General features: G+C 36.9%; 4 protein-coding genes across 4 annotated transcripts; 1 reads left to right on the top strand and 3 right to left on the bottom strand.

Moving 5' to 3' along the window:
- Nucleotides 1-34,412: 34,412 nt before the first annotated feature.
- LOC138890331 (uncharacterized) lies at nt 34,413-35,470 on the bottom strand. Its single transcript, XM_070173708.1, has 3 exons — nt 34,943-35,470; nt 34,598-34,826; nt 34,413-34,546 (listed from the first exon to the last, which is right to left on the bottom strand). Exons 1-3 carry the CDS (start codon nt 35,468-35,470, stop codon nt 34,413-34,415), a joined length of 891 nt encoding a protein of 296 aa, XP_070029809.1.
- Nucleotides 35,471-40,963: 5,493 nt separating this feature from the next.
- On the bottom strand, nt 40,964-41,887 carry LOC138890330 (uncharacterized). Its single transcript, XM_070173707.1, has 2 exons — nt 41,589-41,887; nt 40,964-41,429 (listed from the first exon to the last, which is right to left on the bottom strand). Exons 1-2 carry the CDS (start codon nt 41,885-41,887, stop codon nt 40,964-40,966), a joined length of 765 nt encoding a protein of 254 aa, XP_070029808.1.
- LOC138890328 (uncharacterized) lies at nt 41,887-45,312 on the bottom strand. The gene is made up of 5 exons (XM_070173706.1): nt 45,190-45,312; nt 43,681-44,286; nt 43,438-43,566; nt 42,720-43,185; nt 41,887-42,029 (listed from the first exon to the last, which is right to left on the bottom strand). The coding sequence occupies exons 1-5, from the start codon at nt 45,310-45,312 to the stop codon at nt 41,887-41,889; spliced, it is 1,467 nt and encodes a 488-aa protein (XP_070029807.1).
- Nucleotides 45,313-59,280: 13,968 nt separating this feature from the next.
- LOC104230604 (U-box domain-containing protein 30-like) lies at nt 59,281-61,894 on the top strand. Its single transcript, XM_009783458.2, has one exon. The coding sequence runs from the start codon at nt 59,907-59,909 to the stop codon at nt 61,257-61,259; it is 1,353 nt and encodes a 450-aa protein (XP_009781760.1). The 5' UTR covers nt 59,281-59,906; the 3' UTR covers nt 61,260-61,894.
- The last annotated feature ends 10,195 nt before the right edge of the window (nt 61,895-72,089 follow it).

Below are 72,089 nucleotides of genomic sequence, written 5' to 3'. Positions count from 1 at the left end.
CTTTTTTCTTTTATTTTTTCTTATAGTTATTGTATTATTTATTATTTAATATTATTTTACTATCATATAATTTTTTATTATCTTAATTAATATCTTGCTTATAATTCTTTTAATAGTCTTTAATAAATATAAATTTTTTATTCTTGAAATTTAGTATATTTTATGCATTCAAATTTTTTTAATCATTTAAATTTATTGTAATATTTTTAAATATAATTTAATTTTTTAAATTAATTTAATGTATAAGTATCCTCACACTATCTCTATTTTTTTATTACATTCTCTTCCTTACTATAAATTTTAATTATTTTTATATTAATTTTTTACTTTTAACCAAAATAATATCATATTTTATTTTAAATTGTAAAATTGAATTAGTCTAAAATATTAATATATATATTTGATGATTATGTTGCAAATATATTTAGTTCTCTTATAATTATTTTTGTATTAGACGCAGTTAAATTTTCTTTTTTGAGCTTTAAGATACAAATTTAATTTTTAATTTTTATTAGTAAAATTACCTATATTAGAAAGTTATTTATATTTTTAAAATTTTATTTTAATCATAGAAAAATAATTTCTTAATTGTTTGAACATATTATATATATGTAGTAATATGTTTATTGTCATTTTTATTTCTTTATGTAATATTTTTAAAAATAAAAACTTATGAAATAAAAAATAATCTCATCTCTAATTCAAATAATTTTTATCATTCAATTTTCTAAATTGGACCGTATTTTCAAAATATTATGCTATATATTTAAACTTAAACTAACTGTACTCAATCCAGATATTAATCATAGAAAAATATTTTCTTTATTGTTTGAACACATTATATGTTAATGTTGTAGTAATATTTTCATTATCATTTTATTTCTTACGTAAATTTTCTTTCTTTTTTAAATTTAATACAAATTTAATCTTTAATTTTTATTAGTAAAATTACCTATATTAGAAATTTATTTTCTATTTTAATATTTTTTTTCATAAATAAGATTTCAATTTCATGATATTATCCATAGTTTGAACATTCTAATCGTAGTTTTAACAAATTTCTAATTTCAAATTCAAATAGCCTTTCCCTTTCATTTCTAATAGTAATATTTTAATAATTTTGCTAATTTTTAATCTAATATACAGTCTTATTACGTTTTATGTGGCTTTTCATTAACTTGTAACTTTTTTTAATATCATTATAAACTATTATTCTTTAATATAATATAGATAAATATATAATTTTCTAATCATAAAATAAGTATTTATTTTGTTTTAGAAATATTGCTCGAAAATTTTAAATTATTTAAATTATAATAAGATTTTAAGCATTGTATATTTAATTTATGTTATTTTCTAAACTTATGATTTATAAATATCTCATATTATCTCTAATTTATGTCTATTATTCAATATTTTTAGTTTTTGATTTAATCTATTAGACTTGAGTTACGTGGACTTATCCATATTATGATTTTATTATCATAATATAAAAACTTTCTCATCTCAAAATTAAATAAGTTTTACCCTTCTTCTCTATGATAAAAAATCTGAATTTTATTTTTTCTCTATTTATTATTTATTTTTGATATAATATTATTCAATACCTAATATTATTACATTGTCATGTGGATTTTTATTAGCTTGTTTGAATTTAATATCTATTTCTATCACATTCATTCTAATATAATATAGATAAAAATTAAAAAACTTTCTCAAATTCAAATAAGTTTTATTATTCTATTTTCTATATTTAACTACATTTTAAAAAAAATATGTTATTCTTTCAAACTTAAATTTACTGCACTCAATTCAAATATTAATAAAAAAAATATTTTCTTAATTGTTTGAATACATTATATCTGAATATTGTAGTAATATTTACATATAAAATATTCGTTTACCCGATTTATCAATATTAATATGACTTTACTATTCTTATTTTTAAAATAAATTTTTTTACTGATTATTTAAGTTTTTTCTTACCTTATAAAGAATTTATATACTTTATGTAAGATCTTATTTTGCTGCTTGAATTTATTTAATTTTTAAACTCAATATATCTTTAATAAGTTAAGTAAATTTTAATTTAATTTTATATTTTAACTTACTCCAATGTATAAATAGTCATAGGTAATCTCAATTACGTCTTTCTATATTTTTTATTTTTTCCGATTAGAATTTTTAATTAATTTTTACCTCCATATCTCTAGCTAATATAGAAAAATATTTATGGGTGAATCAATATAGATATAAATATACTTATAACTATAAATTTAAATATAGATATATAGATTAATTTGTCTAAGATCTATTTAGATTAAGTATAAAATTCATTAAACTACTTCCATTAATTATGTTTCCATTTATAATTCAAATTTTTAATGTTGTCTTAAAATTGCCAAGTGGCTTCTTTTTAGCTTGCCACTTGGCTTAACCACATGCTTTACTACTCTTCTTTTAATATAATATGATATAGATAAATAGATAGATTATAATATATTATAGATGAATTTAGTTTTTCTTTTTATTATAGTAAATTTTTTTGTTAACTTTTATTCTACTACTTAGATTAATATTTAAATTTACTAATAATATTATTTATTATTTTTATTTTATTTATTATGTAATTGTAAATTATAAATTTTCACACGCTATCTCCACCCCCTCTTCCTTTATTATTTTTCCTACTATAAATTTCATAAAGTTATTCTATTTAGTATTTAAGTCAATAATAGATTAAAAAAATAGAAGAGTATCTGCTCATATTTTTTCATCCTTGGAGTTTTTTAATATTCAAAAACTTGGATATGATCCGATTTATATGTTTTTCAATTCAAAAGCGGTTTGGTTTAAGAAAATAAATTAACAGAATAGATATAGATTATTCTTATTCTTACTATGTAGTTATTATTTTTATCCTTTTTAAAATCTTACCAGTAAAGATAAGATAGTAGGTTATATCTTAGAAAAATATTAACTTTCTTTCCATTCAGATTCAAAATAATCTTATTTAATATCTTTTCATTTAAATTGAAAAAATAATTTTACCCTTAAATTTAATTTAAATCTTATTATAACTATTGTCCTAAATTGCCAAGTAACTTTATAGTAGTTTGCCCCTTGACTTAACCACAATGCAAACTTTATTCCTTTATATATATTTGACTTAAACACAATTTAGGAGAAATTAATTACGACATTTCATATCATATTTGTCAAACTAAATATTTTGTTAATACGTACCTAAATTAAAAAGATAATATCACCTAAATTTTAGTTGGAAATGTATCATGAAGGAAAATCAGTCCAAATTCAATGCTTTCGTTTTTCATTTTGACCAAAATTAAAGAAATAATCTTCCTTAAATAAAAATATTTACTACATAAAACTTTCTTGAACAATTTACAAATTTGGTATTCTTCTAATCAACATAATGTTCCTAAATATACCATGTTTCATATTATATTTATTCTAATCTTGTCAATCTATATTAGATTTTGTGTTAAAAGTGCCAAGTGGCATTTTCTCAATAAGCCACTTGGCTTAACCTCATGCTTCACTACTCTCCTTTTAATATAATATAGATATATAGAAGATATAAATATTTAAGTTATTTCTATATACTTTATCTAAGATCTTATTTTACTGCATGAATATTTTAATTTTTGAAGTCAATAAATCTTTAATATCATAAGTAAATTTTAGTTTTATTTTATATTTTAACTTACTTCAAAGTATAAATAGTCATAGGATATCTCAATTTACGTTTTCTATATTTTTTATTTTTTCCAATTATAGTTTTGTAATTAATTTTTTACTTTCATATTTCTAGCTAATTTAGAAGAAAATCTATGAGTGAATCAGTATATATATATATATAAAGAGAGAGATTATAGTTGTCTAAGATATATTTAGATTATGTATAAGATTCATTAAACTACTTCTCTTAATTACTTTCCATTTATAATTTCTAATAATTAATATTGTCTTATAATTGCCAAGTGGCTTCATTTTAGTTTGCCGCTTGGCTTAACCACAATGCATACTACTCTCCTTTTAATATAATATAAATTATTTGTTACACGTGTATCCTTTAATTATGTAGTAGACGATTTAGTGTATGGAGTCTTAACTCATGCACAGAAGATTAAATTATCAGTTCTCATAATTAATAAATTATATTCACAATCGAAGATATTGTTGGGCAAAATATCTTGATGATTATAGCACAAGAATAAAGTATAATTTATTTTGATTATGGGAGTTGTTTTATTCCAACTTCTTGTGCTAGTATACTTGGTGTGTATTGAACGAACCAAGTAGAGAAAAGTTATTTTTGTATTGAATATATAAAATATTTTCTCTGATTCATTAATTGAGCGTATACTCCTAATCTTGGTATAGTTATTATGATCAATGTAATTTGTTTATTATTTTGATACAAATCTATTCAGAGTTAGTGTGTGCCTAATAGATTGGACAATAACGAATAGTCTTTGTGAAATAATAATGTCACGACCCAATTCCCCGAACCCGGTCGTGATGGCGCCTCTCGTGAAGACAAGGCCAGCCAGACCAAAACAGACCGCCTCTTTTAAACAGATAAATATCATAAGTAGTTCTAAGACATGATATAATAATTATAATTTGCGGAATTAACAATAACAACAGTAGAAACCATCCCGACACAGCCCAAACCGGGGTGTCACAAGTCACGAGCAACTAATAAATCCGGATACCGGTCTACTAGATATGAAATCCGATATAGAAGTTCAAGGACATGAAAATAGCAAGATAAGGGAGGCACGGGGCTGCGGACACCAACAACTACCTTGTAGTCTCCGAAAACACTGCCTGGACTGGGAGGATCAGCACTTAGGAGCGGATTCTGCGATGCCTAAATCTGCACACACGATGCAGGGAATAATGTGAGTACTCCGACTTAGTGAGTAATAATCATAAATAATGGCTGAAAGCAAGAAAACACGTAAAGGCACAAAGCAATTCTATATCAAGCAGTAAAAAGCACTTAAAGTAGTAAATCACTGCAGACGGCAAGTGAAATCTCTTGAAATCACGTAAAATGGTAATTTAGCAGGTAAATAACAAGCAGAAATCCACCCCTCGAGCACAATGTCAATCACTTAGAACAGTATCAGCTCCTCGGGCTCACTCTCATCACTTGGTGCTCATTCTCAGCTCTCGGCCCATATATCTCTCATAATAACAGAAATCGGAATAACCGCTGCGGCGTGCAGCCCGATCCGTACATCGCTGTAGTGTGCAGCCCGATTCATAAAGATAGTCTACTACGTTTACTGGGGTGTGCAGACTCCGGAGGGGTTCCTACAACCCAAACGCTATATTGTTGTGGCGTGCAGCTCGATCATATAAGTATTATTGCGGCGTGCAGCCCGATCCATATAAGTATTGTTGCGGCGTGCAGCCCGATCCATAACATATATAATATCCTCACCATTGGATTCTCAACCCCTCTCAGTCATTAACCTCACAGCCTATCGGGCACAATAATAGAAGATAGGGATATCAGCCCACAAATTCCTCTCATTTCGGAATAGTATAACAAAACCGGCTCGAATCGTTTAAAACAGAGAAAAACATCACCGAGGATACGATTTTTAACAACTATAGTGAGGAAAAATCAGTCAAAATCCCCGAAGGGTTCAAATAGTTAGCACGAAGCCCAAATATGGTAATTAGCCCCAAATCATGATGATAACAAATAAGTTACAGTCAAATACGTGGTAAAATTATCAGCCGGGACGGACCAAGTCTCAATCCCCAGTAGTAAAAGACACCACGCTCATCCTCGAGCGCGTGTCTCACCTCAATATAGCACTACGATGTGCAATCAGGGTTTCAAACCCTCAAAGCATCATTTACAATCATTTCACCTCGAACCGGCTAATTCTCTAGCTCACGTTGCCCCTCGAATTGGCCTCCACGCACGTCGAATCTATCCAAAATCAGAACGAAGACGTCACAATATGCTAAGGTAACAAAGCCCAAGCGAAAACAATCGAATTACCACAAAATTCTAGAAATTGGTCAAACCCGACCCCTGGCCCACATCTCGAAATTTGACAAAATTCACAAAACTAGAATCCTTATACTCTCAGGAGTCTATCCATACAAAAATTATCTAATTCTGATACCATTTGGTCCTTCAAATCATCATTTTATGTTTGTAAAAGATTTCACAATTTTCTTCCCAAATTCCATCCCAAATCACGAATTAAATAATGAATTCAATGATAGATTCATGTACTCTAGCCAAATCTGAGTTAGAATCACTTACCCCGATCAATTTCTTGAAAAACCTTCAAAAAATCGCCAAAATCCGAGCTCTCTAGGTCAAAATATCAAATAAAATCCAAAAGCTCGTATTTATAGAGTACCCCACAAATTTTCACCTCCACGGACCGCACAAAATCGACTGCAGTCCGCACAAAACCAGTGCGGTCCGCACAAAAATGACTGCGGCCGCACAGGCTTCCTCTACAGTGACAGGCTTTAGTATTTTAGCCATAACCTTCGCTACAGTTGTCCAAATTGCAATATCCTTACCTTTTTGGAAACTATACCCGAAGGGATACAACTTTCGTTTTTGAATCACCTCAAAATTCCTTGTATATCAAAAGATATGAGCTTCCTAAGTAGGACCAGCGGAATGTTTTTCACCGCGGCCGCACACCATTTTGTGCGGTCCGCACAACACCTACCGCGGCCGCACACCATTTTGTGTGGTCCGCACAGCACATATCGCGGCCGCACTTCTTTTTATGCGGACCGCGCGGGTGAGTTTTTAGGCCTGCAACCCTTCTAGACCTGCTACAGCTATGATTTTTGGCCTATAACATTCCGGAACCTACCCGGAACTTCAAACCAATTGTACCAACACATCCCATGACATCTCAAACTTGTTCAAAACTTCGAAACGCTCACAACAATATCAAATCACCAATTTAACATAGGATTCAAGCCTAAGAACTCCAAGAACTCTTAAATTATGCTTTCGATCAAAAAGTCTTTTAACTCTCGTCTGAATGACCTGAAATTTTGCACGCACATGCCAAATGACACAACGAAGCTACTGCAACTCTCGGAATTCCATTCCGACCCCTATATCAGAATCTCGCCTATCAACGAGAAACACCAAAATCTCAATTTCGTCAATTCAAGCCTAAACCTTCCACAGACCTCCACAATGCATTCCGATCACGCTCCTAAGTCCCAAATCACCTAACGGAGCTAATCCAACCATAAAAATTCTGATCCGAGATCATATACAAACAAGTCAAATCTTGGTCAAACCTTTCGAATTTCAAGCTTCAACTGAGAACTGTTTTCTTCCAAATTTCATTCTGATTACCCTGAAAACCAAAACCAACGATTTACATAAGTCATATTGCATTACACGGGGCAAGTCATGCCCGAGCACTAGAGAGCGAAATGCAAAAGCTCAAAACGACCGGTCAGGTCGTTACATCCTCCCCCACTTAAGCATACGTTCATCCTCGAACGTGCCCAGAGTTGTTCCAAAAGCCAACCAATTGCTGAATAACCTCACCATGCACGTACTCAGGGGTGATCCCACATCACCCTATCTCACATAGGTTCGATAACACAATATAACTGAAATTTCACAATCCATCCTAGTCCATAAACCATAGAACCACATTTCCTGTTCTAAAATCACCACACGATCAGAATCTCACATTTATACTGTGAATAAGTCCGAACAAGCTATAACAAACCATATATACTATCTCCGGTGCAATCACATGATATACCACATAACTCAACACTTGTAGCGATAACTTCTATTCACAACAGCTGCCCACAACAACTGAATACCGGTAAAAACCCTCCTATCAACTAAAGTCTCATTCCAACACTTTCATATACTACCAACGATCAATGAAACACGCAATAAATCATAACCATCTCTCAGATCAACCATTCATAAAGCCACTTCTCCTTTGGCGAAAACCATAGCAAATCTCCGAGCTGAACCTCGATATTATCCTTCCAACATGCTAAAATCGCATCCGTTCGTATTTATTAATGATCCCCAATGATCTCCTCTAATCCAACACATTACTCTGGTGACGTGACACATCCATATAGGCCTAAGCCACAACTTGCATAATACACGCATCAATACGAAACAGTCCAAACATACTCAAATCATGAAAATGACTCAAATGAAAGAGCTGAACCTCAAGTTCACTAGTACCACCACAACATAAGGCTGAGAACCCATCTCACATCATAGGAACAAAACACACGAATCTAACCTGCAAGGTCATACCTCCACATAACTTCGTTGCGATGTGCGATCCTATCCAACATTGCTCCACATAAACTACCTTAGTCACATTGCTCGAAATCGACAACCATGCACAATTCGATGTCTAGAACCAAAGCAAATCATCATACCCATGGTGAAGCAAATAACATACACCATACTAATCCAAAAGGACATAACTGATAGGTTATTCACCGAGCAACACCCAATCACTCTTCCCGCTCGACTTCCACTATGAAACCTCAATAGAACCGTACCATATATGCCCATAACCAACAAATCATAACATCTTGCAACACAGAAAGGTAACTCATGGATCTCCCCTGATTACTACTAATCTCAATAACACTCGAATCAACACATCCCACAACAGTACAATTCGGAGCCAACAAAGCCGACTCAAGTTAGAACACGCATCTGTATTGGCCTACCAACGAACTCCTTATCAAGGTGAAGCTGCTCATTCCAGCCCTTTAACTCTGCCGGTGCCATACGATACGGTGCTCGACATCAAATCAATACCGAAATCAACAACCCTGCCCGGCGACATGCCCGACCACAAGAAACATATCTGAAAAGTCCCTCACCACCGAAACTGAATCAATGGTAGAAGCCTCTACACTGACATCCATCACGAAAGCCCAAATAAGAAAGACAATCCTTCCCAGCCGTCCGCTGGGCCTTCGAAATATAAAACCACTCCACTAGGGCATAATCCTACAGACCTCATCACTCAATCCGTGGCATTTCTGGCATAGCCAACAGTGCCGCCTTAGCGCAATAGTCCAGAATGGCACAACACGGAGACAACCAGTCTGAACCTAGTATCTCATCCAGAATCTAACATGCCAAGCACAAAAGATCCGTTTGGGTCTTCAAACCCCAATAGTCACTAAACAGTGCCGATACACACGACTTACAACCACAACGTAGCTTGAATGTCAGTAGTCGATCTAACAAGAAAGCACCGCAATTCTACCGAAGCACCATCAACTTAATCACATTGCCTCTTCTGAAACATATACCCTCGTCAAATCACTCCCATTTAGCAATACCATTTCCTTAATCATCTGGAGATCATCCCCCTAATCATCTGAAGCTCATTTCTCTAATCATCTGAAACTGCTAGTGCTGCCTAAGAATTTTATGACTTTCCGTTCAAGACTGAACTGTAACCTTACACATGCAAATCTCAATCCTCCACAACACATCGCATATACCATACCATCCTAGGATAACATGAGAACTTCATCTCCCTTATGAGACACAAACATCTACGTACTCCACTAGTCAAGAACATTCCATTGATCCCATCTAGAAGGAAATCACTATGCATCCCATGCTCCTCACGCCAATAGGAAAAATATACCTCTCTAACTGTGGTGGAAACCATCTAGAACTCCCCGAATTCCTTTTGCATAACACTAACTCATCAGGACTGAATCCATCTAACTCAACCGAGCTACGCATGTCACTAAAACCTTAAAGAATTGCCGCGAAACACCTACAGAGACTCGTTACCTCGTAAACACCCAAGGAGCTAATCATATCCTTACCATACCGATCTGGCCTACTACCACGCTATCACATCTATTCAAGTTTCCTTCTTATCTACCGTTAGCTTGACACTTCTTCTTGCTACAACGCCACAATTCCTCAACCTAGACTCACCACGCGAGACCCAAGTATGAAACCACACTGTCTAAGGCTCATGAGCCGCTGAGTACTCTCTTAAATGTTATCGAAAGCACCACATTCAAAATAGCTACCCCGAAGGGACTTCCTGCAAATCTGGAACCAATACTTCCTAATACTGATATATAGAATCTCATAGTTAATGTAGAAAGTACCACAAGTCTTGACATCTTCCAAATGAAACTCAGTTCCTAACCACATATACAACTTTAAAATACCCAATTGCTACATGTAGAATCTTGAACACATTAGAACCATTCTCGAGAGTCATTCACTCTATTCAAACTACAATTAGTCTGATCAAATGAACCGAACAACCTGTGCCTCATTGGCACTCCGACACCGCAGAATGTAACCCCATCTTAATACAACCAAGCAACTTCCTGCTCTATGAACCGAGCATTCTTGCCAATAACAACTCAAGACATCTCGTGATTCTCACACACCTATGAAGCATAATATAATCTTCGTCAAAATTTTCCTTTACTCAAGCCATCCTCAGTCTCAATTTCCGCAAGCCATAACTGATTCACCATCACGCCTCAAACTGGAACCAACATAACACCTAACCGTGCAATCTCCTAATCAATAGTAGGCTCCCCCACTTGGCTCGAAGCCATTGATAAGCACACACTCAATAACTCATAACGATTATACTCTATTGATGTCATGATACCATAGTGATATTAAACTCAAATCTTTTATAAGCCTGTGAAAACATAGATCATCTAGAAGTTTAACTCCTTTGCAAATCTCACATTCCACTCTCGCAACAGTTACACCCACTCTCTAAGCAACCCAATTTAAATTGCAACACATATCCTTCACTCGCAAATGAGATCTTCTAACAGACACATAAGGATTGTACAACCTCAGAACATTTCGCAGGAGACAACCCACCTGCTTTGCCTCTAACTAGCATTTCTGTATACCTTCCACCATCATAAACTGTACGCAGTCACTTAGTCTTCCTGAGTCTGAACTCATACCGCAATATGAAATTTACTTCACTCACAACTCGGAAACATGAAAAGATCCTTCACACGCCCATAACTCGGGGCTATACCTCGAATCAAGATGGAATTCAAGCACCTAATAGTGCTTATATCCTCTAGCAGACCTTCTCGTCTCTTCCAAATCATGTGGATACATCTCGTAGTACCAACATACTCATCACATAGTTATCCAGCCGTCACTTCCACTAGTAGGGACAATACCGAACATATACGTTCAAAAATACTTGCTCACACAATCAACACCTCGGTGCTCAAGATATAGGCAAAGATCCGCCCCCAAGTCCTCCAGACTGGCCCAACATCAACTCATAGAGATCACTTCTCGCCCCTCGATCAAGGAATCACAAGCCATCAAGGCACATCTGATACTGAGGGCTCATGCACCCATACGAACGCGAGGAAGGAATCCAAGAGTTACTTTTCAAGCTGAATCAAGGACGCACGATTAGAATATAAAAAATGTGAAGTTTTCCTAAAGGTTCTGCAGCCTCTCGAGGATAAATACAGACGTCTCTGTACCGATCCATGAGACTCTACTAAATCTGCTCATGACTCGTGAGACCTATGTAACCTAGGCTCTGATACAAACTTGTCACGACCCAATTCCCCGAACCCGATCGTGATAGCGCCTCTCATAAAGACATGGCCAGCCAGACCAAAATAGACCGCCTCTTTTAAACAGTTAAATACCATAAGTAGTTCTAAAACATGATATAATAACCATAATTTGCAGAATTAACGATAACAACAGTAGAAACCATCCCGACACAGCCCAAACCGGGGTGTCACAAGTCATGAGCAACTAATAAATCCGGATACCGGTCTACTAGATACGAAATCCAATACAGAAGTTCAAGGACATGAAAATAGTAATATAAGGGAGGCACGGGGCTGGGGACACCAACAGCTACCTCGTAGTCTCCGAAAACACTACCTGGACTGGGAGGATCAACACTTAGGAGCGGACTCTGCGATTCCTAAATCTGCACACACGGTGCAGGGAGTAATATAAGTACTCCGACTTAGTGAGTAATAATCATAAATAATGGCTGAAAGCAAGAAAACACGTAAAGGCACAAAACAATTCTATATCAAGCAGTAAAAATCACTTAAAGTAGTAAATCAGTGAAGACAGCAAGTGAAACCTCTTTAAATCAGGTAAAACAGTAATTTAGCAGGTAAATAACAAGTAGAAATCCACCCCTCGAGCACAGTGTCAATCACTCAGAATAGTATCAGCTCCTCGAGCTCACTCTCATCACTTGGTGCTCATTCTCAATTCTCGACCCATATATCTCTCATAATAACAGAAATCAAAATAACCGCTACGGCGTGCATCCCGATCCATACATCGCTGCGGCGTGCAACCCGATCCATAAAGATAGTCGACTGCACTCACAGGGGGTGTGCAGACTCCGAAGGGGCTCCTACAGCCCATCGCTATATTATTGCGGCGTGCATCCCGATCCATATAAGTATTGCTGCGGCATGCATCCCGATCCATATAAGTATTGTTGCGGCATGCAGCCCAATCCATAACATATATAATATCCTCACCATTGGGTTCTTAACCCCTCTCAGTCATTAACCTCACAGCCTCTCGGGCACAATAATAGAAGATAGGGATCTCAGCCCACAAATTCCTCTCATTTAGGAATAGTATGACAAAACCGGCTCGAATCATTTAAAACAGAGAGAAACATGACCGAGGATGCGATTTTTAACAAGTATAGTGAGGAAAAATCAGTCAAAATCCCCGAAGGGTTCAAATAGTTGACACGAAGCCCAGATATGGCAATTAGCCCCAAATCATGATGTAACAAATAAGTTTCAGTCAAATACGTGGTAAAATCATCAGTCAGGACGGACCAAGTCTCAATCCCCAATAGTAAAAGACCCTACGCTCATTATCGAGCGTGTGTCTCACCTCAATATAGCACTACGATGTGCAATTCAGGGTTTCAAACCCTTAGAGCATCATTTACAATCATTACTCACCTCGAACCGGCTAATTCTCTAGCTCACGACGCCTTTGCCCCTCGAATTGGCCTCCACGCGCATCGAATCTATCCAAAATCAGAATGAATACGTCACAATATGCTAAGGGAACAAAGCCCAAGCAAAAATAATCGAATTACAACAAAATTCCAGAAATTGGTCAAACCCGACCCCGTGCCCACATCTCGGAATTTGACAAAATTCACAAAACTAGAATCCTTATATTCACAAGAGTCTATCCATATGAAAATTATCCGATTCTGATACCATTTGGTCTTTCAAATCATCATTTTATGTTTTTAAAAGATTTCACAATTTTCTTCTCAAATTCCATCCCAAATCATGAATTAAATGATGAATTCAATGATAGATTCATGTACTCTAGCCAATTCTGAGTTAGAATCACTTACCCCGATGAATTTCTTGAAAAACCTTCGAAAAATCACCAAAATCCGAGCTCTATAGGTCAAAATATCAAATAAAACCCAAAATCTCATATTTATAGAGTACCCCACAGATTTCCACCTCCGCGGACCGCACAAAATCGACTGCGGTCCGCACAAAAACGATCACGACCGCACAGGCTTTCTCTTCAGTGACAGGCTTTAGTATTTTGGCCACAACCTTCGCTACAGATATCCAAATTGCGATATCTTTACCTTTCTGAAAACTAGACACGAAGGGGCTACAACTTTTGTTTTTGAATCATCTCAAAATTCCTTGTAGATCAAAAGATATGAGCTTCCGAAGTAGGACCAGCGGAATGTTCTTCACCGCGGCCGCACACCATTTTGTGCGGTCCGCACAGCACCTACCGCAGCCGCCCACCATTTTGTGCGGTCCGCACAGCATATACCGCGGCCGCACTTCTTTTTGTGCGGACCGCGCGGGTGAGTTCCGAGGCCTGCAACCCTTCTGGACTTGCTACAGCTATGATTTTCGGCCTAAAACATCTCGGAACCTACCCGGAACTTCAAACCAATTGTACCAACACATCTCATGACTTCGTTCAAACTTGTTCAAAACTTCAAAACGCTCACAACAACATCAAATCACCAATTTAACATAGGATTCAAGCCTAAGAACTCCAAGAACTCTTAAATTATGCTTTCGATTAGAAAGTCTTTCAAATCTCGTCTAAATGACTTGAACTTTTGCACACACATGCCAAATGACACAACGAAGCTACTACAACTCTCGAAATTCCATTCCGACCCCTATACCAGAATCTCGCCTATCAATCGAAAATGCCAAAATCTCAATTTCGCCAATTCAAGTCTAAACCTTCCACGGACCTCCAAAATACATTCCGATCACGCTCCTAAGTCTCAAATCACCTAACGGAGCTAACCCAACCATAAAAATTCTAATCTGAGATCATATACAAATAAGTCAAATCTTGGTCAAACCTTTCGAATTTCAAGCTTCAACTGAGAACTGTTTTCTTCCAAATTTTATTCCGATTACCCTAAAAACCAAAATCAACGATTTACATAAGTCATATTGCATTACACGGGTCAAGTCATGCCCGAGAACTGGAGAGAGAAATGCAAAAGCTCAAAACGACCGGTCGGGTCGTTACAAATAATTAATTGACAGAATCCATGATTCGACCTTGAGTTTGATAATACCCTTTTATGTAATCTTATAAGTTTTTATGTGAAAACTCGGCAGGTGAATTTTGTATCCGTCACATAAAATAATTTAAGCGAAAGATAAAGGATTTAATTAGTTGATTAAATTAATTTATCAATGATTTAGTTTAATTAACTAATATTTGTAATTTTAACATGGAAAGTTAAAATAAGTGTTGGTGAATTTTGAAATTCATATTGAGGAGTTCAATTACAGTTTTTTAGTAGAATAAATAGTGATTAATTATTGTAGGATTTAATTCATTAGAATTTCAAATTAATACTATAATTGGTAGCCTCCTTTTATTTTCGTGGTCCCTGCTATACTTAGTACAAACCTTGACAGACTTGGAAAGAAAGTTACTTGGGAAAAAAGTTTTCAGTTTGAGTTGGACTAGGATTCCATTACACTAGCAGAATCCTACACGATTTATGGCCTGGTTTTTGGCTTAACTTCGGATCTACAAATAGAAGACTAGTTTCACATAATAACTCATTCTTCAGATTAGTAATATTGTCCACACAAGTATTTTCGTCCAAGCAGAAGACTATAGTCCTGGGTTCTTGCTATGTGAACGATCTATGCAACAGTTTTAAGAGGTTAGTATTTCTAATCTCTGTAATTTAATCATTGTTAGATTACATGTTTGTGATACATGGGTTTATGCTTACTTCCACTACGTATGTTCTAATAATTGGTATCAGACATCGTCTTATATCTAACTAGATAATGTAATAAAGCATGAATAGAGTGAACTTCAAACGTGGTATTCTATTATACATGTTTGTTATATTTATTCCATGAAAATAATGTTATTTTTCTCAAAAACCGAGGCTGTTATAAGTAATATTTTGAGTTATAAAATCAACGATTAACATAATTTAGTATGATATATGATATGAATGAGTCAAAAATATTCAAAACCCAAAAAATGCTAAAAACTAATTTTTGCCAATTGGTCATGGTTTTGGAATTCAGATTTTCTGTCGAACTTTGAATGACATCAAATTTGCTAGATGTCATGATCCAATTTTACTCCGTTTAGGTATCATGATGGCACCTAGCCTTAGGGACTAGGTAAGCCTAACTCATACTGAAATACCACAATAGTAAATAAAATTTAACAGTCTTGAAGCAGAAGTCTCTACACAATTTATAATTCCCAAAACCCGGTAATACAAGTCATAAGCTCTATAGAGTTTCGCTACAACTTCTAAACACAATCGTATGGAAATAAGTACAACAGTGTGAATATAAAATAGGAAGGTGACTCCGAAGCCTGTGAACGCAGCAGCAGAGTTACCTTGAGTCTCTTCGACAAGAATCCGCACAACAATTAATGGTCGATACCTGGATATGCACAATAAAAAAATATGCAGAAGTGTAGTATGAGCACACCACAGCGGTGCCCAGTAAGTATCAAGACTAACCTCAGTGGAGTAGTGACGGGGAACAGTCATGACACCTACTGGTCTAATAAACTGAATAAGTGTGAGTATAAAGACAACATATGATGTCTACATATAAAGACTACGCAGTATGGCTAACAGTACAATAATTACAATAAGGAATGAAAACAACAAGTAGCAACGAGACATTATAATAACGACGCAGAAGGATGGACGGAAGCACAGCTCAAATTCGAAAATCACAATACAGTAAGGGCAATTAGTAACTCAGCACTGCAATAATCTCTACGTCAGGCCTTAGCCAACAACCCCAATATTTTAGTCAAATTCTTCAAGTATAAACTTTCACCCATAAATTTCTATATTGAAATCTTTAAAATATAATCCTTTTCAATTGGAAAAAATTCTTAAAAGATATACTTATTTTGAATATAAACTTTTCAACTAAAGATTCTTCAAACAAAATTCTTTCAAGATAGTTACTTTTCAAATATACTCTTTAAATAAATGTCTTTCAAACATAATTTCTTCAAGATGAATGATTTTCAAATACAACTTTTTAAGTAAATATCCTTCGAGTATAGGTCACCCTATGACACCTAAGTACAGAATATTAACAGCTCTGAACGCAGATATATCAACAGAGGAATCTACCGGGTCTCGTCCGGTAGTGCCGAATTCATTATACAGCACAGGGGGGTCTCTCGGAATATGTCTGTAGTCCCAAAATAATCATGCAGAGGATCTCCCGGGATATCGTCCCGTAGTCCAAATCATAATGCGCAGGGGATCTACCGGAATACCAATCCGTAGTCCCAGATGTAAATACCCAGTACTGGGAGAATATACCGGGTACGTTCCCGTAGTTACAATCATAAATGTGTAGGGGGATCTCCCGGAATACCAAATCTGCAGTCCCAAAGTAAACATACAGGGGGATCTCCCGAAATACCGTTCCATAGTCCCAAAGTAAATACGCAGCGCAACCAACAAAATCAACAGTTCCATCACAACAGAAGGATCGAACATCACCGCAATATATATAACAACAACAATGACAATAATACAAGGTAAGACAAGTAAATCAACTCAGGGACTGTAAATCACAAGGAAATGGTAAAACCAGCTCACAAGGAATAACCACAGAAAAAATGTTGGCATAAAGGGAACAGTTCAACAACGGGAAAAACAAACATGTAGCAATGATCCCACAATATACAAGTCAATAATAAGGGAATCACCACGAATCAATTAAACCCGAATAAAGGCAAGTCAACCAGGATATAGATTATCTAAACTCCCTTAAGGTTGGGCAATTACGAGGATATTCGACAATTCAATTAAGGGAAGATGATCTTAGCTTTACATAAGACTAAAACAATTTCAGGAAGGATAATAATAATTCTCAAATAAGACAAGCAGTTATGAAAATATAAAATGACAATAGGAGAGGAAAAACTCTTCAGTTAAGTCAAATAGGAATCAATTAGTCAATAAGAGTGAATCATGGAGCAATTAATTCCAGTTAAGCATGTAGAGGTGAAACTAGTAAATAAGAACTCAGTCATATCAATAACACGTTCATACACAACGAATGTAAAGACCTAAGAACCATAAAAGGATTTCTCACAAATAAGTCCGAGTACGCACTCGTCACCTCGCGTACACGAACTACAATCAACATAGAAGACTCAAATCCTAAGGAGAAGTCCCCCACACAAGATTAGGCAAGACACTTACCTTAACGAAGTTTGATCGATATTCCAAAATAGTATCCTCACATGAATTGACCTCCGGACGACTCCAATCTTTCTTGAGCTTTCCTTACCTTACTACAATATTCCGAAAATTCTAGCAACTCCAATCTATTTAGAAACATAACAAAAGTGAACCATAATTAGGAAGATATTCGTGGGTTCACCTCATTGAAACATTTCATCAAACACTATGTGTGCACATTTGACTACATCTCTTTACCATAGAATTAGTTCATCCAACCACCACAATTTACCAACAATTCATCCCACCATTATTCTTTAACAAATTTATACTCCTAACATGACATGTGTGATCAAACACTCACACCTAACCAAAAAAAATTCCATCAAATAATAAATTTTCAATCTCTACAATGGGTATTCATTTAAGTTGAGAATTTATGGCTTCCAATCACCATACCATGAGTTCCAATACTTGATACTCATAATTCCATAATAACTCCATATATGTAAGTCTAAGGGTGAAAGATTGCCTCTTGTAGACCAAATCTTGAAAGACAACTTTTGGGGTGTTCTTGAGATATTGAAGAAATCCAATCAAAACCATGTTGTAACTAGTGATTGAGAAGTGAAATCACCGTAAAAACACACTTAAAAACTTACCTTAGGTGTGTAATTGGATGCCTTGGCCGGATTAGGGATGGAGAGGATGCCCTAGTCTTGCAAAATGACTTAGCTCCTCTACTTTTCCCGTCTTTAGGGGTATTTAGAGGCCTGGTACATGCACGGCCGCGCTCACAAGGCAGAATACTTTCAAATATGCGCGGCCGCGCTCCGGCCGCGCATCTGACACAGATCCGGTAAAATGTTCATAACTTTTTGTATACACTCCAAATGATGAACGGTTTGATGCGTTGGAAACTAGACTCAAAGAGATCTAATTTGATAGGTTGTGCATCATATAACGCACTATATACATGTAGATATGCTCGTCCCAAGTGAGGTCTTGTGCATTCTCATTTGCAACTTTAGTTTATTATGAAATTTCCCAACTTGACTTAGACTTAGGACACTCCTTAAACCCCATATCACTTATAATACGTCCCGTACACTTGCTATCATATACAATTGGTATCCATCATGGTAATAGACCTCTTCCACATATAAAATAATATAATTAGAACATGTCAACTTTCTTATTTCGCCAAAATGCGTCGAATTGTCCTATGGACTTCCAAATCCAAATTCGGACATACGTCCAAGTCCAAATCACCATACAAAGCTATTGACATCATTAACATTTCATTTCGTGGTTGTTTTCTCAAAAGTCAACTCTCCGGTCAACTCTTTCCTTTTGAGCTTCAAAATTAAGATTTTGTTTTTCTTTAAATTTATCTCAGAATCTTACGAAAACCAAACTCGACCACACATGCGGGTCATGATACATATTAAGAAGCTTCTCAAGGTCTTGAGCCATTGGACGGAATGCTAATTCTTAAAATGACAAGTCGAGTCGTTATGTTCTCCACCTCTTAAACAAATGTTCGTCCTCGAACCTACTAAGAATTATTCGGAGGTTACCAAATTGATGATTTTCCTATTACATATATACTCGCGGTTGATCCCATATTACCGCATTTGAAATAAGTCCGACAACACCATTACAATTGGGGCTATTTCCCTTATCTATATTTGTAAACTTTAAGACCAATTTCTTAAACTCCAAACATTCCAAAAAAAGTCGTATTTTCAAGTCAACACACGATATTAGTCTCGCCTGGCTATAGCAACTCATGCCTACGCACGCATCAACTTTTTAATAGTGCTTAAATACTTTGAAATTTTTTCATAGTGTACATTATCCCCCACTTAGGGTCATTCATCCTCAATGAGAAGTAGAGTCCTCCCTCAAACACATAACGTAACTTATCTCTTTCTCCGCATATCTTAATGTCCCAATTTTTTATCTAACTCCTAAATTTTTTAGAAATTTCGGCAGAGTCTCCCCTGTAATTGGGACTATCCACCTGCCAGATTAACACCAAAACAACTCCTAACAATACATCCACAACTCAACAAAGCACCATAATGTATATATCAATAACGCTAATCTCTGCATTACGAGCACGACATTATCATAAGATATCTGGACATGAAACACATCATATGTATGACCTTAACCACATTTCTGGTCTTAATAGTTGTACATAATCAATTACAAAATTTCCAATTAACTTCATGTTAACAAATTCTTGTTTGAATCTTTCACTTTACTAACAATGTAGCATGAAGAACTCATAATTACTTACCTAAATTAACGATTCACAATTAACGCCACCTAGGCACTTACCTCGTAGGTTAAAACTCAATAATTACAATACAAATTTGGCAAATTATGCATAGAGATATTCATACAAGAATTTTCAAATAAGCCTCATAGGCATGACTCCCTATAAGTACTATAGTACAAATTTTAATTTCATAAAGGGAGAATTTAAACACATAAACTTTTCACCATAAAGACCTCGTCCTTATATAACATCCATCGCAGCTTGTAGCTCGGTTTAAATATTTCACATCATATAAAAATGTGAGGATCTCGTCCTCAACTTTGAATCACAAGTATTTTTGGATTACAAAGCTCACTCATGAGTGAAGCATATTAGGAGGACTTGCCTCGATACTCAGAACCGAATCAAGTTAAGAAAATTGTTATTTTATAATAACTCGAGATCGTACTTGTAACGACACCATCTGGTGTAGCAACCTCAGCTATACCATAGCAACTATATCAATTGGTCGGGCCTCCACCTCTTAGGCGCTATATACCCGTGTGTCCTCTATCCCTAACTTATAGTGCACGTAGATTAGTAACTATAATGGGGTACGTGGATTGATTGTTCTGATGAAATAATTTTCTCCCAAATTTGGGACAATTTCTCATGATGTTCCTAGTATCACCACATTCATAACAACCCATCTACAGTTTGGCTGCTCATACTGAGTCTGTGTCGGGTAACTTGAATGACCATTATAGTAATCTCGTGCCACTGGTGCATTAAAAGGTGATTGCTCCACGCTAGTGTTGTGATTAACTTAAGCACTACGAGTATTCTGAAATTATTTCCATGACTCCACTGATACTGAAATATAGAATTATTAAAGACGCGTGAATACTGCAAGTTCCAGCATCATCCCATATAAATCTCAGGTCTTAATCATATACAAGTTCTGGAGAACGTTTCAATATCACATATATGCATCTTAGACCAAAACTGATATAACACATTATCCCACAATTTGATCGTTGATAGTGGACTCCTCTCACTTGGTGCGAAGCCATAGGACACACTTTGATGATCCATAATATTAACTTTTATCGCCCGTACGACACCGGTCATAAGACACCTCAAGCCATTTATGTGGCGTATGTCGTCCTCGTGACAGTTAAACTTACTTCCTCCAGTATCTTGGTTGTTAGTACGTACTTTTCCCTGCATAGAAATCCCATACAAACCATATAATCTCTAATACCACCACCTATCTTCGGATCTACATCCACCTCGTGACCATGCCATGATTGTGATGATTAGGCAACTAATTAAGCCTTCTTAAGATCATACTTATCAACCAGATGTCAGAACCTGCTGCACCTCCATGTGCACAAATGAATGATCTCTCAATACTTCCGCATCTTCAATCTTGGCAACACGTGGTAACAATGATTGAGCAACCCTGACTCCCTTATAACCCCTCTGTAATATCATGGACCATTGGCGCATAGTTAATAATGAGTGCGCAATTTCATACACGAGTGGATGCAAAATAACATGAGATATACGCTTCAAGCTGAATTAATATTGCACGATAAGGAATGAAAGAATTAGAAATTTCCTAACAGTTCTGTAGCCTCTCGAAGAAATGTACAGACGTCTCCGTACCAATCCGAAAGACTCTACTAAACTCCTTATGACTTGTAGCACCTATGAACCTAGGGCTCTGATACCAACTTGTCACGACCCAACTTTCCCTCCGTTTAGGTATCGTGATGATACCTAGTCTTAGGGACTAGGTAAGCCTAACTCATACTGAAATACCACAATAGTAAATGAAATTTAACAGTCTTGAAGAAGAAATCTCTACACAATTTATAATTTCCAAAACCCGGTAGAACAAGTCATAAGCTCTACAGAGTTTCACTACAACTTCTAAACACAATCGTATGGAAATATGTACAACAATGTGAATATAAAATAGGAAGGTGACTCTGAAACCTACGAATGCAGCAGCAGAGCTATCTTGAGTCTCTTCGGCAAGAATCCGCACAACAACTAACAGTCGATACCTGTATCTGCACAATAAAAAAAATATACAGAAGTGTAGTATGAGCACACGACAACGGTGTCCAGTAAGTATCAAAACTAACCTCAGTGAAGTAGTGACGAGGAATAGTCATGATACCTACTGGTCTAATAAATTGAATAAGTGTGAGTATAAAGACAACAGAATATGATGTCTACACATAAAGACTATGCAGTATGGCTAACAGTATAGTAATTACAATAAGGAATGAAAATAACAAGTAGCAACAGAACATTATAATAACGACACAGAAGGATGGACGGAAACACAACTCAAATCCGAAAATCACAATACAGTAAGGGCAATTAGTAACTCAGCACTGCAATAATCTCCACGTCAGGCCTTAGCCAACAACCCCAATATTTTACTCAAATCCTTCAAGTATAAACTTTCACCCGTAAATTTCTATATTGAAATCTTTAAAATATAATACTTTCCAATTAGGAAAAATTCTTAAAAAAAATATACTTATTTTGAATATAAACTTTTCAACTAAAGATTCTTCAAACATAATTCTTTCAAGATAGTTACTTTTCAAATATACTCTATAAATAAATGTCTTTCAAATATAACTTCTTCAAGATGAATGCTTTCTAATACAACTTTTTAAGTAAATATCCTTCGAGTATAGGTCACCCTGTGACACCTAAGTATAGAATATTAATAGCTCCGAACACAGATATATCAACAGTGGAATCTACCGGGTCCCATCCCGTAGCCCCGAATTCATTATACAGTATAGGGGGATTGTCACGACCCGAATTTTCCACCCTCGGGAGTCGTGATTGCGCCTACTAATGTGAGCTAGGCAAGCCGACTGTTTGAACAAATTACCTTTTTACCAATTTTATATCCATAACAATTATAAAGAAATAACGTGTAGACAACAGAAATTACAATAAGCAGAAGAAAAATAATAACATTACTGAGTATAACCAATACAACTGTTTAACGAGAATACCCAGAACTGGAGTCATAGCTTCACAGGCGATCTAAGAATACTACATACAAAGTCTGAAAGATAAAGATACATTGTTTCTGAACCAACTAAATGAAATAGGAGTAAAGGGATAGAGGGAGATGCTAGGGCCTGGGGACGTCTGCAGGTCTACCTTGGATCTCCGCGTGGATTGAAGGCAGCCACCAATCTACGAATCAAATGCTGCCGCTCCGGGATCTGCACACAGTGCAGAGTGCAGTATTACCACAACCAACCCCATGTGCTAGTAAGTGGCCAGCCTAACCTCGGCGAAGTAATGACGAGGCTAGGACCAGACTACTAAATAAATATGTACAATTCAACTATATATAGCAGAAAAGAAGAACAGTAATATACCGTCAAGTATGGGAGGGGTAACATGCTATGGGGGAACTATCAATGTAGAATAGAAAGACAACAGGTAATTGAATGAAACAACATATCTCAAATATCAACAAAGAATCAGAAATCAATGAGTGCACGGCACCACCCGTCGTGTTTTTACTCTCGTCCTCACCAAAGCAATCAAGTAATGAAAATGTGCATGGTATCACCCTTCGTGCTTTTACTCTCGTCCTCACCATATAATAAATATAATCGGCACGGAATGGTACATCGTGCGGCACGACATCACCCTTCATGCTTTACACTTTTTCCTCACAAATCATACACGGCATCACCCTTCGTGCTTTAACACTCTCTCACCAAAATAATACACGGCATCACCCTTTGTGCTTTAACACTCTTCCTCACCCAAACAACAATCACAAACAATATGACAAGGGAATAAATGAAGTTACTATAAAAATTCCGGAATCCTGCAGGCCTGCACTGAAACAACTGAAAACCTGCAATTCTCCAAGTCCAAAATCCACCCCGTGGCCTATCCAAAATCACCTGAGCCCTCGGATCTCCAAACCAAATATACACACCAACCTAAAAATATCATACAGACTCGCTCGTGCATTCAAATCACTAAAATAACATCAACAACTATGAATTTAGCAACAAAATCATGAAATTTCTTAACTTCAAAATTTTTAATTTTCTCAAAAACGATCTAATTCACGTCATTTTAGGTCCCTTTCTTACTAAATTTCACAGACTTATCTTAAATCACATATAAGACCTATACGGGCGCCGGAACCAAAATACGGGCCCGATACAATCAAGTGTGAAACACATTTCATTACCAAAACTCATAAATAATTTCAGAAAATAATTTTGTTTAAAAATTCATTTCTCGGGCTTGGGACCTCGAAATTCGATTCCGGGCATACGCCCAAGTCCCATATTTTCCTACGGACCCTCCGGGACCGTCAAATTATGGGTCCGGGTCCGTTTACTCAAATTATTGACCGAAGTCAACTTAAATCCATTTTAAAGTCAAAATTCATCATTTTCACAGATTTTCACAAAATGACTTTTCGGCTACGCGCCCGGATTGTGCACACAAATCGAGGTAATGCCGAAAGAGGTTTTTAAGGCCTCAAAATGCAGAATTTACTTTTAAAACAAGTGATGACCTTTTGGGTCATCATAGGGATCTCCCGAAATACGTCTGCAGTCCCAAAATAAAGACAAGTCAACCAGGATATAGATTATCTAAACTCCCTTAAGGTTGGACAATTACGAGGATATTCGACAATTCAATTAAGGGTAGATGATCTTAGCTTTACGTAAGACTAAAACAATTTCAGGAAGAATAATAATAATGCCCAAATAAGACAAGCAATTATAAAAATATAACATGACAATAGGAAGGCAAAACTCTTCAGTTAAGTCAAATAGGAGTCAATTAGGCAATAAGAGTGAATCATGGAGCAATTAGTTCCAGTTAAGCATGTAGAGGTGAAACTAGTAAATATGAACTCATTCATATCAAGAATACATTCATACACAATGAATGTAAAGACCTAAGAACCATAAAAGGCCAATTTCCTACAAATAAGTCCGAGTACGCACTCGTCACCTCGCGTACACGAACTACAATCAATATAGAAGACTCAAATCCTAAGGGGAAGTCCCCCACACAAGGTTAGACAAACCTTAACGGAGTTAGATCGATATTCCAAAATATATTCTCATATGAATTGACCTCCGGATGACTCCAATCTTTCTTGAGATTTCCTTACCTTACTACTAAATTTCGAAAATTCTAGCAACTTCAATCTATTTAGAAACATAACAAAAGTGAACCATAATTAGGAAGATATTTGTGGGTTCACCTCATTGAAGCATTTCATCAAACACTATGTGTGCACATTTGACTACATCTCTTTACCATAGAATTAGTTCATCCAACCACCACAACTTACCAATAATTCATCCCACCATTATTCTTTAACAAATTTATACTCCTAACATGACATGTGTGATCAACCATTCACATCCAACCAACAAATATTCCATCAAATAATAAATTTTCAATCTCTACAATGGGTATTCATTTAAATTGAGAATTTATGGCTTCCAATCACCATACCATGAGTTTCAATACTTGATTCATACTCATAATTCCATAATAACTCCATATATGTAAGTCTAAGGGTAAAATATTACCTCTTGTAGACCAAATCTTAAAAGACAACTTTTGGGGTGTTCTTGAGATTTTGAAGAAATCTTATGAAATCCAATCAAAACGATGTTGTAACTAGTGATTGAGAAGTGAAATTACCATAAAAACACACTTAAAAACTCACCTTGGGTGTGTAATTGGATGCCTTGGCCGGATTGGGGATGGAGAGGATGCCCTAGTCTTGAAAAATGACTTAGCTCCTCTCTTTTCCCGTCCTTAGTGGTATTTAGAGGTCTGGTACGTGCGCGACCGTGCTCAGGCTGCGCTCACAAGGCAGAATACTTTCAAATATGCGCGGTCGTGCTCCGGCCACGCATCTGACTCAGGTATGGTAAAATGGTCATAACCTTTTGTATACATGATCACGACCAACTATGTCTTATAAAAAGGACAATGCGGACGTTGCAAATATAACCTGAGTATTCTGCCCAGAGTCGAATCCACAGAGAATTAACCTATCAATCACTATCTTTAGACCTACTAAACTCTTGAGAACCAATTTCCCCAAACGTTTGAATCAAAGTTGATGGTGTCTTCAATAACTAAAATTGCAAGTAAATAAACAGCTGTAATCTAAGGATGCTAAGGTTGTAAACAATAATGAGAAAACGCTAAGGTAATGACTTCCCCTATTGATGGAATCACTTATGTTTATGCTTCATACAAATTGACCAACACCTCTCTATCAACCATGAACGCTCATCTTACCGTAAATCTCTCCCGAGTAATCACAGTAATATACTCAATGCACTCTCCCGAGATACACTAGCTAGCTCTAATTAACACGGTTCACTTTAGATTGCACTCAAGGCTTCGTTATCCCTAATCCCGCCTTTAAACCCACAGTTATAGATCCCTCTTATACTTTGGGAGTGGTGTTGTTCAACAATAACCTAAATATGCACTCTCTCCCGAGTTATGCACACTAAATAGGCACAGCTAATTGAGGATCTTGTCAATAACTACAACATACACAAAGTTGAACAAATAAAGATTGAGACTAGCAATTTGTATTCACATAAACAAGAAGTTCATCCCCCAATAGGTTCCATCAAAACCTTAGACAAAGGATTTAGCTACTCATAACTATGGGTAAATAAACTAAAACAATATTCATCATAAAACTTGCAAGAAAAATAAAGAGAAGAAGAAACCAAGATGTTTTGGGTGATCTCTCACACTTGTTCTTCTTGCCAAAATACTCTCTAAAACAATACATGCTTCTCTTGGGCGGAGTTTAGTGTTTAAAATAAGGTTTTGTGCTAAAAATCCCGTTTTGCACTTTAGTCCCTGAAGTTCTCTGCCTCCGCTGCGGTTTTGCCGCAGACGCGGTCAAACCGCGGCCAAACATGCTCTCTGATTCTCACTTTGTCTGCAGCCATATTCTACCGCGGCAGTCCTCTTTCAGTTCTGACTTGAGCTGTTTCGTGTGGTTTACTTGACGGAATTTTTACGATCGGCCTCTTTTTCTCCATATTTGATCCCAAAAGTACTCCATAGCCTTCTCTGGTCATATAAAACCTGCAAAGCATGAAAAACACTACTAAGAGCATTTTGTTGTCACTTTTATCATCCAAACTATACAAGAAGATGGTTATTTAGGGCCTAATTATAGTTAAATTCACCTATTATCAACACCCCACACTTAAACCTTTGCTCGTCCTCGAGTAAGTTAAACCACACTTCTAGGCCTAATCGCTCGATGCATTACCCACTTTACGAAGGAACAACCTAAGCAGTGCAACAGTCACGCCTCAGATGAAGACTCTAACACCATGAAACACTCATGCTCACTCTAGTTACTCTAATAGAGGTGAAAACTCATTTTTTCTTCCTGAGTCACATGCCCTCACATCATAATTCTGAGAGAAGTTCCACACACATAAAATTCAAGCAACAAGGAACCAAAGATAGGAAGAATTCACTCATTCTCAGCAAAGAACATTCACATGCCACATAGACACACCATAAGCTTGCCCTTAGTGTAGTACTCTACTAATCGAGCTATTCAGTCAAAGATCAAGAGGTCTTTATTTGGTTGTAATGTAGGCTAAGGAACGGATATGATATATTTGGATATAGTGACTAACCTCCCTAAGCACTTTTACTACACACTTCCTTTTATTTCAATTTCCATGCTCAGCCCACTCGTTCTTCCACATTTTAGTTCATAGGGACCCCCACTTTTCTTTAGGTGCAACTGTTTTTTTTTTATATATATATTTTATCTCTCTTACAAATCTATTGCACCATTCAAGTATTTCTTTCCTGATTCCCCTTTTTCCTACTTCCTTACCACCCCACACTTTGACTTTTGTATGTTCTTTAGTAATTCAAGTGCTTCTAGGAGGTACAGGTTCAAACAGTCAAACTATTCAAACACAGGGATATAGGTCATTATAGTGTTATCAAAGAACAGGCTTCAGGCTCAAAGGGGTTAACTATGGCAATATATACAAGTGGATTCACAAATATACAGGCTACACAAAGAAATGCCTCAATCATCTCTAAAACCAAACAGCTTCTATTTCGCTTTGCAAACACACAGGGCAAGTTCTAGGTATCACATGCAAGCACAGAATACAAGTAATATCTCACACACACTTGGCATGTAATTCATTCCGAATCAGTTTATCAACACACTCATACGAGCGTTCAAGCAAGACAGGATGTTCAAAATTAAGGCATAGATTTACGAGTCTACAAACGAGCCTAGACGTCTCACCCTCATGTTCATTTTTGTTATTCTCAGGTGTGTACATCAAGGGTTGCATTCTAGCCTTCACCCATTTTGGTCCTAAAACTACAAACGAAAAATCTACCTAACCCGGTTCAAGAAAAGCCCTTGGAAAAGAACCGTGGTCAAAAGAAAAACCAAGGAAAAATTACTACACTACCTAAAAAAAAGAAAAATAAAATAAAATAAAGAAACCACATGGACTACTTCCCTCGAGAGTACTGTCCAAGTGGTCCGTCCTCAGGAAGAGTCCTCTACAATTTTTTATTTTTTTTTAAATCCGACTTTGACCCTCAAGAGACCCGTCGACAAATGTCCGTCGTTGGGCCAAGTCAGTTACTTCTATTGTGAGTACAGTCAATTATACACAATAACACCAATCAAATATTACAACATACACCATGTCTATATACACTACAATACATTACCCGAGCAAGTCTCCCACCCCACACTTAAAAATTATTGCATATCCCCATGTCATATCAAAAATAACGAGCAGAAGGGTAAGAAGACTTCCCTGAGCCTCAATCAGAGTCGGAGACGGTGCTGGGGTCCACATGCAAGCTCTCCCCAAAGCACAGAACTAGGACATGAACCGGCTCTTAGACCTGGCTTGCCGCTGAGACATGACATCCATACGCGTGTGTAGACCCTCCACCGAGGTACGAAGATCTGCGACCTCGTCCTCCATAGTACGCAACATAGGCTGGGTGGACTGTGATCTGGATAAGCCTACCCCAGCATGGGGGTGCCGAGAGGGTCCGACACTGTCATAGGATCTCCTGGATGGTGCCATGGGAACCGGGTACTTCTACCCACTTTGATGCCCGAAGCTCTGAAAGCTGCTTTAGGGGGCAACTCCCCATCAGTAGGATGGGTGGGGACATTCTTCAGCAGGCACAATGTAGTCACCAGGGAGAGGAAGTAGAATCCCTTTGACCTCAGTGGGGACCGTATGATCATTTCATCACCAATAAGTCTTGCCGCATCAAAATCTTTCTTTGTGACGAAGCACCACGTCAAGAGGGCTCTTTGGAAGTTCACGTCAGTCGTGTTGCCTGAGGGCAAGAACCGGCTGCAAATGACAGTGAGCCAACACTTAGCCAAATGGGTGAATGAATTGGAGTTCAGGGTGATATGGTCATGTATCCAGATTGGTTGCCCCCTGTGCAGAGTGCATCAGTCATAATATCCCAAGTGACTCTTGGTATGTCCTGGTAATAGTCGACGTCACCAGTAAACCAGGGCAGCCGCAACACCTGTTGAATAGTTTCAACTGAGGCATATACCAATTTGCCCAGCACAGTAACCTCCCGCAACGTATGTGATGGGCAGTTCATGTAGAACTCTCTTACAAGCATCCTATTCACCGTTTCAGGTTCATCAAATAAGAACTCCATTTCCCTTCGCCGGATTTCCTCATACATCTCCTCCTTTTCTGCACGGAGGGCCGCCCTGTCAATCGAAATCTCAGGGATGAAGCTCTTTGAGGCCTTGGCATGAAAGTCGTCCTCTGCCAATTCTGATTTGAACCTTGAGGCATCATATGTAGGCTGTTGGGACGTGTCTGCCGATCGCTTTTGCTTCTTACGAGCCATATGACCTGCAAAGAATACAAGAGAACCATAAAAGATATCCTACATGGGCCAGCCGGATGGTTACTCAGACTTCACCACCCGATGGCATTAAATAATAACCCCCATTTATTCCATTCATACACTATGCCAAACCCCCAACTAATGAGGTGTTCCAGGTTACAACCTCCACAATGGCCCCACAACTTTCTTACAAATCCTGGCATACAACACCCCACACTTACTCCCTCAAGTGATTCACGTTAAATATAACACCACCATTCACCAAATACAACACCACCACAACCTAGGATAGACACAAAATGCCTCAAAATAGCACCACAAGCCCCAAATATTCGGCCAAAAAAGGCCCTCCACCAAACTACACCGCAAAAATTATTTCTAGGCCTCCAAATCATCTAAACAACCCCCACAATCGAAGTATAAGAAAAACCCAACCATTTTAGCACCAAACAAATCCATAAGAAGCAAATACAACAATAAAATCAGAGAAGAAGCAAAAATTGAAAGAAAATCTACATTATTCCTACCTAGGGTTTAACTAAACTAGTTTAGACTAGATAACACTAATTAGAAGAGGAAATAGAATCAAAAAGAAGAGAACACTTACTTGATGAAGGTTGGAAGGGGTGGGTGGTGGTAAGGGGAGGTGTGGAGAAGATAACAATGGCTGTTTTTTTTTGGAGTGAGGGAGGGAAAGAGAAGAGAAGAGTTGGGTTTTATTTTTAGGGGGGGTTGTTTTGTTTCTGAATAGGGAGTGGGAATAATTGTTTAGGGGTGGGTGAAGATTTAGGAGAATTAGAAAAAGGGGGGGAATTAAAAAAAAAAGATTCTGCATACTTGGGCCCGACAGGGTCTGCCGCGGTTCTGCCGCGGTCGCGGTTGAACCGCAGTAGACGAAGTTCAGAGAGGGGTTCCCACCGCGGTTTGACCACGGTCACGGAGGAAACGCGGTGAACGAAGTTCAGAGGGGGTCTCTGACTGCGGTTTGACCGCGGTAGCGGTGGAACCGTGGTCTGGGCAGTTGTCTGATTTTATATTTATTTTTTTTATTTTTTTTATATAATGTGTTACACTTACAACAATTTTATGGGTCGCCTCCCACGCAGCGCCTGATTTAACATCGCGGCACGACGCAGAATGAGCGCATTTAAGGCTCGCTCGACCTCGGTGGGTCAGTTAGGTGCAGCTCAGACACTTCCTTTTTCTCGCTCATGCCCACATATGGCTTTAATCTCTGACCATTGACTCTGAATGTACGAGAGTCATTCTCTGTGGCAATCTCAATAGCTCCTGAAGGGAAAACTTCAACTACTCGAAATGGTCCAGACCATCGTGACTTAAGTTTACCTGGGAACAGACGTAGTCTTGAGTTGTATAGCAATACCATGTCCCCGGGTTTGAAATTTCTCTCAATAATATTCTGGTCGTGCAGCCTCTTCATTCTCTCCTTGTATAATTTTGTGCTCTCAAAAGCAAGATATCTGAACTCCTCGAGCTCATGCAATTCAGTGACTCTTGACGTGCCCGCAGCTTCCATGTCTAAGTTCAGCTGTTTCAATGCCCACCACGTTTTATGTTCAAGTTCCACTAGCAGGTGGCAGGCCTTTCCAAGCACCAACTTGTATGGTGACATACCAATTGGAGTTTTGAAGGCAGTTCTGTAAGCCTAGAGTGCATCATCTAGCTTCCTCGCCCAATCAGTTCTTATGGCATTCACAGTTTTGGTTAACACACTCTTGATTTCTCTGTTGGACACTTCAACCTGTCCACTAGTTTGCGGGTGGTAAGGAGTAGCCACCTTGTGGCGCACATCGTACTTAGCAAGCAACTTTTCAAAGGCCCTGTTGCAGAAATGAGTGCCTCCATCACTGATAATTGCTCGTGGTGTCCCAAAGTGGGTGAATATGTTCTTCTTTAGAAATCCCACCACCACTTTTGCATCATTGGTGGGTAACGCCGCAGCTTCCACCCATTTGGGCACATAGTCTACAACAACAATAATGTACTTATTGCCATAGGAGCTGACGAAGGGACCCATGAAGTCAATCCCCCAGACGTCAAACACTTCCACCTCTTGAATTGGGTTCATGGGCATCTCGTGACGTCGGGAAATGTTCCCGATCTGTTGACATTCATTGCAGCCCTTCACCCATAGGTGCGCATCTTTAAACACTGTCGGCCAGAAGAATCCAGCCTCTAGCACCTTTGCTGCTGTCCTAACCCCTCCAAAGTGTCCACCATACGCCGATGCGTGACAAGCCTGCAAAACAGAAAATTTCTCTATCTCGGGGACGCATCTCCGGATCATATTATCAAGGCATATTCTAAACAGATAAGGTTCATCCCAGTAATACTGGCGGCTTTCACGAAAAAAATCTTTTCCTTTGGACCGATGAAAGGTTGTGAGGAACTATACCACTGGCCAGGTAATTAGCAAATTCTGCATACCAAGGCCCTTCCTGATGAGTGGTGGTGAGCAGTTGCTCGTCTGGAAAAGTTTCCAGTATTTCCTTAACCTCAACTACATTTTCAGCTCCCTCAAGTCATGGTAGATGATCAGCGACTTGATTCTCCGTGCCCTTACGGTCACGAATCTCAAGATCGAACTCTTGCAATAGCAACACCCAATGAATCAGGCGTGGCTTATATTCTTTCTTTTCTATTAAGTACCTGAGAGCTGCATGGTCAGTATATACAATTTCCTTGGACCCTATCAGGTAGGATTGGAACTTGTCAAACGCGAACACTACAGCCAACATCTCCTTTTCAGTCACAGTGTAGTTCAACTGGGCTCCACTCAGCGTTCTACTAGCATAATAGATTGGGTGCATCAGTTTGTCTTTCCGCTGGACCAGCACTACTCCCACTGCATAGTCACTGGCATCACACATTAGTTCGAACGGTTGCTCCCAATTATGGGCAACAATGATGGGTGTTGTGACCAGTCTCTTTTTCAACTCCTCAAATGCTACCCTGCAATCATTAGAAAACAAAAACGGGTGATCTTTTTCTAGCAACTTACAAAGGGGGTTGGCGATTTTGGAGAAGTCTTTTATGAACCTCTGGTAAAAACCGGCATGTCCAAGGAAGCTTCTGATGGTTTTGACTGAAGTTGGTGGAGGCAGCTTTGCTATTACATCAACTTTCGCGCGATCCACCTCTATTCCCTTGCTTGACACCCGGTGCCCCAAGACTATGCCTTCTTGTACCATGAAATGGCACTTCTCCCAGTTCAGAACCAAGTTAGTCTCGATGCACCATTTCAGCACACGCATCAGATTTATCAGGCACTCATCAAATGAATTCCCTACCACTGAGAAGTCATCCATGAACACCTCCATTATGTCTTCAACCATGTCAGTGAATATGGCCATCATGCACCGTTGGAATGTGGCAGGTGCGTTGCATAGGCCAAAGGGCATCGTCTAAAGGCATAAATGCCATACGGGCATGTGAAGGAGGTCTTCTCTCTGTCCTCCGGTGCAATGGAGATCTGATTGTACCCTGAGTACCCATCCAGAAAATAGAAGTGTGACCTCCCTACCAATCTGTCCAACATCTGATCAATGAAGGGAAGTGGGAAGTGGTCTTTCCGGGTGGCTAGATTCAACTTTCGATAGTCCATACAAATTCTCCAGCCTGTGACGGTTCTTGTTGAGATCAATTCATTGTTGTCATTTGTCACAACCGTCATGCCACCCTTTTTAGGAACACATTGCACTGGGCTCACCCAGCTGCTGTCAGAGATTGGGAAAATAATTCCCGCATCCAACTACTTTATCACCTCCTTCTTCACCACTTCCTTCATGTTGGGGTTTAGCCTCCTCTGATGTTCCCTGGAAGGTTTGTGCCCCTCTTTCAGCAGAATCTTGTGCATGCAATAGGCGGGGTTGATCCCCTTGATGTCTGCCATGGTCCACCATATGGCAGTTTTGCACTCCTTTAGTACCTATAAAAGTTTTTGAACCTGCACATCTAACAAACTAGATGAGATAATAACATGTAATATGGAGTCAGGTCCCAGAAATTCATACCTGAGGTGGGCTAGCAATGACTTAACTCCATCTTTAGTGGTTCTTCAATGGATGGCTTAGCTGGAGGAGTTTCTCTCTTTTCTAAGTGCAAGGGCTCAAACTCTAGATTTCTCTCCCAGAACCCTCTACCTTCCAATGCCAACACCCATTCCGCCAAATCCTCACCATTCACTTCATCTAAGTTCATCAAACATGCAGCAAAGGGGTCCTCAATTGTCAATACCTCATCATCAGATTCTACAATTACATCCACGACATCAATAAGAGAGCAATTGGCGAACTCGCTTGGTCGCCTCATAGACTTTTGCACATTGAACATTATTTCCTCATATTGAGTCTCATTTTGAGCTCCCCAGTCTCACAGTCAATCGGAGCTCTCCCCGTGGCCAAGAATGGTCTTCCTAAGATTATAGGAATATCTTCATCCACTTTGCAATCCAAGATCACAAAATCTGCAGGAAACACAAATTTTCCCACCTAAATAAGCACATCATCAAGGATACCGAATGGACGCTTCACAGTCCTGTCGGCCAGCTGCAGCAACATGGAGGTGGGTCTAGCTCTCCCAATGCCCAACCTCTTATAGATAGCCAGGGGCATAAGATTAATGCTGGCCCCTAAATCACAGAGCACCTTAGCAAAGGCGAAATTCTCAATAATGCATGGAATTGTAAAGCTACCTGGATCAGACAGCTTTTCAGCAATAGGTCTCGTCACCATTGCACTACAGGTCTGAGTAAGTGTAACCGTAGCCAAGTTTTGAAAATCAAATTTCCGGGACATCAAGTCCTTCATCATTTTTGCGTACCCAAACATCTCCTTTAAAGCTTTATCAGTAGAATATTTACCTGGATTTGTTTGAGCATTTCAAAGAACTTTTTATACTGCTCCTCTTTTTGATGCTTGGCCAGCCTCTGTGGAAAGGTTGCAGGAGGTCTCTTCTTCTCAATCACTTGGGACTTCTCTTTATCATATTCTATTTCAACTACTGGCTCTTCAACTGGATCAGCTACTTTCTCGGTCTCCTGTTGAATGTTCTTTTCTTCCTGAGCAGGCTGGACTGTCACTTTTGTCAGTATCGTAGACTCATCCAGCTCAATGGGCACTGGAAAGAATGTCTCAGCTTGTATATTTTCTCGAGCTCTCTCTTGTTCTGTATCTAGATCCCTGCCATTACGGAGACTCACCGCCATCAGCTGCTTTGGGCCCTGATCTTTTGGATTAATCTGGGTGTCTGCAGGTAATGTCCCCTGAGGATGATTGTTCAGAGACATTGAAATTTGGCCCAATTGCACTTCAATATTTTTGATTGTTGCATCATGTGCATCTACTTTTTCATTTATTTTTGCATTGGACCCAATAACCTGTTGCATCATTGCTTCAAGTCTCGTGAACCCATCTTCTTGCCTTCCACCATGTTGTTGCTGGGGTGGGGGATACCCTTGCTACTGATTGTTGTACCCCTGTGGCCTTGGATAAGGTGTCATATTGTTGGGAGGTCTCATACCTCCCATGTTTCCAGCATTGTACTGTGGCTGAGGTGGTCTGTATGGCTGCTGAGTTTGCTGATCCCAGTTCTGATTGCCTTGTCTCTGGACTTCATAGTTTGACACATAGTTCATGTCTTCAGGGTGCTGATGATGATGATCATGTTCTGCATTACAAGGATTACCAACTGGCTGACTAATGCACGATGTGCACAAGCCCTCATTGGTAGTATCTACAATGTGCACTTGCTATTTCTGCCCTGATTCCTCCACCTTTTTGGTGAGTATGCTCATCTGTGTCAAAAGGGTCGCCACATTTTCAGCCATGGAATTTGATGGGTCAAAAGGCACTGAGTGTACCTCTGGAGTGATAGGTGCATTCCTCGTCGTCCACCTCTGAGCCATTTTGTCAAGCAGACTCTGACCTTCACTCCAAGTTTTGCTCAAAAATCCCCACCAGCTGAGGCTTCTACAATGTTCTTCATGCTATCTGATAGTCCCATGTAAAATCGTTGTCCCAACATCTGATCTGGAATACCATGGTGTGGACATATAACCAACATTCCTTTAAACCGGCTCCATGTCTCATGCAGTGTCTCCATTGGTTTCTGTTTAAAGCTCACGATCTCATCAATTTGTTGAGCTGTTTTGTTGGGCGGGTGGAACTTGATGTGAAATTGCTTGACTAACTCATCCCAAGTTTATATAAAGTTTATGGGGAGTGAGTTTAGCCAGACCTGAGCAGCTCCTGTCACCGAGAATGGAAATAATAACAGCCTGATCGCTTCCGAAGTTACATTGGGTTGCCTTTGAGTTTTGCAAATCGACAGGAAGTTCTTCAAGTGCTGCTGAGGATCTTCGGCTGGTGTCCCAGAAAATAGTCACTTGTTTTGCAGCAAGTGCAGCATGTTGTTCGTGATCTGGAACGATTCAGCTTGTATCGCGGGCACAACAATGGAAGTGGCCAGATTATCAACTGTAGATTGTGCCCAGTCATATAGTGCAGCCTCAGGCACAGGAGGTGCCATATCTCTGACATTTCCATTGACGTTGTCTACGTCACCCATGTCAATTTCGAGTTTGTATGTTTGATGAGGTTGTTGAAGTCTTTTGTTGGCACGGTTCGATATCCGGAATGTTTTCTCGGGGTCTGAGAGTCCTTCAAGTAGTTCTCCAGTTCTCGTAGAGTTTCTAGGCATACACCTGTGCAACCACGTCAACAACCGTCAAAAAATTTCAATAAAAACTTTGGTGTAGAGAAAACTGACTACACTAAGAATTTTTGTATTTCTATCAATGGTAATTGATAATTCCGTTAGTTCCCCGGAAATGGCGCCAAAATTTGATCACGCCCAACTATGCCTTATAAAAAAGACAATGCGGATGTTGCAAATATAACCTGAGTATTCTGCCCAGAGTCGAATCCACAGAGAATTAACCTATCAATCACTATCTTTAGACCTACTAAACTCTTGAGAACCAATTTCCCCAAACGTTTGAATCATAGTTGATGGTGTCTTCAATAACTAAAATTGCAAGTAAATAAACAGCTGTAAACTAAGGATGCTAAGGTTGTAAACCATAATAAGAAAACGCTAAGGTAATGACTTCCCATATTGATGGAATCACTTCTGTTTATGCTTTATACAAATTGACCAACAACTCTCTATCAACCAAGAACGCTCATCTTACCGTAAATCTCTCCCGAGTAATCACAGTAATATACTCAATGCACTCTCCCGAGATACACTAGCTAGCTCTAATTAACACGGTTCACTTTAGATTGCACTCAAGGCTTCGTTATCCCTAATCCCGCCTTTAAACCCGCAGTTATAGATCCCTCTTATACTTTGGGAGTGGTGTTGTTCAACAATAACCTAAATATGCACTCTCTCCCGAGTTATGCACACTAAATAGGCACAGCTAATTGAGGATCCTGTCAATTAACTACAACATACACAAAGTTGAACAAATAAAGATTGAGACTAGCAATTTGTATTCACATAAACAAGAAGTTCATCCCCAAATAGGTTCCATCAAAACCTTAGACAAAGGATTTAGCTACTCATAACTATGGGTAAATAAACTAAAACAATATTCATCATAAAACTTGCAAGAAAAATAAAGAGAAGAAGAAACCAAGATGTTTTGGGTGATCTCTCACACTTGTTCTTCTTGCCAAAATACTCTCTAAAACAATACATGCCTCTCTTGGGCAGAGTCTAGTGTTTAAAATAGGGATTTGGGCTAAAAATCCCGTGTTTTGCACTTTAGTCCCTGAAGTTCTCCGCCTCCGCCGCGGTTCTGCCGCGGTCGCGGTCAAACCGCGGCCAAACATGCTCTCTGATTCTCACTTTGTCTGTAGCCATATTCTACCGCGGTTCTGCCGCGGTCGTGGTGGAACCGCGGCAGACCTCTTTCAGTTCTGACTTGAGCTGTTTCGCGTGGTTTACTTGACGGAATTTTTACGATCGGCTCTTTTTCTCCATATTTGATCCCAAAAGTACTTCATAGCCTTCTCTGGTCATATAAAACATGCAAAGCATGAAAAACACTACTAAGAGCATTTTGTTATCACTTTTATCATCCAAACTATACAAGAAGGTGGTTATTTAGGGCCTAATTATAGTTAAATTCACTTATTATCAATACACCTCCAAATGACAAAAAATTGATGAGTTGGAAATTATACTCAAAGAACTTTAATTTGATAGGTTTTGTATCACACAACTCCTTATATACATGTAGATATGCTCGTCCCAAGTGAGGTCTTGTGCGTACTCATTTGCAACTTTAGTCTATTATAAAATTTTCCAACTTGACTTAGACTTAGGACACTCCTTAAACCCCATATCACTTATAATACGCCTCGTACACTTTCTATCGTATCCAATTAGTATCCATCATGGTAATAGACCTCTTCCACATATAAAATAATATAATTAGAACATGTCAACTTTCTTATTTCGCCAAAATGCGCCGAATTGTCCTATGGACTTCCAAATCCAAATTCGGACACACGTCCAAGTTCGAAATCACCATACAAAGATACTGATATCATTAACACTCTATTTTGGGGTTGTTTGCTCAAAAGTCAACTCTCTAGTCAACTCTTTCCATTTGAGCTTCAAAAATAAGATTTTGTTTTTCTTTAAATTTAACTCCGAATCTTACGGAAACTAAACTCGACCACACATGTGGGTCATGATGCATATTACGAAGATTCTTGACGTCTTAAGCTGCTGGACGGAATGCTAATTCTTAAAATGACAAGTCGGGTTGTTACAATAGATTCATCGGAAACGACCCAATGAGCAATACTCATCAGCTTTGCTCATGAAGTACGTTATTTTTGGGGCATTAGGGTCATTGTTTTTAGCAATCCACTAGGCATTGCCTAGGGCTAATTTTTTATATATAAAAAATCAAAAATGAAATATAGTGTCAGGTGGTCTTACAACATGAAAGAAATAAAATATGATGATTACATAGAACCTATTACCAATATTGAGCACTGAACTCATTATTGATATCACATACGATCTAATATAACCATGTAGCTTCTTATATCGATGGTTCATTTTTTGCCGCTTTTCTTTGAGTTCTTTAGCCAATTTGATTTCCTTTTTGCTCCCTCTTGTGTTGATTCTTGTTAAGTACCGTAGATAAATTGTTTCCTGTTTTGTCCATCTATCCTGTTGAATTGAAATCAATATCCAAGGTGATATATAGTTGTCCGCTATACGCATCCACCAAATTCTTGCCCAGTACCTTCTTCTTGTAACCTTAGACACTACCATGTTAAGAATTTATGTGCCTGCATTATCGTGTATTGTCACCTTGAGTCCTGTTGAGACCATTGTATTAGTAGACATCTCAGAACTGATGGAGCAATGCATGGCCATCATTCTGGTCGTAAACCTGATCCTACAGTATTGCAAGAGAGTCCTAGTCACAGTTGTCATGGTTGTGCATGCCTCTTTCCTTCTTCAAGGGAATGAGCACATAGTGCTAATACCACCCAATGAAGTCGTAGTAGGAGGCAATGCATGAGTACACCAGAATTCCTTCGATGTTTTTTGTGATTGTGTTGTTGAATTCCTGCCTCTCTTGAATTCCAGACTTGTTCAATGTGTTTCAGTGTTTGAAACCCTATTTTGGAGGTCACATTACAATATTGCATTAGAGTGCAGTTCCATGATGTGTAATGTATTGCCATATGTGATTGCCAATATTCCTTGTCGCTCAGTAACATGTCCAAACAGTTGTTAGTTTGTTGCTTGATTATTTCCAGTTTTAAGGGATGGTCTCGATGCCTCCAGGCCCTTTTGTTTTTCCAAATTGTCATAGTATTAGAAATTACTTGGATGCTCAATGTTGGATCTCGATTGTCCAGGTCTCCTTTTGCTTTGTGTAAAATTGTTAAGCTTATGCCTCATATTGTTGCTTCATCAAGGGAATGAGCATCAATAGCTAATACCATTCTTAAAAGCTGCAGCAAATAGGAGTGCATAACTATATAAATTTCACCTGCAAAAAAGAAAGCTATGTCAGAGAAAAAGACCTTTAATTCCTCCTCCCGAAGGATGTGGAGTTGGTATTCTGCAGATGTCTGAAATAGGCGTGCATAATGATCAACGAGACAGGCGTGCATTAAAAAATACAAAGCTGCATTGTTCTTTTGTGTGTTTCTAGATTTTTCTCGAAATCAGGCGTTCCCCAGCATGCTGGTGCTACATCCAATATCTTTAGCCATTCAAGTTGTGCTCGATTATTGGAATGCATTTGTATTATAACTGAATGAGTCTGAAGTTGTCGTAGCATCAGAAAACTTAACAAATATTGCTCTATTCGCTTATGCATGCATGGTTTAATGTCGACTGCTGCAAATTTCCGTGAAAAAATGTTGCTGCCTAAGATGAGCATCTGAGTACCCAGCTTGGCCTCTACATGTATGCCCACCCTTAAGATCCTTTCAATGGCATGAGCCACCATCTGAACATCCCTCAATAGGAATGTCAAAGATGCCTGATCACGACCTGCATTTAAGGGAAAAATCGGCATCACAATGTACTCATCCCAAGTTGTTTGTCCATGATGGTCTGAACTTTCCTCTGTAGTTATCCTCCTCATTTGGATCTTACTCATTAATTCCTTGCAACCTTCACCCTCAAATATAGGCATTGAAGTTTGTCTTGATTGACTATTTTCCTTCCCTTTGAATCCAACTGCCAAAAGCCATGGCATTCAATTTCTCCTATATCGATAGCATAGTTGGCAAGATAGTCCGCTAGTTTTGTTTCCTTCCCTGTGGATGTGTGACACCCTGTAATTACCCCTGCCCATTAGTTGCCAAATTTCCTCCATATATTTGACAATACACTAAGGAGGTTTCCACAGTTGTTCAACAAATTTCTTTATCGACATGAAATCAGTTTGCAGCCAAACATTATTGTAATTGTGCTCATTGCATATCCTTAAGGCCTCCAGAAATGCAAGTGCTTCAGCTTTAGTATTGGTTGCCTTATTAATCTCCTTTCCAAGAGCAAAAATAGCATCACCTTCCTGATTCCTCACACAAACTTCAATTGAACTCCTTCCCGAATTCCCCCTCGAAGCACCATCAGTGTTGACTTTAACCCATCCCTCACTAGGCATCTCCCAGATTACTTTTTCATATGTTAGCCTTGGGGTATAGTTTTCTAGCATTTGTAATAACTCATGCCATTTATGAGGAACATTAGTAATACCAGGCTTCCTAACTCGAATAAGAGCTTGAAGAGATGAAGAAACTTGGTAGATTACCCTACTGATTGTGACTGCCTCCCCATATTTGTAACCATTTCTCCTTTTCCACAATTCTCAGACTATGCAAGAGGGTAGTGATTGCATGATAGGCTTTATTCTAGGAATCACACTAGCAGTCCAACACTTTATGATCGTCTGATGCATTGATAATCCTTCTATTCGTATTCCAGCTATGGTAAGGAAGTATTTTCATACTAACTTTGCAGCAGTAGAGGTGAAGAATAAATGTGTCAATGACTCTTCCTGTGGTTCAGTGCAGCACCAACACCTTGAGGGCATACAATATCCCAACCTTTTCAAAAAATCATCAAGGGGTAACTTAGCCTTCCACACTTTCCACATTAAAAAGAAAATCTTGAATGGCAGTACTTTCACCCACATCATTTTATAAGCTAGATGTGGGTCATTCCTCCTCCTCAAATAGTCCCAAGCAGACTTGACACTAAAATTCCCTCGTGATTGTAGCATCCAGTAAGGTATGTCCAACTCATTTTCCATCACTGAGGCTTAATCCTTTCCAGAATATGCATAGCAAATTCCATAGGTAAAGCTTCTTGAATCTTCTCCACATTCCACATGCCATCCTCCACTACATCATTCACATTGCGAATAGATTCATCAATCCTAAATACTTGTGGAACTAGGAAATAAAGAGCTCTCAGTCATGTCCAGTTATCAAACCAAAATAGGGAGGATCCCATCTTAGGGTGCCAGGTGATTTGATGTTCAATACTATCTCTGCACTCCAGCATTTTCCTCCAAATATGAGACCCCTTCCTCCAAGGCACAATTACAGCATTTAACTTCTTGCAATACTTCTGGCACATGAATGAACTCCATAGGCTTGGCTTGGTTCTAAAATTCCACCACAATTTGCAGAACAACGCCTTTGATACATCATGTAGTGATCTAAAACCAATGTCCCTCCTCACAAGGCATACACAAATTATTCCATGAAGCCCAGTGCCTACTAGTTCCTCCTATAGCACTGCTCCAAAAAAGTTGAGCAAATATTTTGTGTAAACTGTTTATGACATAATGTGGAGGGTTTACAGTTGAGAGTAGATGAATTGGCATACTCTGCAACATAATGAGATATCAAAACTGCCCTGCCTCCTACTGATCGCAACTTCCTTTTTCAAGCTTGTAGTTTGTCCATGACTTTAGTAATCAAATCTTGATAGTAATCTTTATTCCTTCTAGAGTAAAAGATAGGACATCCAAGATATGTAAAAGGAAAATCATTCCTTCCAATTCCAGTGATTCTTTCCAAGATAGGACACCAAGTGATGTATATAGACTACAGACTTGCTCTTGTTTACAAGCTGACCAGAGGCAACTTCATAAGCATTCAAAACTTCCATCACCAACCTAAGAGAAGTAGCATCAGATGAGGAAAAAATAATAGTGTCATCTGCATATGCCAAGTGATTTATCTTAGGGCTCCATTTAGGCATACCATATCCACAAAAGTAAAGATTCAAGTGCAAAGAGTTTAGACCCCTAGACAAGGCTTCAACAGCTAGTATGAATAGTGTTGGTGATAGGGGATTCCCTTGCTTGACACCCCTAGTTGATTTGAAAAAACCAAAAGGTTGTCCATTTATGAGTATTGAATACCAATTGTTTGAAACAATTCCAAACACCATTCCTATGAATCTCTCATCAAATCCCATCTTCCTCATCACCTTTGTTAAGAATAACCAGGAGAGCCTATCATAGGCCTTAGCCATGTCTAGCTTAATGACCACATTAGGACCTGCCTTGGTTCTCAATCTAATGTCGGTTATGATTTCCTGGGTCAACAGCACATTCTCAGTAATGCTCCTTCCTTTTACAAATCATGCCTGCTCATCACTAATAATGTTATGAAGAAATCCTACTAATCTTTCATGAATAGCCCTTGAAATAATTTTGTTGGAAAAGTTGCTAAGGCTTATGGGCCTCAAATCAGAGAAAGTTGTCACCTCCTTCTTCTTTGGTAATAAGACAAGGTTGGTATGAGTGATACATTTAGGCAATTCATGTCCATTTAATATAGCTCTAACCATGTCATAGATGTCATCTCCAATGATATCCCAGCAAAATTGATAGAAACAGCCTATAAATCCATCTGGTCCACCTGCACTCTCCCCATTTAATCCTAGAACTGCTTTTTTCACCTTTTCCTTATTTGGCTACATTAGTAGTTCAACATTTTGATTTGCATCTATCAAGGTAGGGATGTGGTCTAGGATATGGAATCTTGTGGGGCTATCATTTTCAGTGAATTGGTTCTTGAAAAAACTCACTGCCACCTCTGCAATTTCTTCATCTTGTTCAATCCAAGCACCTGTGTTATTTTGTATTCTTTTGATCTGAAGCTTCTTCGTTCTGCCATTTACATGTGCAGGGAAAAATTTAGTATTTCTGTCACCCTCTTTGAACCATTGCATTCCTACCTTTTGCTTCCAAAACTCCTCTTCAATAGCCAAATACTTGATCATGTCTGCCTGCACTTTTTGTAATCTCTCTCTGTTCTCTTGAGTAGGAAAGACTTCAAATTGGGCTTCGTGGACCATAACCACCTCCTCTAGGCTTTCTATTTTTTGAAAAATATCTCCATAGGTTGCCTTGATCCATACAGTTAATGCTTTCTTTAGTTTCTTTAGTTTGTAGTTGAACAAAACAAATGGATTGGCATAGAAGTCAGCATTCCAGTTTCCTTTCACTACTTCTTTGAAAGATTCATGCTTTATCCAAAAATTCAAGAACCTAAAGGATTTCTTCACTGGTGCAGCTTCAATGTCATATTTCAGCATTAATGGACAGCGATCTGATCCAATTTTAGGGAGGTAAGTGACCTCCAAATCAGGGAAGTTTGTTGGAATTCCATATTGGCTAAACAACGATCCAGTCTTTTAAAAATGCATTCTTCATCAGCTCTCCCATTCCACCAAGTGAATATACTACCTTTGAAGCCAAAATTTGTTAGGTTGAAGGTATTTATGCAATGTCTGAAGTCGTCAATCTCATTCGATGAAACTGGTAATCCCCCAAACTTCTCTTCCTCATCCCATATAACATTAAAATCCCCTGCTACAAGTCATGGAACTGTCATGTCTCTTGCCATATCATACAGGGAATCCCATAATTCAATCCTCTCAATAGAATCGCATTTTGCATACACTAGAGTTAAGAGCAATTTCACATGAGTTTCAGTGTGGACCAATTTTAGTGTAAGTTGTTGTACCATATCATATATGATTGAAACTTCAAAAACCTCCTCTATGAACACCCAAATTTTATTGGATACATTTGCAATAGCCTGGGCAAATCCAATTCTTCTTTTGTTCTCTCTAGTTTCCTAGCTTGTTGTTTTGGTTCCATAATTCCAATGAACTCAAAGTGATGTTGTTTATTCAAAGTGATGAGTATTTCAAAAGCTTGCATGGTCCTAACTGACCTAATGTTCTAGATTAGAGCATCCATTAGAGGTTATTAGATTTGGTAAGTGCCCTCCTTGTTTGAATTTTAGTTAAAGGCAAAACTGAAGAGTTCTTAGCTGATTCCTTAGCATTCTTATTTCTCCCTTTAGTCGCTGACTTTCCCTTATTGTTATGCCTTGGAGATAGGTCCCCTTGTCGTGCAATGTTTCTGAAGTTTTGTGCACTAGATTCCTCATCTAGGTCCTTGCCTAGAATGTTAAAATGGTCACCAAATCCTTGCTCTTAGTCTACTGCTGCATCCAATTGTTTGAGATGTTCCTCAGCATGTATGCCTATTTCCCCTTGATATTGCTGCTTTTATTGTCTGTCAACCAATGGAACAGTGTTGTTGTCGTTGGGCCTATTCTTGTTTCCAGCTGTAGCACTCCCATTCACATCTTTGTTAATCTCTTGAGGACCAGTTATTTTTTCTCCAGTCCCGCCTGGATCCCCCATATTCACATTTACATCCTTTGGATTTACTGTAGAAGTAGTCTGATTTCCTATTTCTGCCACCCTATTTCCTTGTTGAACATTCAACTTTGTAGTTTCTCCAGTTTTTTCTTTGTTCTTACTAGTAGGTTGTGTTTTTTATTGTATGTTGCTGATCAACTCTTCCTCTTTGCTAGCATTATCCTCACCATTGACACTTTTCTCTTCTTCTTCAAAATGCACATCTGAATCTCGGTCTGCTTGCATACCATCTGGAATGATCCCTTTTTCTGGATCTTCTTCGATTTGATTGCTCCATACTCTACCACCTGTCCACTTAATTCTCTCCCCTGCAACAAAAATTTCATTAGTTGCATCTGTTTCATCACCAGTCAAGCCTTTCTTCTTCTTTGCCAAATTGTTATCCACTCTTGTGTCTTGTGATGGAACCTCTTGGTATGATGTGTTAGTAGCTACTACATTGCCAGCAAATGCTCGTTGTACCCATTTTGATGTGGGTTCCTTGTTGCCTGGTTCCCTATTCCTTTCTCCATTAGAGATAGTAGGTCCTCCTTGTTTTACTACCTCACTCCCATTTGATGTAAGTATAAAACTTAGAGCAGATGGATTTAGTCCTTTTCTATTTCCAGCAGAACAGGCTTTATTAGGACTTCTACTCCCTTGTCCTCGATTCCTTTCTTTAGAATGAGCATTATTTTCCACCATGAGCACTTCTTGACCCTCCTCAACAATTGCCAGATGATTGTTTTCTGTATCATCATCATCCTGATCCTCCAATATTGCGAACATATTTGTTGTTTGAATTTGCTGGTTATTTACTGCATCATCTGACCCCAACTCCTCCCTTGCTGCATTATTGTCTTTTTGATTGTAACTAAATACTGGGATAATTTCCTTTCCTGCAGCCACATGACTTTGTTGAAATGAAGAATTGCATTGTCTCTGATTAATAGCTTCCTTCGGTGTAATAACTTTGGCAGGTTGTCCTTGCAATGCATTCTGAATATTTCCATGAATTTCTGTTTGTCGAACATTGGAGTGATCTATTGGCACTATTTCATCTGCATGAGCTTTATTTTTCCTGGCACGATTGTCTCTTGCTTCTTTCCATTGTTCCCCAACTGGATTCAAATTACCTACAACTTTCCCAATTGATAAGATCATCAATGGTTGCTTATGATGCACATTGCTCGGGTCCTTGTTAATTTCTGCAGTAGGTTTGCTTTGAGAATATGGTGACAATTCAGGATTAATTCTCCAGCATTCAATATTGTCATGCCCTTGTAATCTACATTCTTTACAATACTTAGGCATCATATCGTACTTAATATTTACCCATTCAGTCTATATTTCACCCGATGCTTCATTAACAATATCCATCCTTACATTTTTAGGGTGGTTAGCTAACAAGTCGATAAGAACTTTGACCCTAGCACAACTAGGTCTAGTCTTTTTAATAGTAGCCATGTCCAAGTGTAAAGGTTTCCCAATAGCTAAAGCAAGAGAAAAAATAAACTCCTTCACAAAGTACGTAGGTAATAAACCTGGAAAAAAGATCCAAGCCATAGCCATTGGAGTTTCCTCTCCTGCCTTAAACTTCACATCATAAATGAAAGGTCGAATTTGATATTCATGGCCATTCTTGTCCTTGACGTATTAAGTTCCTTTCGATGTAAAATCAACATAGTCCTGCCATAAGGTCATACGTATAAGGACATGTCTGTCTCTCAAAAGTCCAATATTGCATTCTCCTTTGAAACCACATTGAGATGGAACAATGCGATGAATCTCATTTAAATCTGGCCAGCCATATGCAAACTTTCCCACCACAGCATATTGGATATCCTCAATCACGTTCATTCTCTCAACTTCTTCCACCGTAAACTTAACAACTGGTTGTCCATTCAAGATTGTTGCTTGTCTCACAGTGATAGGGTCAACTGAAGCTTGTTTAGATGAGTTTCCATGTACTACTGCGTTAATCACAGCAGGTTTCAATAAGTTCGAGTAGTATATGGCTTGGATATTTGTGGGGTATTGTTTTGGAGGGAAGGTGTAGCTTGGGGAGGCTGACCAGCCATAGGAGGGGGCTGGTCGCCGGAGCTGGAGGCCATGAACGACCTCAATGGAGCTCGTAACCAGAGCTGTCCAGATTGGATAGGCTACAGAGTCCTAAAAAACAACTGGAAATCAAGTAAAACTATGCATCCATGGAGTTCATCAATACATGTAAATTTCACGTAATAATGGCAGCAACAATGGAATTAACTGAAAGGAGACTGGTTGCTACAGTAACTCGGGAACTAAATTGCCAGTAGTTATAGATTAAATCACGATTGAGATTATGCTGCCAAGTTAATCTTCAACAATCCATACAAATAGGGACACTTCACGTTACAATAGAGCAGGAACGCTGAATTTGGCTAGAGAGAAGTCGATGCTACAGTAAATCTTAAAAAAAGATTTTAAGATCTGCTGCGAATGGTTATGGATTTTAGGAAAAAATCAAAAAAGATTGTTCACAAATGAGAAGGATGCTCTTTTGGGACCAATCTTGTGAACTTACCTTGCCGGATGTTGGAATTATGGACGATGAATAGTGATGGATTTACTATTCAGGAGTTCCCCAACTCTTTTTGGCTCCATTAGATGGGGTTTTGGCCATTTTTTTATTTTTTTTAAAAAAATTAATAAAAGAAAAAAAATTGAAAACAATGGTGGTAGGGTTCAATCACTATGGTTTCTATTCATGTTTTACAGTAATATAATGAATTTATATGTTGACATAGGTCTTCTTTCACATCGGATAAATTCATTATAGATAATTATTGTGATTTTGTCTCTAGTTGTTTGATAACTTATATTAACTCTCCAACGGAGTTACATGTTGATTTAATGAAATTAGGATTTATAAAAGTGATATTTACCTATCTTCAATTGACAGTTTACTCTCCATCTGAGTTGGTCTTGTTTTAATTTATAGGGTGTATATCTGACATAACTCATATATTTTGCAAGAGTTAAGTTTCTCTATCAAATCTAAATGTTCAATGAGCATGGTTAATTAGATGTGTAATGTGTTATTTTGAATTTTATTTTTCTTATTATATAACTAATGATCTATTTAATGTGAATATCTCTCAGATTAACCATGTCTTCATTCGACTCAATTACTTTAAGTTGGAACTAAAACAAGTTAGAAGGACCGAATTATGTTGACTAGAAAAGGAACCTTGATGTTGTCCTAACTGTTGAAGGTTGCAAATTTGTAATAACTGAGGAGTGCCCAGATAAACCTGATGAAGATCCTACTGATGATCAGGTTAAGGCTATGATAAATGGCTTAAGACTGATGAGATGACGCGATGTTGTATTCTTGCCTCTATGGCGAATGTTTTACAACATCAGATCAGTCTATGGGGTCTGCTTATGACATGCTTGAAGTATCGAAGAGATGTTCGGTGAGCAAAATCGTACGGCTAAGCAGACAACCATGAAGCCCTTTTGAATGCCAAAATAGTTGAAGAATCATCGGCTAGGGACCATGTTTTGAAAATGATGGGTATTCTGAATGATTTAGAGGTCCTTGGAGGTGTGGTTGATAAGGAATCTCAAGTTAAGATGGTCCTGCAGACTCTGACTGACATTTTCCAATAATTTTGTTTAAACTATTACATGAACAAAATAGATTTGTCACTAGCAAAATTGTTGAATGAGTTGCAAGCGGCAAAATCTATTATCAAACAACAAGCTCCGATTGTGGCACTGAATGTTGAGAAAGCTTTGGTTTCTAAGATGATAGGCGATAAGAAAAAGAATAAGGCTCACAAGGTTTTGGCATCTGGAGGTACGACTGCTGGTGTGAAAAGCCCAAAGGAAAGTACTATCAATGCAAACAACCTGACAGCACAAAAAACAATGCCCTGCCTATCTAGCAAAGTTGAATAAGTAAAGCAATTCAAATTTAAAAATCGTTGAAACTTTTTTAGTGGCTGTCTCTATCATATTTTGGTGTGTAGATTCAGGAGCCACTAATCATATCTACATTACTTTGCATGGGTTTCAGAAAACGCGACGTCTAAGTGAGAATGAAGTTTGCATTTTTCATGCCAATGGTGAGCCAACACCAGCTTCAGCATTAGGAGATATTAGAGTTTCGTTTAGTAGTAATAAAGTTTTAGTTTTAAAGGATGTTCTCTATGTACCTTCTATTACAAAGAATTTGATTTTGATTTCGAAAATAATGGATGCTTGTTATAGTGTTTAATTTTCTAATAACTTTGCTGTTATTAAATTTAATAAACGTTTTATCTACACTACTGCTAGAGTACATGACCTTTTTATTCTTGATATATCTCCTCGTGTACTGCAATCAAAAGAATTAAATAACATTAATATTCCACATAAGAAACGTATTTCTGAATTGAGTCAAACTTATTTGTGGCACTTACGTCTAGGTCATATAAATCAAAATAGGATTTCGAGATTGGTTTCAGATGGACCTTTGAGTTCATTGAAAATGAAGGCAGTACCAACATGCGAATTCTGCTTAGAAGTAAAAATGACCAAGAGACATTTCCCCTCAAAAGGAAATAGAGCCAGTGATAAGTTAGAATTAATTCACTCTGATTTGTGTGGTCCTATGAATATACAAGCAAGAGGTAGTTATGAGTATTTTGTAACTTTCACAGGTGATTACTCAAAATATGGATACACTTATCTATTGCACCGTAAGTCTGAATGATTTAAGAAATTCAAAAAATTTGAGACGAAAATGGAGAAACGACATGATAAATATATCAAATCATTGAGACCTGGTCGTGGTAAATACCTTTCTACGAAATTCCTTAAATACTTATCAGATTGTGGAATTACATCTCAATTATCTACCCCGGGACACTACAAAAAAATGCTAATTACATGGGAAAATTTACCTTGGGAATTTTATTTGCAGATAATACCTGCGGATTTTCATGAAAAAATAAAAATTCCTAAATTTAGAATATTTTACGTGCGAAAAATATTTTTCCAGGAAAATATGCAGGTAACTTTGGCGCCATAAAGCGCCAAAATATTTTCAAGAAAATTACCTAGGAAAACTAATCCGCAAATATATTTTCCCATGAAGATTCGCACGTAATTAAACAAAAAAATGGAAAAAACTTCCTATGATAATCCGTAGGAAAATCCCCTGGTAACGATACATGAGAATTTACTTGGGGATATTTTCTTGGGAATTTGCTTATTTGAAGAATTGCCTAGGAATATTATTAATTGTGAATTTAGCTGGAGATTTTTTTGGGGGGATTATCTTAGCTAGGAAATTACCTAGGGATGTTATTGATGTGGATGTAGCTGGAAAAATAATTTCGGGAATTTTCTTACTTGAAAAATTACCTAGAGATTTTGTTGCTGTATATTTAGTTATAAATAAAATTCTTGGGGATTTGCTTATTTGGAGAATTACATGAAAATTTTATTATTATAATTTTTGCTAGAAACTTGTTCTTGGTGATATAGATGGGAATTTTCTTACCTAAAAATTTATCTGAAATTTTGATTGAGGATTTGTTCATAAGATTTAGATAGAAATGTTATTGTTCCTCCTTTAGTTGAATATATAATACTTGAAAATTTACCAGAGGATTTTATAGTAGGATATTTAAATTTGAATTTCTGCTACTGTATATATGTGGGAAGCGTATATCCAAATACAAAAATAATATATGTAGAGAGTAATCTTTATAAAAATAATTTTAATAATAAAAATACTATGTCAGTAATTTTAATTTTTTGTCTAAAGGTTTTATAGATTTACTTGGGAATTTTAATGGGGATTTACTCGCAGAATTTGCATACGGATTCAAAAATCCCAGGTAACATACCTGGGGATTTGTAGATTCCGCGAGTAATAATTACCTACGAAGGTTTTTTCGTCGAATTGTTTTTAGAAGGAAAATTTTATCCCCAGAAGAATCCCCATATAATACGTGATTTTCTTGTAGTGAACACCATAACAAATGGTGCGGCAAAAAGTAGAAATAGGACCCTTATGGAAATGGTTAGATCAATGTTAAGTTATTCCGATTTACCTTCTTCCTTTCGGGGATATGATTTAGAAACAACAAATTATATTCTGAATTTGGTTCCTTCAAAGTCTGTACCGTCAACCCTAGCAGATTTGTGGACTGGGTGCAAGCCTAGTTTGCGGCACATTTGGGTTTGGGGTTGTCCAGCACATATGATGAAAAGGAAAGCGAATAAATTGAAATAGAGGACAGAAGCGTGTATTTTTATTGGATATCCACATGGAACGAAAGGAGGTTTATTTTATTGTCCCAAAGAAAAGAAGGTAATTGTTGCAACAAATGCCATATTTTTAGAAGAGAACTATTTAATGAACCATAATCCTAGAAGTAAACTAGTTTTACAAGAATTAAGCAATGAAGTAACTAATGACTCATCTCTGGATAATATCCCGGAAGCCAATACTGGCATACCATTGCATTACCGTAGTGGGAGAAATGTCAACAGGCATCAGAATGCACAAGAGCAATTGCCTAATATCTCATTACCTCAAAGTAGTGGGAGTAATATTGAGCAGCCTCAGATTGTTGAGCAACCTGAAGTTGTTGTACAACATGCACTTGAGGAATAAGTTAATGATATCCCAGCGTCGCAAGGCGTGGAGGATAACATTGAGGCTTGAGTTTTGAAAAATGATGTTGTGCTTCAATAAGATCAAATTGCACCTCTACTGACTAGTCATAATGGGAGAATTATTAAAAAACTCTCCAATTTGCGCTCTTGGAGAATCTTATGATATAATCCCTAAAAATCCTATTATAAAACCTCTTAATTACAATGGAACACTACAAGATACAGATGCTGAAAAATGGAGTATTGCTATGAAATCTGAAATGGAGTCCATGTACTTCAATCAAGTCTGGGACCTTGTAGAACCACATACTTGAGTCAAACACATTAGTTGTAGATGGAATTATATACAAGAAAAAAGAGGAGTTAATGAAAAAGTGTCGACTTTTAAAGCTAGGCTTGTTGCAAAAGAGTTCACTCAAAAAGAAGGGATCGATTATGAGGAAACCTTTTCGCCTATAACCATGATTAAAGCCATTAGGATTCTTACCATTGCTGCTCATTAAGATTATAAGATTTGGCAAATGGATGTCAAGACGAATTTCCTTAATGGAAGTTTTGATGAGTGCATCTACATGGCACAACTAGATGGTTTCATAAAAAAGTGAAAATGAGCACTTGTTATGTAAATTAAAGAAATTCATTTATGAATTAAACAAGTTTCTAGAGCATGGAGTACTTGTTTTGATACATCGATTAAAACTTTCAATTTTGATCAATGTAAAAACCAGTCTTGTGTCTATAAGAAGAGGGATGGAGATAAAGTTGCATTTTTTATTTTGTACGCATATGATATATTGCTTATAGGAAATAATGTGAGCATGTTGAATTTAGTAAAGGAGTGATTGTCCTCGCGCTTTGATATGAAGGACTTAGGACAAGCAGCACATATCCTTGGGATCAAGCTTACGCGAGATCGCAAGCGAAAGATATTAGGCTTCAAGCACTTTATAGTGATACTATTCTAACCAGGTTTAGCATACAAGATTATAAGAAAGGTTTTTTTACTTTTATGCATGGAATCTATTTGTCAAATAATCAGTCCCCAAAAACGGTTGATGAGATAGAAAAGATGAAGGTCGTCCCTTATGTTTCTGCTGTAGGGAGTCTCATGTACTTTATGATATGTACTAGACCTCATATCTGCTTTGTTGTTGGCATGGTTAGCAGATTTCAGTCTAGTCCTGGACGAGTACACTGGACTGTCGTTAAACATATAACCAAGTACCTGAAAAGGACTACAGATTATATGTTGATTTATCACTCAGGTGATCTTGCACCCATTGACTATACTGATTCAGATTTCTAGTCAGACAGAGATTCTATAAAATTTACCTCATGGTATGTTTTACCTTAGGAGGTGGATCTATAATTTGGAGAAGTATCAAGCAATCATGTGTAGTTGATTCCACCATGGGAAGCCGAATATGTGGCTGCCTCTGAGGCAGCTAAAGAGGTTGTTTGACTAGGGAATTTTATGAAAGAGCTTAATGTAGTTCCTTCGGTTTAAGCACCAATTATACTTTATTGTGACAATAGTGATGCAGTTGCAAACTCAAAAGAACAGCAAATTCATAACATAATTAAGCATATTGAGTGTAAATATCATTTAATTCGAACATAACTTAGAAAGGTGATGTAAAAGTGTTGAAGATTCCGTCAAAGAATAATTTAGCAAGACTCATTGACAAAGGGCTTGTCACAAAAGACTTTTGACAAGCATGCAGAATTAATGGGTATTAGAGTTGTGGACTCGTGGTTATGCGTCTAAGTAGGAGATTGTTGGGATATACTATTAACCCTGCGATTTAGCTATAATATTATGTTTTACTCTTTATGGAACAATTGTTTATTTGATTTATTCAATTCATTAAATATTATCTTGAATAGATAATTTATTACATGTGTGTCCTTTAATTATGTAGTAGATGATTTAGTGTATGAAGTCTTAATTCATGCACAAAAGATTAAATTATCGGTTCTCATAATAAATAAATTATGTTCTCAATCGAAGATATTGTTGGAGAAATATCTTGATGATTGTAGCACATGATTAAAGTATAATTTATCTTGAATATAAGAGTGGTTTTACTCCAACTTCTTGTGCTGGTATACTTAGTGTATATTGAACGGACCAACTAGAGAAAATATATTTTTGTACTAAAAATATAAAATATTTTCTCCAATTCATTAAATGAGCTTATACTCCTAATCTTGATATAGTTATTATGATCAATGTTATTTGTTTATTATTTTGATTTATCAAAAGGTACAACTCTATTCAGAGTTAGTATGTGCCTAATAGATTGGACAATAATGAATAGCATTTGTGAAATAATAATTAATTGACAGAATCTATGACTTGACCTTGAGTTCGATAATATCCCTCTATGTAATCTTATAAATTTTCATGTGAAAATCCTACCGATGAATTTTTTATCCGTCACATGAAATAGTTTAAGCGAAATTATAAAGAATTTAATCAGTTGATTAAATTAAATTTCAGTGATTTAATTTAATTAACTGGTATATACAATCTTAACATGAGGAGTTAAAATAAGTGTTGGTGAATTTCGAAATTTATATTGAGGAGTTTAATTGCAGTTTTTTAGTGAAATAAATTATGATTAATTATAATAGGATTTAATTCATCCAAATTTCGAATTAATACTATAATTGGTAGCCACTTAATATATTGATAGTAATTTTTTCTGTTATATGATAAACTAAAAATAAAAATATTATTGATCAGTGACAAGATGTAAATGACAAAACGAGTTAAGCAAAACGGGGTAGAAGAGGGGAACGTTTATGATTTTGTCGAAATGCTCTAAGGATATCCTAAGTGGGCGTTTGGACATAAGAAATGTAAAATTTCAAAAATAAAGTGAAAAAAAATTCAAGTGAAAATGGTATTTCAAAATTAGAGTTGTGTTTGGACATGAATATAATTTTTGATTGGTTTTGAAGTTTTGTGAGTGATGAGTGAAAATTTTGAAAAATAACTTTTTTGAGTTTTTCAAATTATCAAAAAAATTCAAAATTCATATCTTCAAGTGAAAGTTGAAAATTTTATGGTCAAACACTGATCTCGAAAAAATTAATTTTTTTTAATGTCCAAACGGGCTCTAAATGTGTATGGTAGAGTCCAATCCCTCATACATAGTTTGGATTCTTCTACTTCTTTAATAAGCAAAAATATTCCTCCCCTATATTTGTACTTCGATTTTATAAAAACCTTGAGTTTTGGTATCTAATAGAAGTATATTCCTTGAGGATGTGCTATTAGCATACTATTGTTGTTGATGCATTTTAATACTAAAAGATTTACATGACCTCTCATTGTAGTGATTGTCATACTTTTCCTCTTTATTTTAATTATTTTCTCTATCATCTACGCATAAAGAAAATAATGCTACTATTCTCCCAGGGAAAATGCAAGCGTGAAAGTAAACAAGCTAAAGTTAATGTGCCTAAAGAATGATTACTAATTAGACCCAATAAGAATGAAACCTGAGTAAAATTCTGTAAATAACACGACTATTTGTTGGTGTACGATTTTTTCTGTGTTCAGTCAATCTACCAGGTAAGAATAACGGTATAAAAAATGTTGGAATGATACTGATTTGTAGGTAGAAGATTAATAATAATAATAATAATAATAATAATAATAATAATAATAATAATAATAATAATAATAAAGGCAAAACAATCAATAGGATGTTCGGTAATTCTATAAAAGAAAAAAATACAAAAAGTAGAAAATGACAGTCTTTAAATTATAATTAGTTGGAACAGAGAGAATATGAGTTTTGAATGGGGTAGCTATTAGGTGACTGAGCTGGTGATGGTATTCTTTCCTAAACGAAGCTAGTAGGGTTAATTAATTAATTAACGTCACAATAGTTATTATAAATGAAGAAAGAAGAGAGATCCATCTATGATATGCGACAAAAGAATATTAGTAGTCAAATCTTAGCTTCCCAGTCCCCAGTTCCCCACTTAATTATTTTTTCCAGCATAAGTTGTTGAATAACGCAACAAACAAGCTTTCTTAGACAATGCAAATTCTAAGTAAAAATAGCACGGTATAATCAGTTTTCGGACTGGTCATTCAAAAATAGTCAACGTTTATCAAGTCATTGAAAAATAGCCATTATTTAGCTGTAACAGTGAGCGGTCCAGCATAATATTGTGGAGTTCGGTGCACCTGTATATGAACTTTCACCATATTATACTGGACCGTTATACTTTGTTGGCTTCAGTATAATATACTGGAGACTGGAGCACCGGTGCTCCAAACTCCAGTATATTATGTTGGACTGGTATATTATACTGAAGTTCCAGTATAACAGTGTTTTCGTTCAAATTTATCTTTACATAAAAAATGACCAAATTTTGATTACTTTTGAAACTGTGGCTATTTTTGAATGAGCACTTGTAAATCTAACTATTTTTGAATTTCTCCCAAATTCTAATGGTGTTTACTCATATAATATGTAGTACTTTACTATAACTACTACTTAAATAAACTTTCAATTTAATACAAGTTTGCCCCTTAACTTTAAAGATAATCCACTGAAGCCCCTGAACTGAAATGAGTTGAATTTAATAGTCAAATTCTAAAGTTTGACTATCAAATTAGTCCTAATGTGTTACAATATTTTTGAACTGAAAATTAGTAATTTTCATAGCATTATCTTAACAAATGCCTATTAATATTCCAAATTTTAAAGCCTTGATTTCGAACGTTACTTAAAATAGATCATATTAATCATCCAAGAAAAATAATATTTACGAATGGAACAAGAGAACTAATATAGTATTAAGAAATCTATGTTTTCCCAATGCTAAAAAGTTGTCTTAAAGTATAGGAAATGAGACAACTAAATAAACGGAAAAACGAAAATAAAAAAGTTTAATATGAATTCTTGACTAAAAAAGTTTCCAGCATTCAAAAGAGGAAAAGGAGAAAAATAGTAGCACAGTGTTTAATCAAAAATATTATGTTTTTGAATGGATAATATTCTTCTTACTACTCATATAAGAGGGTATTAATTAGTGAAGAATTTGATTTTTGGTGTACAACATGTTTCTTCAAGTTAGTACTTGAAAGGAACTTCAATTTCCTTACTTCCATTCATCATTTTTGTGTTACGTTAAAATTCAGAGGTATCATAGTGTTCAACTGAAAAAAGTTGAGGGGGGAAAATTAGAATTATACTTAAAAGTTAATTGAGCATTTGAGCCTAGTAGCTGTAATTAGAAAAGGAGCAAGCACTGGTTTAAGCCAAAACAAAAGAGGACGAACGCACATTTCCCAAGTGACACGTGTCAATGTCCCCATCCCTGGGTGCAGCAAAGCAATTTGCATGAGGCGACGCACCCACTTAAAAGCGATCCAGTCAAACTCTAAGACTGCAAAAAATATTTAAATAAATCAACAAAAACTAAGATAAAACAGCAGATTTTTTTCAAAATAATTTGTGGGGATAATATAAAAAAGTTTTAAAAAAGCATAGAGTACACAAAAACACATACACACACATACAGCACACTCTGTCCTAGTTATTGACCAGTCAATTTGCTTAGCTGCCACTTTTTAAAAAGGCAAAGGCCCCAATTCCAACTTCTCAAAAACCCACTCCCCATTCTATATTTTTGTATTTTATTCTCTTTTGTAAATAGCAAATTTTCAAATCTTTGAGTTTGTTTTAGTGCAAAGTTTTATTTTATGTAATATATGATAGAATCTATTATTTGCTTTATAGCCAATATTTTCAGTCCAACCTTACAAGTCCAGTAGAGCAAGATTTTCACCAAAAAGATTTTTAAAAATAATTAAATAATAAACACGTAAAAAAGTTAAGGGAATTAATCTTATTAGGCGAAGGGGATTTGACTGAATCTCTTCGGCGTACCTTACTACGTCCCTACTCGCAACAAGTAGCTTTTAAGACAAGGTTGGTAAAGTAATATTTCATATCTACTCGGGATTACTCAATTGTCTTTTTTACTCTTTGTTAGTTACTAAGCTAGCTTTTGGACATAAATTTGATTAAAACTTGAAAAAAGAGTTTTCAAAGTTTTGTTGAAAAATAATTGTTGAACATTGAAGTTGTATTTGGACAAACATTTTATTTGAAGAAAAGTTGAAGTTTTGTGAGTGGAAGAAAATTTTTCACCCAAAAACTGCCCTAACCCAGTTTGTGGGAACTTGAAAATTTTTAAATTTTTTTTTTCGAAAACATAATCATATTTCATAAACAAACAATATTTTTAATTATTTTTAAAAAAATGAAACCAAAATTTATGGTCAAACTGGAGCTAACTATTTTCATGAGTTACCTCCAAAGTAAAAAGAAAGAAATATTTTGTCCACACGAATGACATGTTTGATGCTTTTAGTTTTATATCTTAATTAAGACTATGGTAAAACTCTAATCTTCTTGAGATCTGTTATATTTTAAAATCCTTTAAAGAATTTCTATCTCCAAGCTTTAATTTTTAAAACAAAAAAGAGACTTAAAGAAAAAAGAAAAAAAAAAGATTCAGTGTATGAAAATTAGAGAAGACTCATTATATCCCCAAGCCTACGCCGCACGTTACAGTTTGACCAACTGACCCGTTGTTGCGTCTTTTTTATAATTACCCAATTCATCCGTGACTCCAACCAAAAGTTCCTTCCTACTCTCGAAAAGGGCAAATCACCTTTTTTTTTACTACTACATCAAACTTGTAGTAATAATATTCCATTTTCTTTACCCTAGAATAAATAAGAAAATAAATTAAAAACCGGATATTTCGGTGGCATCGGAGTTTGGACCACCATACACGTGTGGTCCACGAGCTTCTCTGGTCAAATTACCGCCTATAGTCGGTAACTTTATTTTTTGCTTTTCAAAATAAACCCTATAATACTTTCATTATTCCTTTTTGTATATAAAGTTAACTCAAAATGAAATTAAAATTATTTAATTTATATCAAATCCAAACTAAATGATACTTAATACATATAAGTAGTGCTTAAACGAAAAAATAAAGATTTATATAGTCTAAGCAAATATTGAATGTTTATATAAAACACAATTGAATGATTAAAGTTACTAACAACATAACGTCAAAAAATTAAAAGTTAGTAAAATGAAGCGGAGTATATTCTATTATTTAAAAAAATTAGAAAAGATAAAATATTTAAAAAACTGTTTTTGTAGGGTTTCCAGGTATAACTTGACCCATATCCATCGGGGGTGCGGGAGGGGGGGGGGGGTAGGGGGCACACACTCTAAACTCTAAAGAGGTAGCTGTTCTTCCCTTTTTTCCCCTTTTATTCTCTCTCTCATTTTTGGGTAAGGTTTCTCTTTAACTCCTCTTCCATTTTTCTCTCTTTTTTCCCTGATCTGAAACTTGTAAAGTTTAAATCTTGGAGAGTTTTTGGTGCTAATTTTGGGGAATTTGTTTTTCAGTCGAGATTTTCTTTGTTGGATTTGATTGCTTCTTTATTGGTATTATTTTGTTGTTGATTTGTAGATTGGAATGATTTCAATCTTTTAGAGGTTGAACAGTAAGTGAGAAAAGTGTATAGGTTTGGTGATTGAGAAGGGGCTATTGTTGCAAAAAAAGATCCTTATAGTGTTGTTTGATGATGATAATGATGGTGAAAATGAGCACTATGGCTCTTTTGACCAGAGAAAAAGAGTTGAGATAAAAGGAAAAAAAGAGAAAAGAAAGAGATGTCCCCCCTTGCTGTCAAATCCTGCTTGTAATTGTCAATGAAAGATAAAGAGAGAAGACAAAAGAGTGCAAAGACTGTTCTTTTCCTTTTCTCTTTTTTCATCCACACGCTTCATGTTTGCCCTCTAAATGCTGCTGCTTTGAAACACACCCCTTAGAAATAGAAATATTCTTGTTATTTTTTTTTTTTTGGGGGGTCAGCAAAAATGCCTATGTATCAGCCATCTAGAGGGAGGGGTGAGGAGTATGATGTTGGGGGAGGTGGGCAGGTTTTGGATCTGGAAACTGCTGTTAAGGATGGGATTTTGGGTGGTGGAGGTGGGGTTGTGATAATTCATAGTGGTGCAATAGAAAAGAAATTGAGTCTTAAGAAAATGATTGAGGAGCTTGATTCAATTGAAGTTCCTTCAGTTTTCATTTGTCCAATTTCATTGGAGCCCATGCAAGATCCAGTTACTCTTTGCACAGGACAAACATATGAGAGGTCTAATATTCTCAAATGGTTCTCTTTGGGGCATTTTACTTGTCCCACCACAATGCAAGAGTTGTGGGATGATTCAATCACTCCTAACAATACTCTTCACCAGCTGATTTACAGTTGGTTTTCTCAAAAGTATTTGGCTATGAAAAAGAGGTCAGAGGATGTGCAAGGAAGGGTTTTGGAGATTTTAGAGACATTGAAAAAGGTTAAGGGTGAGACTAGAGTTTCAGCTTTGAAAGAGCTAAGACAAGTTGTCACTGCCCATGATTCAGCCAAGAAAACAGTGGCTGAAAACAGTGGTGTTAGTTTGATTACTTCACTGTTAGGTCCTTTCACTAAACATGTTGTGGCTTCTGAGGCAATTGGGATTTTGGTACACTTGGATCTGAACTCAGATGGGAAGGCTAATTTGATGCAACCCAATAAAATTTCCCTTATGGTGGATACCTTGAATGAGGGATCCATTGATACCAAGATAAATTGCACGAAATTGCTCGAAATGTTGATGGAGGGGAAGGATTCAGAGTGGGAAGTTCTATCAAGCTTGAGTCTTTTGGTAGGATTACTGAGACTAATAAAAGATAAGAGACACCCAAATGGGGTTTTGTCTGGTCTGAGATTGCTCAAACTGATTTCATCACACGAATCGCTTAGGAATTCGATTGTTGGTATTGGGGCAATCCCTCAATTGGTGGAAGTATTGCCCAACTTGAATGCTGAATGTTTAGAATTAGCCTTGGTTATCCTTGAAGCTTTGTCTACCCTACCAGAGGGTGCATTGGCGTTGATGGATTGTCGTAGCACCATTCCGAACGTGGTCAAATTGCTCATGAAGGTATCAGAAAGCTGTACTCAATTTGCATTATCGATTCTAGGGGCAGTCTGCAAGCTTGCCCCGGAAAAATGTGCATCTGTGGCTGTTGAGGCAGGTCTAGCAGCCAAATTGTTGCTTGTTATTCAAAGTGGATGCAATCCGGTGTTGAAGCAACGGTCTGCTGAGCTCTTGAAACTATGCAGTCTAAATTACTCAGAGACCATGTTCATTTCCAAGTGTAGGCTTACAAAAACAATGCAATGAGGGTAACATGGTGTTGGTCATACGCGTCAACTGATTTTGTTCTCTACCCCCGTAAGGGCAAGGTGCTCAACAGCTCGCGGAATCTGCATAATTGGGCAAGGAGGTACCTGCTACTTGTACATATTAAAGAGCTTTAGCTCTCATGAAAAAGGCTTCATAATGTGCATTATAGACAAAATGCTTATATCAGACTATGGTTCGGTGCCTTTCGATTGATCTTTCCGCTGAGGTTTTCCAATAACGTATGGCACACAATCGATTCTTCAAATCTTTGTAGCCAGTTAGACTGCTGATTTGATTGCCTTGTTGCTACAATAGAATGCTATATATCCTATTTGCTATGTAAAATGGTGGGAGGTGGAAAATGGGGAAGAATTGTCCAGCAAAGCTAGCGTTTGAAATTGTAATTGCACACATTTCTTGTGGGATTTTCCGAGTTGATCCCAATTCCCAAATTTCCCCAATTATTTTTAGAAGTCCTTAAATGACTTTCACTTCTTTGCTCAAGTCAATCGGAACGTTTCACTCGGGAGTTCTTTTTTTTTTTTTTTTCTTAGTGGAGATCTTCATTTGTAAAAAGCAACATTTCCAATATGAAATCAGCATTCACAATGGATTCAATTTTTCCTTCTCAATTGTTTTCTGAATGACCAATTGCATTCCTAGCTTTTACTTCTTATGTCTCATCTACTCTGCTTCTTTTTAATGTTGTACTGGTTTCAAGTGATTATTCACCCTTTCCCCTTTGTGAACTTTCAAGATTTACTTGTGTATGTTCTATCATCTCTGTTGCAATGAGCAGTTATGAATGTTAGAAATTGTTGTTCTTTGAGGGTAGTGGTACATTTGTTGGATAAATGCAGGATAAGGTTGCATACAATAGACTCTTGTGATCCGGACCCCATGTGTAGCAGGAGCTTAATGCACTGGGCTGCCTTTTTTTATTGATCTTTGTTTGAAAGAGTTGCTGTGTTGCTGATTGGAAATGCTGGCCTGTTCTTTCTAGCTTGTTTGGGGTGTAAGAATGGATAGAGAGGACAAAAGTGTAAAGAGGGTTTCAACTGAACTTTCAACTTCCTATTAAAGTCTTTCTTGTAATAATAGCTCTAGACAACAAAAAATAGCACTTCCCTGGAGTCTCTATCATGGTTTTCATGCTGCATACGGAATTAAGAAAAACCTCTTAAGTTTCAAAGCTTTTTGCTCTAACTAGTTATATGGTCTTTGGTCCCTGGTTTAAACATGCCTACTTAATTGGTTAAGAAAATGGGTACGCGATACAGAGGCATCTCGGTGCACTAAGCTCCTGTTATGTGTAGAATGCGGGAAAAGGGTCCATTATACGCAGTCTTACCTTATATTTCTGCAAGAAATTGTTTTCATAGCTCGAACCCGTGATTTTCTGATCAATAACATCAATGACTTTATCAGTTACGTCCGGACACTTGATATGTACTAGAGAAAAACCACTTAAGTACACATCATATGACTACGAGAAATTGTCATTCTTGGAGTTATCAAAACTTGTTCAAATGGTCAAAACTATGAGTTTCAAGATTTGGAAGCACGTGCAGATAAGGTATTTTATACTTGTTGGAAGTGTATTCAAGGGTTTTGCTTCATGGCTTCAACTTTGATGCAAATATAAAGACACCCCCCACGTACTCTTATCTTGGACCAAGAATAGGAAATAGATAAAAAAGGAGAAGGAGAGGGGGTTGAAAAGTGCACGGACAAATAGCTTACCTTAAAAGAAGAGGAGGAGACAAGTTAGTGAGAAGTACTTATTTGTTGGCATTGCAAATTAGGAACTTTGACTGAGATCTAAGGACTTAAAAGTAAGGAAAATTTGCTGAGAAAAGCATACTACTACTGCTTTGGTTGTGAAGACCATTCAAGGCTTGAAAGCTGGAAAGAGCTCTGAATTGGGGAACTTTTTTTAAAGGCAAAAGAACATTGTTTGCTTGTTCGCATATTACCTTTTGGCAAAACACAACATGAACCTTTCCTTTTGAATAACGTAGTCCACCAGACAGTTTGCACGCTCCTCGATTGTTCAATTAGACACTTACTAACTTTTGCAATTATAAATTCTGGATAACTCTGTCCATCAAATCTTAAATAAATAGAAGGAAAGTACTAAGTATTTGTTGTCTGTGTTGAGATTTGAAGCTTAATCTCTCGAGATTTTTACTCACTTCGTTGATAGTTAGGCTATACTCTTGCATGCAAAAGCAATATGAACTTTTAGTAATAGAAACAATGAGAAAATTATTTCATGTAAATTTTACACTTTTTGCAGAAAGAAACAAATAAATTTACATTTCATAATTTAGAAAGACACTTTTTTCTTTTGTGGTTTAGAAACTGATAACTAAGAATGCCAATGGTGATACATGTATATATATTTTCTGAGGTTAAGGACTTAAGGATTACATGTGTTTTCATTTTCAAACCTAAATGCATAGAGTAAATTCGCAATCAACTTAACTCGTTTGTAGCTCTCTACATATTTGAACAATTAATACTATGTAAGAGAGATCCACTGTTTTGGTCATAGCCAACAAATCTAACAATTCGAATTCAATGAAATTTCTTTAATTTCCTTTAGGGAGGGACGGGGTTGAAGTTGAATTATTGCTAGTGGAGCCAAAAAATTTATTCTGCAATAAAGGAGTAGAGATCTGGATGCCCTTTTAATTTATTTTTTTCATATGCTCTTTTAATGCACAATATATTAAAATTTGGCACTTTTTTTTTAGCTTTCATAGGCTTAGGCTTAGACTTGAGTTAATTTAATTAGGCACACGATCCAATGAGATTCAAAATATCTCTGGTGTCACGTGTGCTGAGGTCTAAATTTCATTTTCATACACTAAGAAGTCATTTGGTAGAATGTGTTAGAAAAAATAATGCATGCATTAACTTTGTGTATTAGTAATGCTTTGTTTGGTATACTTTTTTAACCTATATATAACTAATACAAGCATTAGTTATACACTCTATTTGATATTATCCTATGTATAGCTAATGCATAGAAAACCATGACATTAGCTATACAAAGGCTATTAATGCATGCATTAGCATAGTTAAAGATAAAATTATCCTTAAAGTCCCTTAAGTTAAAGAATATGGAGGGCATTTTTGTAAACAATTAAATTTTTAAAAAATTATGCAATACATTTTAATTTTTAATACACCACACCAAACAATGCATAAGAAATAATCTTTGTATAACTAATGCTTGCATTACTAACCCCTGCATTACTAATACACCTTATTTAACATTATTCTTATACGCCCTACCAAACGACCCCTAAGCGTTTGGACATAAGAACTAAATTTCATTTTCATACACTAATAGGAGTCGTTTGGCATGCAGTATATGAAGGTATATGGGTAGTATAAAAATTTAATACCACTTTAATACTCTGTTTGGTTAGCAAACCAGGTATAAGTTATCTCGGTATTAATTTTAACACCGGGATAACTTATACCTTATAGAGGGTGGGGTAATTAGCACCAGTATAACTTATATCTTTTTCTTAGAAATTATGCAATTGTCATTCTTAATACAACATACCAAACGGTGAATAAAAAATAATCTCAGCATAACTAATCTCAGCATAATTTATACCAATATAACTTATACCGGCATAAGTCGTATTCCAATCAAACGAGCGTTTGGACATAAGAACTGTAAAATTTCGGGAAAAAAGCAAAAAAAAAAATCCAGATGAAAATGATATTTGAAAATTAGAGTTGTGTTTGAACATGATTATAATTTTGGGTTGTTTTTGAATTTTTGTACTCTCTCTTTATATAGTGGGTTGCTCATCTCCGCGGTGGATGCAGGTCAATTGACCGAACCACGTTAAATATTTGTGTCTCTTTTGGTATATTTCTCTTTTGTTGTATAATTTATCGTCGTTTAAGGTGTGCTTTGTTAGCTTCCGCATGAAACCTGATTTTTTCAGTCCTAACAATTAATTTAACCCCCCCCCCCTCATACTCTGGTTGGAATTAAATCTTTAATAATATTTTTGAGCCTTTTTATTTTTGTTTTAACTTTAAATTTAGCTCCCGGTTGGCTATAGATTTTGGCTTTATTTTTAAAAAAAAATTGAAACATTGTTTCTTTATGAAAATTTGAGAAAAAACGTGATTATGTTTAAATTTTTCGAAACTAAAAATCTTCAAAAACTGGAGATTTTAAATATTCCAAAATTTGAGTTTGGAAGTTCAAACAAACAATAGTAGTTTGTAAAACTCAAAAACTGGAAACAACTTTTTATTGTGCTATTTAGGAAACTCTTTTGTGTAATTGTAGGCCCGTAAAATTTATTAGATTCAAATTAGTTAAATAACTTGGATTATATTTTAAATATATTAGTTCAAACAAATATTATGGGCTAGTATAATTAAATTTATATATATGGGCTAGTATAATTAAATTTATATATATATATATATATATATATATATATATATATAAGTCTTAATCCATTGGACCAGCCCATTTAATTAGGCTAAAATAATGAGCTCACTTCATTAAGCCCAAGATGTCATCTTCCTAGAGGCTCAGTTTGGTGCATATGGCATGCCAAGTCACACAGAAGAGCCAATGAGATCATGCCACGTGTCAAAATGACAAGGCATGCCAAGTCAAATTAAAAGGTCAATGAAATCGCATCACATGTGCAAGTGAGATGTTCTGGCCAATCAAGTGCAGCCTTGTCACACTTCAATTTGATTGGTCCGAAAGAGTTTGTTCTCTTCATAACTCTTCCCTCCTACAACTATAAATAGGGGTATTCATAACCTAGAAAAGACACCAGAAGTTATAACAAGAAGCAAAAAAGAGCTCGTGGATCAAATACTGCAAATTCGTCCACTAGTTTCAAGCTTAAAGCAATCAAGTTCCAGAAATCAAGTTCAAGCTCAAGAACGAAGAACAAATCAAGATTCAAGGAGTATGAGTTCAGTTCAAATCATTCGCGACAACAAATATAGATTCAAGATCAAGCTCAAAGGCCTTTGAATTTATTTACTATTAGAAAGAACAATCAGAGGATTCATAGAGATTGTACACTCATATTATTTGAAATCAAATACTACAACTGTTGCACTTTTTTCAGTCTCGATTATTTTTATTCACGCAAATTTATTGTCTAAATATTCTGACATGCCCAGTGGGACAATCTCTACCTCTTATCTCAACTTTTCAATCACCAAAGTTCGAGAACATCGAAATGGCTTCAAAGAAAATCAACTCCAGATCAACTTCTATCAAGGCTACTAATTCCAGGTTCAATGCTGATGTGGGAAGCATCTTCGATGTTACATTTGGAAGCTTTGGACTAGTTACGAGGAGAAAAGAAAGCTCATTAGGACAACAAGCACTCCAAGTATCGTACCCCTGTTTTCGGATTTTCATCCTTAAAAGAAGCAAGATCTTCTACAAACACACGTGAAGGAGGAAGCGATATTGCTGAAAAGATTAAGAAAACTATAGCTCTATTGGACCTCTCCGGATCCAAGGACTCTGCTATGAAGGAAGATGGTGATACTTCAAGTGAGGGATCCTCCCCACTTACGCCGCATAGCGTGAGCCAATCAAGGATCAATCTATGTGACAATCCATGCTACTCTCCATCATCCACAATAATAATGCAAGCTATGGTGACGAACACTTCATCCGTGGAGGAGCAACTAGCAAACTTGGCATAAGCAATTGCTAGCTTGACTAAGTGCATGCAAAATCAAGATGCTAGAATTGACAAGCTAATAGATAGGGTAGGAATCTTGATGGAAGAATCCACCCATGCACCTGGCAAGCTCCCAGAAGTTCAAGAGATTGATCCTCCCACACGACAAGTTGCATCTACTAAGGAAATTCCAATCTCTTCGGAAGGGAAGATTCCAATCAATCAACTAAAGGAGTTAATTAAAGGGACTTTAAAAAAACAAATATGAAGTTGCTTTCAAGTCCTCCCTTACCTATGCAAAGTCGTACACCTCAAGAATCGATATGTTGAAGATGCTTGCTAGCTCTCAACCTCCAAAATTTCAACAGTTTGATGGAAAAGGCAATCCAAAGCAACATGTGGCGCACTTCGTTGAGATATGCAACAATACCGGGACTTATGGAGATTACCTCGTCAAGCAGTTTGTCCGCTCATTAAAAGGAAATACTTTTAATTGGTACATAAATCTCGAGGCTGGATCTATTGATAGATGAGATCAACTAGAGCAAGAGTTCCCCAATTGCTTTTATAGCACGGGACGTATTGTGAGTATGATAGAACTTACAAATACTCCTCAACGGAACGGTGAACCAGTTATCGACTTTATCAGTCGTTGGAGGAATGCAGGCCTCAACTACAAAGACATGCTTAATGAATCTTCGGGCATAGAGATGTGCATCTAAGGCATGCATTGGAGACTGTGCTACATCTTGCAAGGTATCAAGCCTAACACATTTGAAGAACTTGCGAATCGTGCCCATGACATAGAGTTGAGCATGCCCTCCGCTGGAAATGAAAGGCTGCCCATCTATGAGCCTCGCAAAGGGAACGACAAGAAAGAAGCCAAAAAATGGACCAAGTTTGTACCCAAGTCTGAAAGCAAAGAAGTTATGAATGTCAGTATATCACCTATGAAGTTCACAATGAAGGTGAGGAAGAAGCAGAGCATGAAATCTACTTCCTTTCATGATAAAACAAGCGAAAAGTTGACTCTAAAGGAAATGCAAGAAAATGATTATCCATTCCTAGATTCGGATGTGCCTGCAATTTCTGAAGAGCTTCTTGAGTAAAAGCTCATTGAGTTCCGGAGATGAGGCAGCCAAATGAAGCTGGGAAAACTAATAATCCAAATTACTGCAAATATCATCGACTTGTGAGCCACCCTCTGGAGAAGTGCTTTGTCTTCAAGGATAAATTTATGGACTTGGCTCGTGAAAAGAAAACCGTGCTTGAAGATGAGAAAGCAAGTGCAAACAAAGTCTTTGTCACCTTTGGCTCATTCAATCCAGATAAATTATGTAGTTTTAAAGAAAGTAAAGATGAAGAATTACTGGAGAACAACAAAGTTGAAGTTGATCAACCTGATGATGATAAAGGTTAGACATAGGTGACTCATCGTTTGCACCACAAAAGGAGCCCACAAATAGAATTAATAGAATAACCAACAAGAAAGATGATGGTAAAAAAACAATGAAACATAATCTAGTTAAGCATTTGAAGAAGGCAAAAGTAGAAGTGCACGACCCTCAAAAGCCACGACATCCAGTGACCTTGGAGGAGCTCTTACCAAGTTGGTTCCGCACGAAGATTTCACATAATGGTAGTGAGGCCTTTTGTTGCCATGCTGGCAAAGAGGAAGAAAAGAATGATGACCTACAGCTGGCACCATCTTTGGAAGAGCTAATCGAGTCTATTCCTCAAGAAGTTAATGCATGCACGGAAAAATTTACGTTCACAAATGATGACCTTCAACTAGGTGACTGATAAGTAGGGATTTTGACTAGTTATTTGCACTCTTTTACTTTCGTTTTAGCTCAAAATTGCTTTAAAATATTCCTGAAAACTAATGAAATGTGCTTGCTTGCAGGAATTTAGAATATGAGCTAAAGAGATGAAAATCAACTCAAGAAGGAGTAATTTTGGATTAGGACAAAAACAAGGCTAAAAGGGCACTGTGCGGCTACAGATCATGAAGAAATGCTCTGCAAAGTGCGGACCGAATTGCGGCCGCAGAAGATGAAGTTCAGAGATATGGGATTTTAAGGTCAAGAAGAAATGCGGTCCGCGCCATTTTTGTGCGGCTGCATAATCAAGCGCAACCGTACTCAGAAATGTGTGGTCTGCAGAAGTCCCATAATCCCAAAGCCCAAGGTCAAGAAGTGTGGACCACACTATAATTGTGTGGCTGCAGAAGCAAAAGTGCAGCCACACTCATAAATGTGTGGTCCGCAGAAGTTGAAGGAGTGCGGCTGCAACCTAGAATTGTGCGGCCGCCGAACTGGGACCTGTCAAGCCAAGTATCAATGTGCGGACCGCACACATAATTGTGTGGCCGCACAACCTCCGCAGGGGCAATTTTGTCAGATATTTTTAGCTTAGTATAAATAGAACGTTTTTTCATTTTTAGGTTAAGTTGTGTAAGTTGGGAGCACCTGAGCCAATTTTATTTACTATATTGGGTAACATTGTACTAGATTAGCTTTTAAACATTATATTTTCTTTCCTTAATCAAGTATTATGAATTCTACCTTAGTTTCTTCTTTAATTTCTTTATTTTTCATGAGTAGTTAAACCCTTAGCTAGGGTTGTGACCCAACCCTAGTACAGGTACTTAATGGGTAATCGATTTAGGGCTTATTTATTATTGGATTTATGATATTTAGCCTAGTTCTTGCTTGAATTTGAGAATTAATGGTTGCAAACATTGATTCATGCCTATTTGACTGTGTCTCTACTTGAGAAAGAGAGACTAAGTCTAGGAAAACTTGGCTAGTAAGAAATTGAGGTAAACTCAAGAAATTGATAGTCCTAATTAAAGGGTCAAATATAGAGATAGTACGACCCGACTTGACCATATATCACTTGTTTTGTGAAATACCCATTTGGACTTGAGAACATCAAATTGAGCAAATCACTCAAATTACCGAGAGGTATAGGTGAGTAATCGCATGTGATTGCTATATTGTATCCCGATCAACCAAACATTCCCTAAAGCTCTAAATCCGTTAGGTAACCAAATAGGTGGAAGTCACAACCCTAGATATTTTATAACTTGAAAAACAACCAAAGCCAAAAATATTGTCTCTTAGCTGTACAATTACGATAGTTTAAAAGTAGAAGTAGAAATAACAATTGAAAATGTGGAAGAGTCATATGAGTCATATCATACATTCACACTAGGTGTATAGCTAATCCAAAATCTAATTCCATGTGGATTCGACCTTGACTTGCGTTGAGTTTTTATTATTGCTTCGATCGCCTCACAACCTATATTTATGGTGTGAGTTTGGGCGACATCAGTGACACTACTCATAACCGGCCGTTGTACTTGATTGGCTATATGTGCAATGAAAGAGTAAATCAAATTTTAGTTGATGGAGGATCCTCACTAAAAATCTTACCAATTCACACTGTGAAAGAACTTGGCATTCCCATGAATGAACTCTCAAAAAGTCGTGTGATGATTCAAGGATTCAACCAAGGGAGGCAAAGATCCATAGGTGCGATCAGGTTGGGGATCACTATTGAAGATATGCAATCAAGTGCATGGCTGCATGTGATTAATGCAAAGATTTCATACAACGTCTTGCTTGGAAGGTTTTGGATACATGAGATGAAAGTGGTTCCATCTAACTACTATCAATATTTGAAGTACTACGAGGGTGAAGTTGAGAAGAAGATAGTTGCTGATGATGAGCCATTCACCATGGCTGAGTCACACTTCATCGATGCAAAGTTCTACTTTAAGAACAACATTATGAAGGAGCCAAAACCTGATGATGTCATGAATGGCAAGAATGACGAGTCTGACTAAGAGAGCCGAGGTGGTTGCCAACAAAACCAAAGTTGTTGCTGAGGAGGTACACCCTAACCCAAATAAATCTCATAAAGGGAACATTGTGTCTCACGACAAGAAAGTAACTTCTACGCTCCAATATGTCCCTAGAAAGAAGAAAGATAAAGGTAAATCATCTGATCTCCAAACAAACATGCTAAAAGGGTTAACTCTTCCGATCAAACGGATTGAGGTGATAAAGTTGTCCTCAAATCTACTTAGAAAGTCTGTGTCTTAGAATTCTCCATAAGATATAGCACTTCCTACGAAGCGTAAGGATGAAGGTTTTGATCTTAATGCTTACATGTTATTTGTCAAGGCTGGATACAATCCCAATGAGCCATCAAAGTTAGGGAAGCTCCTATAAGAAGCTGCTACGAGGCAACCACGTGAAGGTTTGGGATATAAACAACCCTCACCAGTGCGCATCTCCATAAGAAGGGCGAGCAACAAATATATTACTGTGGAAGATGAGTTTGAGGCTTCTAACAAGCCTTCTGTCTTTAATCGACTTGGAAAATCAATTGTGAGAACTTCTGTATTTGAGAGATTGGGTCCATTAAAAAAGGGGAACAAGTTCCATAGAAATTATCAAAGCATAAGAACATCCGCTTCGCCCAGAATTCAAAAGATCTCTAAGGATTTTTTCAAAGTTTGGTTCCTTCTAGAATGAGGCAATAAACAAAACTTTTGGTTTCATGTAAAGAAATACTGAAGGTAAAACCATATATTGTGGTCTACACTAGGGAATGTGAAGAAGACGAAGAAAGCGTGGGTTCTTCGTATCATGTTACTGCACAAAGCAAGCATGGTTTTTCATTTATAATAGAGGATGACAAGAAATTCGAGGACATTTCACCATGTTATCACACATCCTTCAATGATGGGGACCCTTAAGAAGATAAAGATGCAAAGGATTCTCCACCTGAACTTGAAGAAGGGGTAAAGCCAATAGTGGATGCTTTGAAAGAAGTAACCTGACACTGATAAAGAACCGAGGCTCACTTATCTAAGTGCTTTACTAGCAGCCGATGAAGAAAGAACTTATATGCAGTTACTCAAGTATTTTAAGGATGTCTTTGCTTGGATTTACAAAGAGATACCTGGCTTGGACCCTAAAGTAGCAGCCCATCACCTTGCAGTCAAGAATGGTGCTCGTCCTGTTAAGCAAGCTCAAAGGCACTTTACGACGAACTTGGTTCCCTTAATTGAAAGTGAAGTTAACAAACTCCTTAAAGCTGGATTTAT

This window comes from Nicotiana sylvestris, chromosome 4, assembly GCF_000393655.2.
Source record: "Nicotiana sylvestris chromosome 4, ASM39365v2, whole genome shotgun sequence".
In the NCBI taxonomy this organism is placed as follows: Eukaryota; Viridiplantae; Streptophyta; class Magnoliopsida; order Solanales; family Solanaceae; genus Nicotiana; species Nicotiana sylvestris.
This window is presented reverse-complemented; position numbering and strand designations above follow the sequence as displayed.

Coding starts and splice junctions, on each gene's coding strand:
- LOC138890331 (XM_070173708.1), bottom strand. CDS start 35,470: ATGATGCAACAGGTTATTGGGTCCAATGCAAAAATAAATGAAAAAGTA. Junction 34,827..34,942: donor AAATGCTCAAACAAATCCAG/GTAAATATTCTA, acceptor ACACTTACTCAG/ACCTGTAGTGCAATGGTGAC. Junction 34,547..34,597: donor GACTGTGAAGCGTCCATTCG/GTATCCTTGATG, acceptor TGTTTCCTGCAG/ATTTTGTGATCTTGGATTGC.
- LOC138890330 (XM_070173707.1), bottom strand. CDS start 41,887: ATGGAAAATGAGTTGGACATACCTTACTGGATGCTACAATCACGAGGG. Junction 41,430..41,588: donor TTCACCTCTACTGCTGCAAA/GTTAGTATGAAA, acceptor ATTGTGGAAAAG/GAGAAATGGTTACAAATATG.
- LOC138890328 (XM_070173706.1), bottom strand. CDS start 45,312: ATGGGGGATCCAGGCGGGACTGGAGAAAAAATAACTGGTCCTCAAGAG. Junction 43,567..43,680: donor AAGAAATTGCAGAGGTGGCA/GTGAGTTTTTTC, acceptor CTACTAATGTAG/CCAAATAAGGAAAAGGTGAA. Junction 43,186..43,437: donor GAGATGACATCTATGACATG/GTTAGAGCTATA, acceptor CTGTTGACCCAG/GAAATCATAACCGACATTAG.
- LOC104230604 (XM_009783458.2), top strand. CDS start 59,907: ATGCCTATGTATCAGCCATCTAGAGGGAGGGGTGAGGAGTATGATGTT.